At 38.5% G+C, this 72,089-nt stretch overlaps 4 protein-coding genes across 4 annotated transcripts in view; 1 reads left to right on the forward strand and 3 right to left on the reverse strand.

Moving 5' to 3' along the window:
• The first annotated feature begins 6,943 nt into the window (after positions 1-6,943).
• Positions 6,944-7,342, forward strand: FAM237B (family with sequence similarity 237 member B). Its single transcript, XM_042888557.1, has one exon. It carries the CDS (start codon positions 6,944-6,946, stop codon positions 7,340-7,342), a length of 399 nt encoding a protein of 132 aa, XP_042744491.1.
• Positions 7,343-9,167: 1,825 nt separating this feature from the next.
• Positions 9,168-34,657, reverse strand: CFAP69 (cilia and flagella associated protein 69). Its single transcript, XM_042889125.1, has 24 exons — positions 34,523-34,657; positions 34,310-34,372; positions 32,963-33,028; positions 31,932-32,041; positions 29,917-29,993; positions 28,372-28,470; positions 26,096-26,245; positions 25,811-25,988; positions 25,012-25,135; positions 22,878-22,926; positions 22,660-22,781; positions 21,962-22,178; positions 21,400-21,564; positions 20,553-20,671; positions 20,018-20,136; positions 18,336-18,417; positions 17,209-17,401; positions 16,451-16,588; positions 15,427-15,474; positions 14,198-14,274; positions 12,668-12,862; positions 11,614-11,700; positions 10,602-10,706; positions 9,168-9,539 (listed from the first exon to the last, which is right to left on the reverse strand). The coding sequence occupies exons 1-24, from the start codon at positions 34,655-34,657 to the stop codon at positions 9,405-9,407; spliced, it is 2,853 nt and encodes a 950-aa protein (XP_042745059.1). The 3' UTR covers positions 9,168-9,404.
• A 7,939-nt stretch (positions 34,658-42,596) lies between these two features.
• On the reverse strand, positions 42,597-57,629 carry STEAP2 (STEAP2 metalloreductase). Its single transcript, XM_042889126.1, has 5 exons — positions 57,576-57,629; positions 51,960-52,484; positions 49,998-50,525; positions 48,241-48,405; positions 42,597-43,804 (listed from the first exon to the last, which is right to left on the reverse strand). The coding sequence occupies exons 2-5, from the start codon at positions 52,449-52,451 to the stop codon at positions 43,520-43,522; spliced, it is 1,470 nt and encodes a 489-aa protein (XP_042745060.1). The 5' UTR covers positions 52,452-52,484; positions 57,576-57,629; the 3' UTR covers positions 42,597-43,519.
• An 8,110-nt stretch (positions 57,630-65,739) lies between these two features.
• Positions 65,740-72,089, reverse strand: part of STEAP1 (STEAP family member 1) — a 12,638-nt gene continuing 6,288 nt past the window's right edge. The window contains exons 5-6 of the mRNA XM_042889195.1: positions 70,562-70,726; positions 65,740-68,785 (exon numbers count right to left, since the gene is read on the reverse strand). Of these exons, the coding sequence (XP_042745129.1) occupies positions 68,528-68,785; positions 70,562-70,726 (423 nt within the window). The 3' untranslated portion in view covers positions 65,740-68,527. The remainder of the gene's footprint in view (positions 68,786-70,561; positions 70,727-72,089) is intronic.

The following is a 72,089-nucleotide window of genomic DNA, read 5'->3' on the forward strand; positions in this document are numbered from 1 at the left end:
ATACATGGATTTAGTGGGTGGACTGTTCAATGAGGAACTGGTTGTGAGGTCATACCCAGAGAGTGGTGCTCAGTGGCTCAGTGTCCAAATGGTGCCCCTTAGGGCTCAGTGCTGGGGCCTGTGCTCTTTAACATTTCGTACAAGCAATGAATATACAGATGATATAGTATATCCAAGAGCTTGACTTATGTAGTTATTACACTAGAGCAGAAAAGAAGGACATTCACCCTATGCTGGGTTTGGGTGGGAAACTCTGGTGGAGTGGATCACCAGAAGAGCTCCTTCCCCACTGGTGGTCAGCTCTTAAATGGGTCTGGGAGAGGTGCAGCCAGGCTCCCCCCCTTCCGGCAGCACAGGAGAATTGCCTGCACCTGTGCTCCTATAGCTGACTCAGTGCTCGCCTCAGGTGGTCAATCAGAGGTTCAGGCCGTGACTCAGCAGTTCCCATACACATTTTCATCAGTGACATAGACATTGGGATTGAGTGCACCCTTAGCAGTTTGCAGATGACATCAAGTTGTGTGGTATAGCTGACACATCCGAGGGACAGAATGCCATTCAGAGAGACCCTGACAAGCTAAAAGAAGTGCAGCTAGCAGATCAGGGAGGTGATCCTACCCTTCTGTGTCCAGTACTGTGTCCAGATGTGGACTCTTCAGTACAGGAGAGATGTGGATCTGTTTGAACATGTCCAGAGGAGAGCCACAAAAATGATCCCAGGGATAGAATGCCTCTCCTATGAGGACAGGCTGAGAGAGCTGGGGCTGTTTGGCCTGGAGAAGAGAAAGCTCCTGGGAGACCTGAGAGTGGCCTATCAGTATCTAAAGGGGATCTACAGGAAAGAAGAAGGCCAATTCTTTAGCAGAGTCTGTTGTGATAGGATGAGGGGTAATGGTTTCAAACTAAAGGAGAGATTTAGACAGTATATAACAAAGATATTTTTTTTCACAAAAAAAAAAAAATAAAACTGGTGGTGAGGCACTGACACAGGCTGCACAGGGAGCTGGTGGATGCCAATTCCTGGAGGCACCAAGGACAGGCTGGAAAGGGCTCTGGGAATCCCAGTCTAGCTATAGGTGTCCCTGTTCATTACAGGAGAGGGTTCCTTCCAACTCAAATGATTCATAATTCTTTGATTATGACTACTGAGAGTGATGGGGTCTGTAGCTTGTCAACCTAACAGACCATATCTTCCATGTGCTGAATTTCCCTAACACCCAGCAGGAGGTCAAACCCAATAATGGGCTGATACGTAGAGTAGTCCAGGCATGATAGCGGGGCTGCTAACTAGGATTAATTCAGTCATGTAATCAATTAACAGCTCAACCTGAAAAAAGTGAAATAAAAAAAACCTGATCTACATATGTTGCGAATAGAAGGTATTAAATGCATTGACTTCAACTCTGGATTTGTTTTGACACTGAGCAAAGGTCACATCAACAAATTCCTACCATCAAGAAGTTAAATAACATTTCCTTTGAAATGTGCCATTGTGCACTTTCTGGAACCTTCTATACCGCTAAGTACATGAGCACACACACAAGATACTTCAGATGCTGCTCGTCAGTGTTGCGGAGGGTGACTCAATTCTTGATACTCATTGAATCCCGTTTGTGTCAGGGTGTGCAGATGTGTAGGCACACAAATATCTGTAAATCAGCCATACGAAAGACTGTTAGTGTTTCCAAAATGATTTAATATGTAGTCAATACATATTCTGAGTTCCATGCTCAATAAAGCTTTAGTTCCTGCTATTTCTGTTCTTTCTGTGTTCTTCAAATCCTGGATATGATAGCGTGAAACTCACAAAAGTTCTGCTACATCAAATCACAGTCCTCCGTTTCTTTTCTGGCATGATATAAATAACTAGGCAGTGCATTGTGTCGCCAACATTGGCAACAAGAAACCATAAAACCTCTTTCCATGAGAATTTTAAAGCTTTCAGCCACCATATTTAGTATTTGTACTTCATGTGCAGTTTTTCACAGTCTAAGGAAAAAGAAACATGCATGGAAATATTTGGAAGTGAACCAAAATCATTGTGGTGTCACAGCTTTATTTCAAAGTAGAACTGAAGTAATTAAATAATACAGGTTGATTCTCTTCCCTTGCCTTTACAAACATGCAGAAAATGCTTCCTTACAATGCCACAAATGGAAATAAAGGTTGAATGAAGTAACTGTATCAGCATATCCAAAGTTCAGACGCTCCCCAGAATTGTTGTATTATTTCTGTCAATGTGGTTATTCTTCTTATTAATAAAGGAAGAGATTTTATCACTGCTGAGGACAAACTCTTCAGTACTACGAAGTGCCACTAGATGGAGATGCCTCAACTGCAGTGATGAGATTGTGCTAGACAACTATGGACATTGGAAGAATTTTGAAGGAAATGTTTTGGCTGTCAGTTGGGTAGCTTAAAATCACAGAAAGTTACCTTTGACTTTTTTCAGTCTCCTAGGACTAACTGTGTGAAACACTGTGCTGATGTTGGTGAGTTTACACCTGGTGTGCGCTGCACCTACTGCATTCCTCCTGAGCCCCTGCAGAGTGAGGAATACAGCACAAATTTTCTCAAAATTGAATTTATATTGAGGCACCAACTGAAAAAAAAAAGCTGCTTTCCTAAGCATATACACAGGGTCTCCTACCTTAAGGTCTTTCACCTAAAATCTGAGAGTTTCTGTAGCTTTGGGATGTGTTGGATTCTACAAATTTATGTTCCTGGATCTTGTTGTGAAACAGAAATTTTAATGACAGTGCTTACCTAGTAAGTGCAATCAATGTCTTTCTTCATTGTGCTTCTTTAGTTCCACCCCGCATACTTCCTGGGACATCCTTCACAATTACTAACAGCCGATAATTTTGATCCCTGACAGTTTAAATCCATGGCTCATCTGTGTAACAGGTGGCACTCTCCCATGGATAATTCTTCTGTGCCTGACTGTCAAACAGAACTGATGGCATGAGGAAAATGAAATGTGTAGGTCAGCCTTCAGAACCATTCTTGGCCAAAGAGGTGAATTTTTAGATTTCATCAAAGCAATTTCATAGAATCATAGATTCATAGAACGGGCTGGGTTGAAAAGGACCATAATGATCATCCAGTTTCAACCCCCTGCTATGTGCAGGGTCACCAACCAGCAGACCAGGCTGCCCAGAGCCACATCCAGCCTGGCCTTGAATGCCTCCAGGGATGGGGCATCCACAGCCTCCTTGGGCAACCTGTGCCAGTGCCTCACCACCCTTTCTGTGAAAAACTTCCTCCTAAGTCTAACCTGAGCCTCCCCTGTCTCAGTTTAAGACCATTCCCCCTTGTCCTGTCACTATCTACCCTCATAAACAGCCGTTCCCTCTCTTCCCTCTCCTGTTTCTATGCTCCCTTCAAGTACTGGAAGGCCACAATGAGGTCTCCCTGAAGCCTCCTCTTTTCCAAGCTAAATTTGACATAAATAGAATCTTGAGAGAACATTGCTGATGAGAAGGCACTTGAAATAGTGGGCTGATTTTTTTGTTTGAAGAATTTGTCCTAAGGAAAAAAAAAAGTCCCTTTACATTTCGGTTACTACAATTGTGTTCTGGAATATGACGGCAAATTTATTAACTAGATTAGGAGATGTAATTAAGAAGTGATAAAAATAAATATGTATGATGAAGAAAAAGGGTTGAGCACTGCGATCAGTGGCAGTTGGAGCAGAAGGAACCACTGTGTTTGTGCCAGTGCTCACACACCTACGTGCCTGGAGTGGGAACTAAACGGCAGGAAGGAACTGCTGTAGTGGCAAAGCACCTATTTGCTTCTTTATGTGCCATTCTAATTTTACTGCTTTCAAATCTGCACACTGCCTGTCAAATTTTAGCTGTTCCTCTGCAAGCTGAATCATGGCTAATAAATTTGATATTTCATAAAGGAAAAGCTTTTCTTAAGTTAAACACTGAATGCCAAAAGCCAACTTGAGCTTTCTTAAAGGTAGGTTCCTTGCACAACCTGCTGAGTGCTGCAGGCTCCTTGGTTATTAATGCTGCCCTAGAATGTGAAGGCGCTAACATAGCTTTAGCTTCTTTCAAATATACAGGGAGTTCCCATGTAAGATAGCTGTATTCCAGTTTCCTGGATGTTTTCTTCTGTATGGCTGTGTAGGCATCACTTTGGAACAAGGCATAGAAACTGTTTGCATTGCTAAGCTGGGCAGGCTTCCTGCAGATTGCTGGTTATTCTGAGTGCTGCCATTTCAGAGCAGATCTGTATCTTCCTTTAAGTCCTGTATACATTGTTTTCATGGCAGAAGTCAGTACATTTTCAGTTACAAGAACAGGCTGTTCCTGTCACATTCTGCTCCACCAAAGCATGTTATGAAAGTGAGATAGAACCAATTTTACTGCGTGTTGGTCTATGTTCCCATCAGCCACGCCTTCCCATAGCATAAGGGCCTTCTGGAACTGAGACCGTTACCAGTTTTACATGCCTGAGTACTTCAGGCATCACTCTGTTATATTATTTTTCATAGATGGTAATGTACTGCATAGAACAATAAAGTTTGAATTGTGTTCTTGAGCTGCTGGGTAACACTTGAATTCAAGAAAGGAATTTGAGTGCAGATCAGCTCCAGGAGCCCTCTCCTGCTGTATGGCAGACTGCACTCTGTCAGTCAACATCTCAGCAAGAATCTCTCCTCACTCACAGGCTGAACGAGAGCTGTTGAAGAGAAGGAGCAAAGCTGTGAGGCTGCCCATATCCTGCCAGTGCCTCAGATCCTCGACATTAGCTGTGAGCACCAGAACAGCTTTATAAAAAAACAAGCTCTGTATGGCAGCCACCAGACAGGTGACACAGAGCACTTGGTCTTCAGTGGCCTGAATGCTACTTGTGTACAAACTATTTGCCCCTTGTTGTGATAGAATGATTGCATGTGAAAAGAAGTTGGTTTTCTACCTGAGCTTTCCATGCACATATTTGCCTTTGGCTTCCAAGCATGGTTCTGCAGAGCAGCTTTGTTTGCCATTCCTCTCACCACAGGACAGTGAAACACTTCACATCCACAGATCCTCACATCACACAGGACAGATTCTGGTGTTCTATGTAAACAGACAAGGAAATCTCATCACTAGTAAAAGCCCCAGGGCTGTGGACAGAAAGACAAGCAGCTACATCTGCTGGGTTTGCTCTAACAAACTTTGAACAAACCCCGGTGCCTTTGAAGGCTGAAGGCTGATCCTTCCTTAAAGAGATTGCCTTCTTTGCAGAGCTAGAAAACACACATGCGAGATATGAGGCAGCCCCTCAAACATGATCTGCATTTCAGAATATACCCCAATTCATTCCTTGGTGATCTAAGGGAGGATTGCAATATATGTGCTGAAAAGTTTGTCAGAAAAAAGCTGTATAAAAATTGAATCATCTGCTTGTAAACAGCTGTGATAACCTTCCTCTTTGCAGAACTGTTATGAGCAATCTGTGCTGAATTAGGCCCTGGGTCAGACATGCAGAACTGGGATCAAAAACCCAGCTGGCTGAGTGGCAATGCCTGAGCTATCCAGTGAGGAACTCCAGGACCCAGAGAAAGGAGTTTGCCCCAGAGCTCTGCCTTGCACTAGCAGAGCACTGAGATCACAAGGTCTCAAAGGCTTTTATAAATTGTAATGCCCTTGACTCCCTGATGCTCCTGTAAAATAAAGCAGTGTTTTTAACCTTGTTTTGCCAGCAGGACATAGAAGTTATTTTACATAGTGTAACCAATCTGGCTTCTCTTCAGTTTTCAGCACCTGCTCAGAGGTCCTGGCTGGGAACTGAGGGACACGAGCTGCAGCTTGCAGGACTGGTGTGTGTTCAGGGTCTGGAGGGGCTGAGTGCCACAAAATGGCTTGGAAAACTCCTCTGGAAGCCAAGGGATGTAAAAAAGTAATAATGGTGTAACATCAGCCTCAAAGCAGGGAGCTCCTGCAAAACATCAACCGGAGTACTGGGTGCATACCGTACCGCGAACCACTTCGTTGCTTTGTTGTTTTGATGTCTGTCCTGGCGGGCAGGCGGGACTGCAGGTAGGAACGGCGGGTTTGTAAATGAGGAGGGCGTTCATATCGCCGATCAGGGGAAAGATCCGCTCCCGGTTGCGCCGTGTCCCCCCGCAGCCCCGCTCTGCCCTGCCCACACGCGTGCCCTCCCCGAGGTGACAACGCCGAGCGCAGGGGACTGCGAGGAGAGCTGTGCCGGTCGCAGCCCCGCTGTGCGCTGCCCGCTGCTCTGCTTGCTCGCTGCTCCGCCGACACCGCTCTGCCCGCGCCGCGCTCAGCCCCGCCACCCAGCAGCAGCCAGGCGTCCGCTGCCAGGTCGGGAATTGTTTTGCCTTCTCTTCGGGTGGCTTATTACCGTTGTTTCAGCACTGGTGTTCTTCAACTCACCACAGGAACGTCGTGAGTATGACTGCCACTACAGCTTTTTAGTTACTGCCTGTGTGAAACTCATCTGTTTTGTACTGAGTGGTAGGATAGTCGTACTGCCTGCTGAAGTGTAGTGAGCAAGTGAGGTTTGAGAAGGGAGTTAGGTGGGTGGGCACCTGACTGGGATCTCTTTTCGTGGTTAGAAACAGAGTGCTTCTCTGTAAGAACTGAGTACTATGCAGAACCAAAAAGCATAAATAATTCGTTGGGGTGTAGAGTATAGAATCATTAAGGTTGGTAAAAACCACTAAGATCATTTAGTGCAACCATCAGCCCATCCCCACCTTGCCACTGACCATGTCCTTTGGTGCCACATCTACATGGTGACTCCAGCCCCTCCATGAGCAGCCTGTTCCAGTGCCTCTCCACTCTTTTGGAGGAGAAATGTTTCCCAGTATCCAACCAGAACCTCCCCTGTTGCAACATCAAAGCCAGGTGAGAATGAAATACACGATGGCAGAATCACTGTGACTTTGTACACTTTCTTTCAGGTATCATCTTGGAGTATGGAATTCGTATGGAAGAGAAGGTGGTATCTTCAGTTGGGCTGTGTACTGATACTGAATCTGGTTTATGCCAATCTAGACTATCTGAAAGAAGCTCCTGCAAGCTTGGGTCAGATTGACCACCAGTGCTGGGAGGTGTCATCCCAAGGGCTGGTGGAAATGAAGAAACTCAAGGTAGCGGATCCTGTCATTGCTCTCTGGGACTTCATGTTATTCCTAAAGGAATCCCCCAAGCCCAAGCACAATGAACTTTTCAATGATTTGGCCCAGAACTTTTGGGATATGTATGTAGATTGTGTGCTCTCAAGATCCCATGGAATGGGCAGAAGACATTTAGTATCTCCCAGATATTCTTCCACGTACTCACATAGAACTTTAGAAGGTAACTATAGGATATGATGTTGGTCTGTTATGTACTATCATTAAAACCAAACTACTGTCTCATCCTCATCCTCGGTTGTTCCAACAGTGCAATATATTAATTCCCAGGTTTTTGTCTCTGCATGTCAAATGTAGTTGTATCCTTCAGCAGCAGCTACTTTCACAACACACAAGTCAAAAGTTGTTAGAGCACTGAATTTCTCTATGAGGTGTAAATAATGACAGGTATATATGGGACAGTGTAAATAGACGCTGCATGCTCTGTTTATCACTGTGTGCACGTGAAGGATGTTACAATACTAAAAGTTTTCTAGTTTTCAGACTTAAGTCTCAACTTCAGGGAATCACCCCTGTGTGAGAAGGGAAGCACAAAGCCCCAGCAATTTGAACCCTGCTCTTCTCATTGAAACCACTGACATGTAATGTGAGCTCATGGTCACTGAGTGACCAAAGCAATAGATTCTAGTCATCCTGGTTTGGGACGAATCTGACTTGAGATCATACAGGTGACTGCCTTAGATCTTATTATCCAGCCCTAGATCTATTAGCTTCCTTCTTCCTCTGCAACAGACATATTTTTTTCTTTCCTAATTAACCAGTCAAATACTTTAGGTTTCCAAACTGAAATGGAGATCATTTAATCCCAGCACTCCAATCCATAATGCTTGGAAAATAACTGCCTTTCTCTCATAATCTTACAAGGTCTGCTTTCACCAACCCAGTTTAGGTCAAAAGGGGAGGACACAAAGATACCTCAGCAAAGCAATGTCAAAAGGAAGGAGGACAAAAGTACAACATTTACTGTAGATGCTTAGACAAATCAATTGGTGTGGTTCACCTTTTTTTTTTGTTTTTAATGTTAATTTTGATGGAAACCCAATATATTTTTACACATTAAGCAATGGAGAAAATGTCCACATGCATATTTTATAAACTGTGTTTATGTACAATCAACTTTAGTTGTAAGAATTGCAAAGAGTGATGTCAAGCTGAAGAGAAGGTTTATGTTCATTGTAATGTTCCATGCAGCCTAAGCTATGTATTTTATCACTGTGTAGTCTAAGCTATGAATTAATTAAAGTATTTTTCTATGCAACAAGGTCTGTAGAACAGTCATTTCCTTGCCTATGAACATGTTATTTGCAGAACTTCAATGCATTAAGAAGGATCATTTGTATAAGACTGTTCTTTACGTACACATTCATGCAGGTAAGGAAGGGGATACAGTCCATCACTGTCATGGCTGGAAACATCACACCTGAGGACACTCATGAGTGAAGTGGTTTGAAAGTGCAAGACTGGCTTGACTACAGTTCACAGCATAAGAAAACATCCAGCCTGGCAAAACAAATCAGGGGAGCTTAACCATCTAGTGAGCACGGCATGGCTACAGTGAAACGGGTAGATTTCTTATTGGAGGGAACACGGCTAATAAACCCATGAATTAAATAGAGTTGAATGACCAGTTAAAGAATTGTGAGAAACCTATAAAATGCAGAACATTTCAGCTAGTCTTCCTAACAGAGCTAGAGAAACCACTGGCACAGATACGCTTGATAGTGAGCCGTTAGCTGAAGTCCTGATGCTAAAGGCATATTCAGGAAACAAAGTGGACTTGAACAAACACCATGGGTACTTTATGCAGTGCAGATACATAATGAAAATGAAACATTGGGTCTATTTAAGTGAAGGTTCATCACCCTGCTCAAAGAAAGAGACACAAACTGCAGAGTACTGTGTGCATCAACAGAAGATGGAAACCCAAACAGTAGAACTGCTCATAGTGGATCAAGGCAACCAGACACTAGCAGACAATAGCAGACAAACCTTTAGACACAGCATGTGTTTGTACCATGCTGTATAGGATATTTTATTAGTATGTCATCCCCTTGTTTACATTAGTTATAAATATAAAAAATATAACTTTACTCTCAAGATGTTCTATGCCATTTATCAGGACTATACGAAATGTTTTATCTGTACCTAAAATAGACACACAGTTGACTTAAATATTAAAAGCACTGCTCAGAATGCTGTTTATCCTACAAGAACCTAATCTTTCTTGACTGTGTCCAGTGTTTTAACTCTTTTTGTTCTTTTTTAAGGCTTCTTCACGGTAAGGTATCTTTTTAAGAGGCAGGCCTTTATCAGCCAGTGGTCCTTCGACTAACTGAGAAGGTGTACTTCCAACAGTTACTAAGTGACCAGATCCAACCTGAAAAGCAAAATAAATGCATTGCTTGACATCCATGTTAGTATTTAAAAGAAGATGAGACTTAAACCAAGAATTGGTCTTTTGAAAATATTATTCAGAAGCTAGAGATGCATGCTGAAATTTTCTAGGTCTACTTAAATTATTATTTATACTAAAGTCACAAACTGTTCCATCAATACAAAGGAGAAGATAGAGTGATTTTATAACTTTATATACTCTGCTTTTCTGCTTTCATGTTTGATCTTACTAAAAGAAGAAAAGAACACCAAGCCTTTATTACAGTACAAGTTTGTTGTGCAGTTATTTGGATTTGTACATAATATCAGCCACAGTTTTTTGCTATATATTAACACTTAAAAATTCAAAAAAAGTACAGCCTGTTTCTCTGAACACAATTGCCTGTATCTGAAAGAGACATACTGTTTCCAGTTTCCTTAATACTCTTTATACTGAACAGGTTCATGTCTTTGAAAAGAAAACCTTTGGTGACACCTCTAACTTCTAGCCATGTTTCAGTAGGAAAAAGACAATGCCACTGTTTGAGCTTGCATGGCACACTTGTCTGGTTACTTGACTTTGACTTGGTTTGCACCAACCATCTTAGCTTCATTTTCATCTCTCACTACTGAAGATGTTTGGCAAAGAGGAGAAAAGAAGATTTTTCCACAAAAATAAACTGCCAGCAATATTTGACATTTGCCATACTTCTAAGGAATGCAGACAAGGAATTTCATCTGGTGTTGGTGATACATTCATTTTCCTAAAACACACCTGCAAATTGGTTACCTGCTTCCTTGCTTTTATCTACAGTTATTGCAATATTGACTACAGAATCATGAAGATATATTTTTGTTAAATTCTCTCCCTCCAAAGAAATGAATTATTTTATCATGAAGCCCCAAATAAAACCTAACCACGTGTTTCTCTCTACTAGCAATTTTCAGAACGTTCATATTTGTTTCTACATCTTCCAGATGCTTTCTGAAAAATATTGCTGATTAGAAGTCTTCTTTATATATGCATGTAACTACATTTTTCCATCCTATATCTTGCATTACTTACTGTTGTGCCCAAGCCTTTAATATCAGTAGAATGGACTGCTCCATTTTGAGTCTTTGATTTAGATCTGGAAGCCTCTATTGATTTTTCCTGAAGCCTTTTTGCTTTCTAAAGATAGTTAGAAAAAAAAAAGGTAAAATTGTTTTAATCAGAATGAATGATATTATTTGTATCTGTCAGAAAGTACACAAACAAAATGACAAAACAAAGGAGGTAAAAATCTGTTGGCTTTTCATTTCAAGTATTCTCCCTGTGGTTTGTGACCCTCGTGTACTGAGGACCTGAAAACAGAATAAAGGGACATGGCTTCACAGTGATCAGAAGCAAATAATCATTTCCTGAAACTCGTTGGCTTTAATCTTCCGACTGCAGCTTAATATGCTGTTAGTCTTTATCACCACAAGAGCACACTCTTGTCTTTTTTTAGTATGTCATCTCCCAGGATTCCCATATACTACATATTAACACAGCTAATCAGACCCAAGGCTATACTGTGCCACAAAAGCGTTTATACGTCCCAAATGTAAGATACCGCATTTTATTTTCTTCATTTTCATGAAGTTTGAGTCAGTCCATCCTTCAAGATTGTCAAGACCTTTTTGAATGGCAACCCTACCTCACAGCATGTGGATTGTTTCATCCAGTTTGGCATTATGCACGAAAGTGAGAAGAACGCATGCTTATCCAATATCCAGGTTGAGAATGTTACAACATTACTGTCCTGCATACAGATGTGTATATACACAGATACATGTACGTATGAATATATACATACCTATTACTGATCACCAATCTGTGTCTATAATCAGAACAGTAGAAGTACCAAAGATCGTATTGCTCTGCCAACACAGCTCAGAGTTCACTCCTCTATGTGTGAACATAACATTTACTGCATCTTCTACTTGAATAACCTCATCATTCATTAAGAAAAGCGTTAGGAACTTCCCAATTATTATAACTACACTATGAATGCACATTTTGTTCCACCAGATTTTTGTTTTGTTTTGTTTTTTACCTTCAGTGCTTCATAGTTTGATGTCCGAATTAAGAAATTTTCCCAAGATTTGTTTACCATTTCTTTCTGTTTATGGACAGCACGAATCTGTAATATAAAGGAGATTAACAAAATACAACACAAACCTCTTTCCATGAGCTGTCCTGAATTCTTTGCTTGTGCTGTTAAGATAGTACATCTATGTCCCTTTTTGTCACCTTAGCTCATCCCACTCACTTGAATTTGAATGACAGTGCTGTAGTGATACATTTGTTCTTTAAAAACTTCAGGTACACACCCCCTTAAAAACAAAAAAACCCACAAAGCTTACCTTCTGTGCTGCAAGGTAACTATTCCCTTTGTTTTCTAACACAGATGTTGGAAGAGCCCCAGATCTTTCATGACTGTTTTTGTATACGCTTACTCTCAAATGATGAATAACAGAGATGGCATCATTTCTGGTGACAGAAGTGCATGCATGACATTCCCTCCAAAACACTAGCATGAGATTTGAGACATCTGTTCCAACTGCTCTTACTTCTCAGAAGGGAGAAGAGGATGAGACAGTAGAAAAGCGACAATGCCTAATGCCTGCCTTATAACCAAGGCTGGACAATGTTTATAGCTGCTTGCTTTCAGGAGGCTAGGAAGAACAAAGCCCCACTTTAAGAAGTAATGAAGCTTTGTGAGCATTCAGCCAGAGGAGTTTAAAACAGGCTTACATTTCATTTTAAGAAACAGATATGTTAACAATAAGTACTTGAAATTGTTATCTGCTACAGACAGGTGCAACTCTTGCAGTAACATAATTAGCATTTCTCATTATACCACTGTTGATACATCACTGATAACACTGCTTTATTTTTTCATGTTACTCTTTAAATAGTGAAAAAAAATATATACAAACAGAGAACTGGGGTTAATTGCATTTAATTTAAATTTTATGCTGAAATATTAAATATCTTAAAGCAATGCATCCATTTAGGATTCTGAATATTTTATAATACAAAAATCATTATACAAGTTGACAAAAAAATTCCATGGATTTCACCTGTATAAATACTCCTTGACTTACCTGTGTGTATGTTTTTTCCTCCTCTTGGATATCTTGCTGATGATGATTTTCAAGCAGTTCAGTCTGGTAAGCAGTGACCATTTTTCCAATATTTTCTGATACTTCTGAAATAACTTTCAGTATTTCCTCATCTGAACCAATAGGTCTGAATTCTTCTCTTAGTTCTGCACACACTTCACTCCAAACTTCTCCAACCTGTAGATGGAATACACACAGCATGCTGATATTTATCTCTTTTTTCTTTATTGTTGCTTACCTTCTCAGAATCATTATGCAAGGTTAAACTTCAGTAATGCTATACCAAATGCATTCAGAGTAATCTGCCCCTAAGCCCTTCCCACCCCCAAATTCACCCCACACAGACTGGTCACCATGAATGCTGATAACTACAGAAGAAACAGAAATACAAGGTACCAAATTACAAGAGTGAAGAGTCTTGATGGCTTTTTTTTCCTGTAAAATCTCAAGTTATGCATGTTATCAGAGTAAACTGTAACATGAGACATAAACAGAAATTGGAATTATCAACTAAAGGTCAAGTATCACTAGCTTCTGAACATCTCAGCTCTCACAGACTTCTTTCCTAAGCTGAAAATTGGGCTGAATTAAAGCATCTTTTAAGCAGGATGGCCCCTACAAAACTTGTTATGAAGGGAGTGTATAAATAGGAGAGGGAACAGCCATCTATGAGGATGGATAGTGATAGGACAAGGGGGAATGGTCTTAAACTGAGAAAGGGAGGTTTAGTTTAGATCTTAGGAGGAATTTTTTCACCCAGAGGGTGGTGAGGCACTGGAACAGGTTGCCCAAGTTGGTTCTGGATGCCCCATCCCTGAAGGCATTCATCCCTGGAGGCCAGGCTGGATGTGGCTCTGGGCAGCCTGGTCTGATGTTGGCGATCCTGCAAACAGCAGGAGGTTGAAACTGGATGAGCATTGTGGACTTTGTCAACCCAGCCCATTCTATGAATCTGTGATTCTTGCTTCCTGTAGGCAAACCACTCTGATACTTTACATTTGACAATATGGATGGGTACTGAGTGTGGGTGCTGAGTGTTTACAAGGATGGGAAAGCACAGAAAAGCCTTCATCAGAATATGTTTACCGTGATCTTTAGTAGCAAAACCTGTATATATGCTGACCCTGCACAAAGAGGCAGGCCAGCTGTCCACTCCCTCCCCAGCTCCTTACCCCACTCCTATTTCTTGAGCTGGCAAGCAGTTAAAACTACCTTTTTTTTTTTTTTTTTTTTTCCTGAATTATTCTTAATTAGCATTGTTTTCTAGTCTGGTTCACTATGCAGACACAAATATTTGTAGAAATACAAAAGAAGAGCCAGGAAACGCTGGAATGATGGAGGTGGGATAATTTCCTTTGATGCCAAATACCAGTTTACAATTTTATAGAACAACAGGTGACTTGTGACATAGATTACAGCTTGTGAAGGGCTATTTCTTTCTCATATCCTGAGATAATTTGCTATTCTTGTAAAAATATATTCAATAGAAATACGTCCTTCCACAACACTCACCTTAAAGTCAATATACCGCCGTATGATAGCAAGTGTGACAAAATCCTTAGAAGACAAACCAGGCAAATTTTCAAAACCTAAAGGAATATTAATGATCTCAGTAGTGACAGTCTGATCAATTTATCTTAAAATATAACAGTCTAAAAAAGACACCACCTTATTTATATATAATCATATGCAAAATCTTCATCACAAGTACATCAGTAAGTCCCTCTTCCAATCCTGAGCAGGATTTAGGTGATAAAATCCCTCTTTTCTTAAAAACAGATTCACTTTATACCAGCTCTTCCCTTTTGAGCGGATCCAGTGACCTTCCAATTGCTTGTAAATCCAGGTTAGCGCTGGCACTTGCTATGGTTTTTTTCCTTTTCTTTTTTTTTTGTGGGACTTTGATTTGGCATTAAAGCAGACAAACAGTTGAGTGTACAGGTCACAATTTCCCCAGATGCATTTTAGCACAGAGTTTGTGAAATATCCAACAGGAGAATGGTATCACAGGATCTCCAACACCTTGTTTCAAAGCTGAGTAGTGAAGATTATTTCCACCTCATAGACTTGAGATGAACATAATGAATCCATCTTAAAAGTGTATTTTTAACAATATGTGTGAAGGAATAAGAAAGAGTAGTATGGTTGCTGGGACTACACCTCATATTTTGTGTATGCTGAACATTCATTCTACTCAGTGTTTTAAAAAACTATTTCTATATAGCCTATTAAAGCTATTTCTAGATTTCAACAGATGGTAATCTGTGTGATAACTGGAAACACAGCATCTGTTTATTATAGCATAACTACATCGTGTTTTGAAGTTAAGACATTTCATAAATAAAGATCAATTAACACCGGAACCACTCCGTTACAGGCTGCTATGAAGCATAACTACACTAAGAAAAAGATGATAGAAAAAGACTATAAGAATTCTCAGTCTTATCCACTTCCACATCATTTCAGTACTTCATAGGAGACTTTAAAAAGTACATAAGTAACATGAGAGGTATGTATAAATACAGAAGAAAGCTGGAACAGAATCGCATGCCTTTTTGATTTAATAAAGAATTCAGCTGTGATGATCCAAGATCAACATAATTAACACTAATAAGAAGTTGGGTTAAAACAGAGAAAGAACTGGCCATAGTCTGTTAGAGAAACTGAAGATGTTTTGAAATCAGCTGGTTCCTAGGGTGGCCAGGGAACTGGTTGAAAGCAGACTCAGAACTATTACTCACTATCATTGAACCCACTGAGGACAGACTTGAAAAGAACAAACATAATGTCTATTTTTAAAAAGAAAAAATTAGAAGACAAAGAACAGTGGTTAAATCCAGTTTGGGTAGCTAAATGGTAACAGTCGAAATACTAACATCCATCATGAAGTAATAAAAAAAGACCGTGTCATTCTGCCTACTATTCTGTACAGCCAAGCAAGAAGGCTTATCAAGTATCTGAACTTCAGATCAGGTTTTTAGACAAAGGTGTAATAACTATTCATATTCAATGGGCAAACAACACATAATTAGAAGAGAGTGCAGCAAATTGAAGCCAAAGAAAAGAATGCAAATTAAAATACCAGTTTGAAAAACTATTTTAAAAACACAGAATGTAATTCAGTAAGGACAAATGCAAAATTCGTAGAAAAAGTCAACTGTTCAGATCCAGATGTTAGATGACTGGAGGCTGTACAAGATCACACATATCAAGTGAGGAAATGCCATTGTGACAATAGCAATTGTTATATTATTGCCAGTATGGTTATTTACAAGATGAGAAATATAGTTCTATTAGGTTGTGAGGCTTCTGCTGGAGTGTGTTCAGTTTTGGGACATGACAGATCAAGACGAATGTGAATCAATTGAAAAGGTTCAAGAAAAAAATGATGAAAATAATCAGAGGCTATTCTAGGAAATGACAACTATGGGTAAAGAATGTAGAATGCAGTACTTCTAATGACAAGAGATAATATACGTGAAAGATACTATGTGCAGGAAAATAAATGACACAACATTTCCATGAAACTTTCAATTTGATTCTTGAAAGCTTGCTAATGGTAAGGGCAGCAAAACATTGGTGAAGTCTTGCAATCCCCATCAAAAGAGGCTTCTTAGAAGAGGATGAGCAAGCATCTAATAATAACAGACTATTGATCATCTCAAGTTCCTTTTTTTTTTAATATTAGAGACTTGATTGACTGCCAGTGAACAAGTTTTGTTTAATGACAAATATGACACTGAGAAGGCAATTCATTTGTCTTACCTAGTTTGCACAATAATGAATAAAGTTTTGCCCGTATGTTTTCTGAAATTTCCACAATGGCAAAGCTGGGACAGCTGGAAGGCATGGGGATGACCTCTTGCTCTTTCTGGAAGCTGCCAGCAATAGGCCTCTTTACATCTAAATGTTTCAAAATATAACAGCAGTTGAAGAGGCAGCATGGACAGTATGTTCCCAAAGCTATTAAGATTAGAGGAAATGCTATTTTAGTCATGGAGAAAAAAAAAAACAAAACCCACACATATCTTTGGCTTGCAGCTACTGACATTATCTTTTCTGTGGTGCCTCCTCCAAAAGAAGGTAGTTCTGTCTTAGACTGTGGACAACACACAAAACATGTCACCAATCTGCCCAGAAATTTGGTCCAGGAGATATTAATTAGCATGACTAGAGATTCGTGGTATCATGGCACTCTCCTTTTCTATTTTTACAATATATGAAGAAACACAATGTCATTTTTGGAAGAAATTAAGTAATTTTCCAGCATTAGAAAACCAGTTTAAAGTACCTGTAATGGTTCATTTTTCCCAGTTAATGTAGGAAGTGCCATCTAGCGGCCAGACTCCAATAAAACATACATGAAGTATTCTGACTTTGCTGAGCACTGCAGCATAAACGTACAAATATTACAGTTTACTCTCATCAGGATTCTGGCATCAAAAGCAAATATATATTTTTAATTAATTTATTATGTGAGCAGCTTCACTGACTAACAGTTTCACATGTATCACAAAACTTACCAGCAATCCTTCCATATCGATCACGTTGGACTCCCAAGTCCATTTCCTCCTGCCTCCATAGCTGTATTAGCAGTTTAGCTGCTGTTTGATCTTTCTCCCCCCGCCAAGCACTGATGTGAATAATGGTTTTGGGATTGTCACAAAACTCACTGAGGATCCCAAGAATTACATTGAACAAGTTTTTTTGTTTTAACTTGGTGAAGAGAAAAGGAAAAAAAAGTTTCAATTTGTCATAGCACAGAATTAATCTACATTCAGATTTAAAAAACAAAAAGAGGAATTCTGTAATAAGTAATTGAGTAAGTAGAAGCTTTTAATCACAGATATTTGCCCCCCAAAAAAGGTGTCTAAACTTTCAATCTCTCAGGGTTCTTGCCATGCAATGTTCCATAAATCAAGGAACGTGAAGGGGAATTTATGTAGGGTCATGTGAGATGCCTGTGTGTCAAATTACTTAATAGGTACCTCCAGGCTCACATGCAGATGAATTAATTCATCAATGGAGATGAATTAATGTTTTTGATGATGTGCTACTACCAAGATTTATATTCATAAGAAACAGACTCAGAAGGCAGAGGCAGTACCATAGAAGATCTGTTTTCTGTGGCCAGACCTTTGAGCAGCAGGAAAGGGCCTTCAGCTTTGTGAAATGCTTGAAGTGAAATGCCAGTGCCAGACACAAGCCACAGATCAATAAAAGTAGCTATTACACTACTTGTAGCTGTTATGTTGCATGTACAAAATAACTTTAAACGCCAAAACTTTTAAAGCCTTGAAGAGTATACTATCTCTTCTGTTACTAACTTCAATATGAAGAATGGAGGTGCTTTTCTAGCAGATATGTCATTCAAAATAAAGCATAGCTTGAGTTTCCTTGCAAAAAAATTCTCGGTAAATTTAAGACTCTCTGCCAACTGCTTATTTAACAAAAAAGATACAAGGAATATCTTTCCAGTCATTTCAGAGCAGATATCTGGTGTGCAGATTACATTCCTATCTCAGGGAATTATGCAGACTGGCCTTCTTGTCACTACTACAACAGTCTTAGGAGATACCATTAAAAATACAATTTTCCATGTTGTTTTACTACTCTTTCATTTTGTAATAAAAATAATAAAAATACCTACTGCCAGCAAATCCAGAAGGAGAAAAATGCCTTGTTGTTCTAGAAAATAATCCTCTGCAATGTAGCATCCAATGACACACGACCTTCAACAGAAATAATTTCAATATGTAAGAACATTTTTATGTTTCAGAGCATTCTACAAATATTCCATTTATTTTACTGAATTACATAAAAATACTTAGTATTCAATAAGCTTAATACCTTTAGGGAGTAGAAGAAATGATTTTCATATGCTTGCACTTGTGCATTTTCATTTCACAGAATCACACAGAATCACAGAATTGTAGGGGTTGGAAGGGACCTCCAGAGATCATCGAGTCCAACCCCCCTGCCAAAGCAGGTTCCCTACAGCAGGTCGCACAGGTAGGCATCCAGGCAGGTCTGGAACATCTCCAGAGAAGGAGACTCCACCACCTCCCTGGGCAGCCTGTTCCAGTGCTCCGTCACCTCACTGTAAAGAAGTTCTTATGCACATTTGTGCGGAACTTCCTATGCTGCAGTTTCCAGCCGTTTCCCCTTGTCCTGTCTCCACTCACCACTGAAAAGAGTCCGGCCTCGCCATTCTGCCCCCACACCTTAGATATTTATAGACCTGGATCAGGTCCCCTCTGTATACTGTTTATACTGTGTAATTAAATAGAACCTATATTACCACAATTTCTTTTCCTGTAGGTGGCACACCTTCCTCAGAGCAGCCAAGAAATTTGGCAGGTTCATTACAAACTGGATTAGAATAGAGATTTGAACTAAAACTCAGTAGAAGTGCTAACATTAAGCTATACGATATTATTGATCTGGCTCACTGCAAAGTTGTGTAAATATTCCTGCAGTAGAATCAAGAGAGTGAGACGATGAAGACTTTCTTTGGGCAACAGGGCTGGCTTCTCCCAGCTTAAACCAATCATAAAAGCAGCACTCATGATGCTATTGCTGTCTTCAATAATTTCCAGATTAATGCAGAGACTGAAGGGTTTGCCTGCATCACTGAGCTGTCTGTTCTCCCAGACAATGATATTAAATAGCTTTCTGTATATTTATCAAACGCTGACTTCAAACAAATTAACTTTTGTTTATCCTTTTGTATCTCTGATAGCAATTTTTGAAAAATTTCTAGTCCAGTATAGGCAGTATAGGCAGTCCACAAACACTTCTCATGCCTGCACAATTTTTTGCTAACAATGGTCTATAATCAATTTGTGTTTACTCTTTGAAGTAATTTAGAGACTCCAACCAGAAACTTATTTTCTGGAAAGTTTAAAGTAGCTCTGCATTGAAGTGTCAGCAGGTCCCTGAAGGCACTCAAGGCCAGGCTGGATGTGGCTCTGGGCAGCCTGGTCTGGTGGTTGGCGACCCTGCCTGTGAACGGGGGGTTGAAACTAGATGATCATTGTGGTCCTTTTCAACCCAGGCCATTCTATGATTCTATGAGGCCAATCTGTGCAGGGAGTTGTATTGCTGTGTAGGGACAGGGAATTAGACCATCTCACTGTGTCCCTGTCTAAGTAATTTATGCAAAATATCTCTGTTATTTTTGTATTCTTTTGTAATTAGTCAACACTAACTTTTACATGTTTTAAATGAAAGAAGAACCTATATTGCAGAGAAGGCCATAATACTGCAGATGAAAAATCTATAAGCTGCTATTTTTAACAGCTGCCACTGCTAAAACACTTCTTTACTAACCACAAGCAGTCCAGTGCACTGAAAAGGAGACGATTGTGGCCCAGTCCACTGTGCAGCTTCTTTGGATCCATCTGAATGAATGGGATAAGTAAATCCACTCCTTCATAGCTGAAGAGTTCCTGTCAAAAATAATTAAAGCAATACTTTTCTGAAATAATATTTACTAAGTAGCTACACATCAGAAAATCAGAAAGAAAATTTTACATTTAAAGTGTGTATGTTGTAATAAATTTGGCCTCATACTTAAACTGGGATATATTTCTCATAATAAACATAAAAGAACTATTCAGTACTGCTTATGATAACTGATAATCCCATTCTTCAACATGTTTTCATACTTTTATTAAAAACATGTAAATTAGCAACTATATAGGTGAGACACTTGCTAATGGATTTCTGAGTGATTTTAACAGCCACACATAGCGGTTATCAGCTCTGACCTTCTAGCAATGAAGTACAACTGGCATTTGCTATTGATTTAAGAAACAAACAAACAAAATATTTTCTGTTCATGATGAGGTAGAAGGATACAAACCTTTCTGTGGACATCATTTTCACAGAGAACAGACAAAATAAAGAATATATTAGCCTGGATTTCCAGCAGAACGGCATCATCTTTTTGTTCCAATTTGTTTGCTGTATACTTCAGGATATCTACAAAAGAAAACATTTCATACATGTACATGTTCTACATGGAAGTCAGAAACCTATCTGATACACGAGTTATATTGCTAATTTTGCTCTCATTAAAATCTGAATGTTTTCACAGTTTTTTATTTTTACTTTTGGTTTTGCTTTTCAGAGGAGTTTAATTTTCAGCTGAGAATATAAAATATGTTGTTTCTAGGCTTTCTATTAGACCATACTCTGAACTCCAAACAATCTTGCCTATTTGTTCCTTTCAGTGCAATTCTTTCAGAGCTGGAAAACTGATTATTGTAAGGTAAGAATTTAAAATAGTATCAGAACTTAAAAATTACATATGATAGTAGGAATTGTTACTGAAAAAAAAATCTAAATAGCAGTGATTATGAAGTTTTATACTGATTTTAATCTTCATAAAGTTATTTACTTGAAAATACACTGGTTTTGATTTTCTTTCCTCTTGATTCTTAAGAGTTGTGGGAAGTCACAGTATAGAACCAGACTCACAACAGGATTTCCTACAGACAGTACAAATAATGTGCAACAAACACGGTATAATGACAGAAATAATAGGGTCAGCTTTCATTTGATTAAAAATCAAACTACTTTTTGTATTTAGGGTGTACACACCTACACACCTAATAAAACACATTGTAAGAAAAGGCATGAAAATTCTCAGTGTCTAAAGTGTCACAATAAGCAATAATATACAGTAAGCAATAAAAAGCTTGCTTTACCCAGTAGCTGGCTAATAGCTCCCTGGTCACACAAATTAAGGCTCACAGCATCATCATAAAGGGATACAACAGATTTCAGCACTCTCAGACTGTAGCGCATTTGAGCAAGCTTGCTGCCACGACCACCTGTTCCATGGAAACTGTTACCTTGACCAAAGAAAGGATCTGTGGAGCAAACACAAAGACTATTTTCATTGGCAGACAACGTATGTTCATAATAATAACGTTCCCAGAATTTTCCATAAATAAAAAGAAGGCCTTGCCATTGCAAGTAAGCTAAAACAAGCAAACAAATATCTTACTGCTAAAAAAGCTTCTTGATTGAAATAGCCTATTAGGAAGCCATTTTATGAAGGGCTATACTATATGCCAAAAAAAAAGTTTGATTTTGATTAACATTGAAAATTATTACAGTTTTTTTTTTAAAATTTATTTTTACTTTATTAGGTTAATAAGGGGCTTCTTCAAAGTTTTCCATCTTTCCTTTCTGCCAAAGAAATTAAGGTCAGGTGAGTTGTGTGCTGAGGTTACTGTGGTACGAAAGCCATGAATGTCTACTAACCTTGACCTATACACCACTCTAGAAACATAAGGAGAAGAGTATTTGCTTGGCAAGACAAATATTTATCAATTAACAAGGGAGCCACTGAAGCTAAAATAGCAATTGCATGAAGCTGTAATTCCTCATATTGGGCAGCAGACCAGTCATGAAATCCAGGCTTTTTATGTGGTTTTACATAATCCAACAAAGCTGGCATCACATCATTTTCACTGAGAAGCTGCAGATTCAAAAGAGAAAGAGACAGCTTACAGGTTTCACATGCAAGTAAGAAAAATCTTTATAGTTTGCTTTATCTATCCTACATTAAAAAAAAATTATTTTTTATTGGGAAAGGATGTCAGGAACAGTACAAGTACAGACAAGCTGTGTTTATACTCTGTAGCATTCCCAAAATCTGTGGTTTGTAAAACTTTATTATGCTCTTCAATTGTATCTCAATAATGCTTTGCAGCCACTTGTCAGCTCATTTTTCTAGCACGATCTAGGTTTGCAGCTTCTCTAAAACAAACCACACTCTGCTTTCAAACAGCAAACTTGGCTTGAAGTTACATATAGTGTCTAGTTTTGAATTCTTCATTTAGAGAACAGTTTGTTTCAGTTTACTAGACTATGTCAGATGAACAGATAAATAGAAATCGTGAATTTTTTACTTATTTTCTTTTTTGGCTTACTGTATCTTCTGTTATCTTAGAACTTACCTGTACAGCATGCGGGTCTTTAGAAAAGATCCCTATTATGTTAAACAACAACTTCTTCATCTCAAAGTCTTCGTAAGAGTAGGTAAGTTTAAGACCTTTTAACAAAGGATTGGGAATTTTAGCTGTGAAGGAAATCGATATGTTAATAGATACATTCTGACAATATTTCAATTAAAAGAAAAAAAAATAATGTGATTACATAGTATGAAACTTCTTACCTTCAGTAAATGTTGCAAGTACTATTAACAGCATTGTAAATCCACTTTCCTAGTAGGCATTCAAAAATAAATACATTAATTGAAACAAATTGCTGTAAAATTAAAACTGATTATTTAATTTTGTTTTCTCTTTTTCTTCAGAACATAGAATTTAATGTATTCTATAGCAAAATACAGAATTTTATCAAAGAGTTCAATTTGGACACTGTACAATACTTATTAACAATTCTTTAAAGCCATGTCTCACCCAGCAAATCTGAACTTGTATGGGGAAGTCCCAAACACATGTGCTCACTATTGTAATCTACCACACAGGAGAACAACATTCTCAGTGCTGTGAGATTGAGGCTTTTTTTCTTTTCTTTTCTTTCAAAAAGCATTTGTGCACACAGAACTTTGTACATCAAGGTCATCACAACATACAATTTCAGCTTCAGTGCTTTACAATTAAGCTTACGAAAACTGCATGTATGAGCAACTTGGATTTACAAATATGATAGTGCTACTAGACAACCAGAAGGATAATCACGTCCAATATCACTATGGACAACAGGGGTTGTCCACAGAGCACACTGGAGACAAAAGAGCTGTTTCTAAGAGGATTGGAAACCAGGTAAATGCAGTTAGTAGGACACTGCTCTTGAACAAAAAACACATTAAGTTGGCCTCAGCACTCATGCAAACTCATCACAGGGCCTTCCACCAGCACACAGCGTGAACAGAGTTCACACTATTTATTTTTAGTACAAGGACTTAAAATGCCATGTCTTTGTTATTGTTTCTTGTAGGAAAAAAACTGCCTTGTTTCTGCAGCCATGTAAACAATTTGAATGCTTTAGACATCAAATATCTTTCTGCAATAGTATGACAGACATTCCTTGATGTGAGTGATAAAATGGAAAAACGGAATGAAGAATCTGTAATCTTCACATAGACTATAAAATCTATTTGGCAATATAGTCAAATAGGAAAATTCTGCAGAGGCTTAGATATGAATTCCCTGAAAATAACCCATTCCTGAACAGCCAGTTGATCAGCACAGACAGTAATTTGATTACTTAGTCATTCTGCTTTTATGCCAGCATCCTAAATCTCAACTGTAAAGCAAGAGAGTTGTATGGGAACTGCTGAGTCACGGCCTGAACCTCTGATTGATCACCTGAGGCGAGCCATGAGTCAGCCAGAGGAGCACAGGTGAAGGCAATTCTCCTGTGCTGCCGGAAGGCGGGGAGCCAGGCTGCACCCCTCCTGGACCTATTTAAGAGCTGGCTACCAGAGGGGAAGGATCTCTTCTGGAGATTGCCTCTCTTGGTGTTTTGTGGTGAGCTCAGCTGAAGGGTAAGCTCTTCTGCCTATTCTCTTTTTGTGATCGTTGTCTACTTTGTCTAACTCTCTTGATTGTGTTGTGATTATAACATCTTGATACCTATTGATTATACAATTATATTGTGATTATAACATCTTGATATCTATTGATTATACAAGTGTGAAAGAATATCAACAGCCATAAAAAGTTGCCTTCAATCAGGTTCCTCATGAAAACTCTGGCATGAAAACATTCTGAAGCAAAAGAATGATGCATCTTCTTTTTAGACAAGTCATGGTAATGCATTTAGGGCTACATTTAGATGATGTGGTTTTAGAGAGAATTTATCTGTCTCGTTAACTGGATCTAGTCAATTTTCTTTTCAGCATCTTATTTAAATCTGAGGTCATTTCTTACAAGGCTAAGGTACTTTGGTTAAATTTGGGCTATCTAAATACAGCTGGTACTTTTGTATCTTCAGACAACAAATAAAACATAGTGCAAAACTCACTGTTACAGAATGGCACATCTGAGAACATGTACAGGAGCTAACTTTTGCACATTATTAGCTAGCTTCCTAAGTACCAAATAAAGTTGATGCTAGCATACCAGACTAATGACATACAGATTTGTAATCTCTCTGAGATAGAAGGAACAGCAAAAAGAAAAAAGATTCCTGGCTTAACAGACCTAAGAGCTAAGCACTGAAGACAGATTTTAACAAACAGAAGCTTAACAGTGAAAACTATTTAAATATTTAGAACTATTTAAATATACAATAGAAAAGGAAAAGTTACCAGCCTTAAAAATACAATTATGAATACTTACAATCATAGATGCTGCAGAGTTTTCAGCTACTAATGTGGCAATCACCAGGAGGTCGTTCCTTAGCTGACGATCAGAATGGCGAAAACCATTTATGAGCCGGTCCACAAATGCTTCCTTCATTGCACTTACAATAAAGTGAAAAGCATTTTACTCTCTCCGTATCCTAATTTTAGACAGCTCTAGATATAAGGATCCTCATTCAGCATCATACTTTTCAAAGTCTTATTGTTAAACAACAGAATATGAAATGAATTCTTACGTGTACCACTAGAAACACAATTTAAGCATATATGCACCTTGCATACAATTTGTATTTCAAATTGCATCTTCTATTGTATGTGTTATAATGACTTACTTAATTGAAAGACATAATGCTTATTCAATTGTGGATGCTGTTGAGTGGTTATTGAGAAGAGATGATACAATCCCAAGTAGCAAAACCAGTGTAATTCACTGAGAACTCATTACCTACCTCAGCAGAAGATTTAAAACAAAGCCTCAGATGCCATAATACAGACTTTCTTACTAATTTTACCACAGAATCATGGAATGGCTTAGGTTGAAGATTATCTAGTTCCAACCACCTGCCAAGGGCAGGGTTGCCAGCCAGGGTTGATCAGGCTGCCCAGGATCCCATTCAACTTGGCCTTGAATGCCTCCAGAGATGGGGCACCCACACCTTCTCAGGGCAACCTGTTCCATCACCCCACCACCACTTATAATTATGCAACACAATAACAGTGCTTTAGGTTTCTCCAAAATTACAACAGTAATTCATAAAATGCTTCACTGTACTTACTGTATACATTCCAAGCTACTGAGTTGATTAACAACTTCTTCTTTTGAGGTATTTTCTAGTAGATTCCATAAGATTTCTGATGAGCGGAACACCAGCTGTCCTGAGGGATCAGTGCCATTTAGATACAAACAGAGTCTGCTGGCTGCTTGAGCCTTCATCATATGTCTGCAATTTACTCCTGAAATTATGAAAATCTGAACAATTAATTCTAAGTAGGTCAGTCATTCTTCTAGAGAACAAATGATCAAGGATAGTAAGACTGTTGAAAGAACAATCTGTACTAACCAGAGCTGGAGAGGTGCTCAAGAGCTTTAAGAACCCACAACTTCTCAGTAAGTTGATTTTCAACTAATGCTAGAGATAAAACAAGAGTTTCTGCTAATCCTCCTAATTCAGCCATCTGAATCTTATAGTTTGCACTTGTTGGCTGGTAACCTGCACATAGAATAGGTTTTATTACAACACAGTAAATTCAGATTTTTGGTTACTTCATGAATCATTCATCCTTTATCAAAAAAGGATTGAGATGGGAGTGGCGTATTTCTTTAGATTTAAATCAATGGAAAAAAATCTAATAAAACACCGGGAGCTGATTATATCTGAGTATTAACAGTGCCTAAAGCATACTCAATAGACTTACCTTCTAGAAGACTAAAATGTTATATAAATACATAAATTGCTTTCTAGAATGACAAGAGCGAAACGATGTGCAGGGAGAGGTCTTCCTTCTTCAGGTCATGCAGCATGTGCTGGTGCAGGACCTAGTTCTTTTCTTTAGTCTCTGCACTAGAATTAATGCCTTCCACTATCATATTACTTAAAGCATGTGAATCCAAACTTTGATTTACATGTCTGAATTTCTAATGCATCCCTGGTTTTACTTTTGCCCATGAACATGGGAATCCATATTTTATCACTGAATTATAGAGGAAGGGGAAGCGCAGAGAATTTACATTTACACATGTTAACTTGTGAATGTAAAGTGTTTCTTAAATAGCTTAAATATATATATATAAAATAACACAAAACGCAAATAACACACATAGTGAAAGGCTGCTTTAATTAAGTATAAACTCTCATAGGTTCTAAATGGTATCGTTTTATAAATAAGAGATCCTTATGGACTGCTCTAGGAAAATATCAGCTCAATTTCTGAGGGAAAGTTTCAAAAGATCCAAGGAAATATTAGCAATTGTGAAAAAGTACAGTAGATAAAACAGAATATCACTGCAACACTGTCTGGCATGCCAGCATCCAGCGCATTCAGCAATAGCAGCCTCCCACATCTCAAAAAACAGAGCAGACCAGAAAAAATTACATGTGGCAAGGTAACAAGTATTATTAAAGGCACTGAAAAGCTTACATACTAACAAGTTCAAACAGATTTGCCATCTTGACCTAGTAAATATGTGAATAAGAGTGGATAGCACAGACACATAAAATGAAGAATGCTTAGAGATGAATTTGATTCACAAAGTCAGACTGAAATACTTTTTTTTTTTTTTTTAATGAGATACCTAAATCTGGAGAAGAAAAATAAAATCTCTCTGTATTTTAACATTCAATTATGTTGATTGAATTATTCATAGACACACAGCTAAATGCATACATAGGCACACACACCTACATGCTTGTAGGACTTGGAATCTCTCTTGTAAGTTAAGAACAGATTTAAATGCTTCCATGCTTCCAGAACCTTGTGAGGGCGGTTGCAGTGACAGTTTCCTTAGGCCTCCAGAAATAAATGATGACTAGCCAGAGGGCCCAGGAGCTAATGCTACACCATGGGAACACAGCAGGGGGGCATACTGAAGTCCAGCACGCTACCTCAGCTGCGCTCTGGATCCACACTGCACCAATTCTCACCTGTAGCTTGGCCACATTACAACCTAGTATTGCCTTCCAGCACTGATCATGTGCACCTCTAAGAGGGGATTCATGCCTGACTTTTTCTTGTAACAGACTCTGACGTCGTCATAAGGAATAAATATAGTGCATTCTGACTAGTTTGCATACATATCCATACTGCACAGGATCATGCCTGAGCTCATCTGCAGCCATACCCAGCCTCTTTCTGCAGATAAGTTCCATAATTTATTCAGAGCCTATGCTGAAATGTTTCCATAAGGACATGATTAAAATTAGATGGGTTCAGAAGTTGCTCCCTTATGAGCAACGCAAGAGAAACCAGAGTTGCTACATATACATAGCTGAAAATTATGTTTCCTTTCTTATAAATCTGGTCCTAATTAGTCTTTTTTCCTCTATTACCCATTTTTTCAGAGAGCTTGTGACTGCTTCACATCTTCTGAATACTACTTAATCCTAGTTGTATAAATGTAATAAATAATTCATTGCACACTGATGAAATAATTTAATACTTTGAGTATGCATGTCTGTAAAGATGTATTAATTGTACACTCAGCAATGCTACATACTTATATAAGAGTGACTATGGTTATATAGAAAAAAAATCACCTAATTAAAGGATCTATTTCAAACTAGCTGGCTACAAACACAGATTTCTTCTGACGCTTCTTCTTGAAAACACTGTGCCTTACCTGGAAGTAGTTTTTTTGGCAGCTCCATCTTATAAAAGCTAATTATACACTTACAGATTTGTATTCTAACTCGAGAACTTGGCACCCTCATCAAACAACCTGCCAGAAACAGAAAAACAAAATAATGTACAAAGTTAATAATTGTACAAAGTTAATAATTGTTATAGAAATTCACCATCATTCCATTTTCAGTACTTTGCGTTTCCTCTGGCCATACCCCCTACAAATCTTTCTATTTTGCGAGCAGTTGGATTATAAAATACTCCAGGAACCAAAACCCCAACACTGAATACGACAAAGTAGCCTTGGAGGAGCAACATAAGTTTTATCCAAAAGTGACCTCCTCTGCTTTATGGCTACAGATCCTTGTGAGACAGGATGTTGTTCCAGAAGGTACTCAGGAGAAAGCTACTACACCAGGCTGCTGTCATCATGTCAGACACTCTTCAAGCAGCCATGATATGACACAGTGGGAGCATGAAAAGCATTCCTTTTCCACACGATAAAAAGAAACCCTGTGAGACCTACAGGGCCCAGCATAGATCATATACATAAAATTTCAGATTTTAGTATCTCTTTTTGGACAGGCTACCCTAAGGAGAATCTGGAACTATCTGAAGCCCACAGCCCATTCTTTTATCTATCTGGGAATATGAAAATGAAGACTTAAGAATGATTTCTTTGTCATCGATGTGAAGGACAATCTTTCTTCCATTTGTGATAGGCTGATTGTGCTACCCTGTACCATTAGAACCATTAGAATTAGATGGATACCTTGCCATCCATACTATTGATGGAATCTTTACCATCAGGTGAGTTGATAAGTCAGTATTGCTTCACATACTGCTTTTGATCTACAAGACTTGCAATACTTCCTTTGAAAATCACAGATATCACATGCAAGGTCATTTAACAAGATACTGTGGTACTTAGATGTCCAGTGACACTGATAGATGAGTTTGACACTTTTTCCTCTAAAGCTCTCTTAAAATGGATAGAAGCTTAAAGCTCAGATACAAGCCAAAGGTTAAGGTCAGGAACTGCTGCTCCTAGTAAGGCACAGCATTACACTGACTTGCTGTACTTTGCCTTTGTAGGTGATAAAACTCAGGCTTTCAGGTTTTGAAGGCAGAAGCTGAAATTTAAGAGTTACTGTTTCTAACATCTTTATTCCATTTGGTTTCAAAGACTAAAAGGAACATATTCCCCTTATCCCAGACTTCAGTGTAGTAATACACACATTTCTCAGAGCAAACAGCAATCAAACAAGTTTGAATCAAACAAGTTTAGTTCTTCAACTGTATTGATAAAGTTATCTCACACAGCTTCTGACACTGGCAAACAGGTAACTGCTAGCTAATCCCTGGGTTAGCTGCACAGCAAAATAAGAGTGGTATCTAAATACTAAAAAGCACAGAGCACTGACTGAATAATCAAAATAAATGATGTGCACTTACTACAGAAGTAACAAGCAATTAAAATTGTGATAATAATTCAGTTCATTTTATATATTGATGGTCTTATGGCATCTCAGTCTACACTCACCAAGTTGTGCAATGGATTTTGAAACTGCCGCAGAATAGTTTACTTCATCTGATAATTTCTTTTTTTGAAATGGCAAACTACAAAATGAAATAAAGAAATATTACAAGCATGTTTAAAATACTGCAGAAGAATATTTTAATATACCACCAGGAAAGCTCAACGTTTTTTTTTCTCTCCTTCCTTCAAGCATTTTTGCAAACCTGGACACTTTTTGCAAGACAAATACATCCTCTGCCATGCTGTTTCTATACTGAGAGCTCCAGTTCCACAATTTGGCAACTTCATTTTGGCAAACAGTAGTAGGTATTTCACAGAGAACATTTCCATAATTCATATTTGGTATAATCAGAAATTCTTTGAACAAACAAATGTCAGTTAAGTGTGGAAGACGGAATCCTCGAACAGAGGTACTATCAAGCTATTGCAGAGTCTCACTATGAAGAGATATAAGCAGAGATGGAAAACAAGATCATATCCCCGGGCAAGACCTCTAGAAATAGATGAAAATAAAACCAATAAACTGACTCAAAATAGTCCAATTACATATTCATTTTTAAAAACAGGATATTAAGAAATATCCAATAACACTTGCAAAATACTCAAATATGACATAAACATGTAAGAGCTAAAAATTCCTTAAGAGTACACATTACAATACCATGCTGAGGTCTGTGCTGCTCACAGTGCAGAAACAGCTTTCCGGTAGGTTTACCTCTGTAAACACAGCCAGAGAAAAGGAGAGATCGAGTAATAGAATAAATGTGTGGGGTGGGGAAGGGTGGGGGAAGAAAAAGACACAGACACTGAAATAAGCGGGAAGACAGGCAAATAGCTGCAGCTACAAAAGAAGTGGAAAATTCTGCTATGAGAGTTCTAGTATCAAAAAGGAATTGTTAAATTGCAGCTCCTCCCCTAGTTTCAGGCTTCTCTTTGTCATGTTAAGTAATGAATTGTGGGGGAACTTCCATAATATAAAAATTAAAGTAAAACCCAAGGGCACAATCATTCAAAATATATAAACATAACTAAAGTTGCTGAACTACTACAAAAAAACTACTACTACACTACTCACAACTACATTTCATTGACTCTGTATCTTCATTCCCAGTTTTGCCACGTTTCTGGCACACACACAGGGAAATGAACCCCCGTGATGTATTTTCTCATTCTCCACTGTGTGGCAGCAAAGTAAAGCAGTATATCTGCTTTTTGAAGTAAAAGATTCAGCTCAAAAATGTTATGTTTACTAAAGCCAACAGCTGAAAGAAAGCTATGCAAAACCCTTTTTGAATACCAGCTCACTCATTTACTACATGGCATAATTTTTCTCTTCCTTGTTCTCACCAATTGTAATAGCTGACTAACTTGTTACAGAAAAGTCCATGAGCAACTTATAATTTACAAGTTCTTCAGAAGAAGGAGACAGGTATGGACAAGTATGGTAACACCTGAACTCTATTCTACTAGTAATTTGCAGTACAGTATGACAATGAAGATGTTAAAAGTTTATAAAACATGTTCGTAAAGCAACTTGAAATCCTTCAATTGCCATAACATTTCCTCTTTTGCAACATGGCCTGTCATTTCCCAAAGCTTACCTTCAGCTATTTAAGTGTCAGTTTTTTTAAACTCACTGAGAAAGCTCGTTTGAAACATCAAAACACACTTCAGCAAGATTTAACAGCTGAATCTCTTGAGGGCAGCAGCCCTAGAATAACTTAACTGTAGGCAATGAAGCACCTTGGGGAATCTTACTTCCAAGTAAGCTGGAAGTTTTGCATGATGTAATATGTGGCTCCACTGATTCTTGGCTCCTGAATTGTGCCTTTCATGCCAGTAGAAAATGGACTCAAGGTAAAAACTGTTCATGAAAAGGAAGGGTGACATAATAGATACCTTGCAGAAGTAGATGCCTTCTATTGCAGGTGCCATAGGAATACAGGAGTTCTTTTAGAAACTGTATGAATGTGTTAACAAGTAGTGTTTGAAATCTATAAAAAGGCTTAGATACTTACCCACATAACTTTATAAGTTCACATACGGGCTCAACGAAAGCTTCTTGTTCATTCACTTTTTCTGCACACAGGTTAAGAATGTCCATTATTTGTGTTAAATCCTTAATGGGCTTTTAATTTAAAGCTAAGGAAATCCAAACGTTTGTTTTGCTATGAATTAAATGAGCTTGGAAACTGTATCATATTTCAAAGACAGAACTAAGAACAACCAAAGCCAGTGCTTTTAAAGTTAGAAGAGTAAAATGAAGCTCGTGAGTCTACACTTTGATCTTTGGAAGCAGCCTTCCTTTTACAGAAGTGAAACTCCCGCAGGTCTCATTTAGCTTTTTTCTCAGCTGAACTCACTGGAAGTTCAAAACTGGGTATCTAAAAATATAGGACAGAAACATCATTTAGGTAGATCTAAAAATCATTTAGGTAGATTTATCTACCTAAATTCTGTCTGAAGCAGCATTGTGGTATTTAAATCCTTTCCTATTCTAGTCCCATAAAGCTTGAGAATATGAACCTAAACATACATTATCAAATTTAGAGGCACAAAATCAAAACAGAACTGGTCACTGGAACTTAGAAGTTACTGCAAATCAACTTACTCATGAATACTCACTGTAAGTGCTTAGCCACAACTCAATTATGAAGTAATCTGAAAGCTAAAATCATTGTGGCAATTAATTGAACTGTATCAAATTAATCACATTTTTCCAAATGCCCACATTTTCCCTAGTACTTCCAATTACTCCCTTCAATTTTACTGAAAACATACAAAAGTTTCAGATGAATAGTCTTCGTTTTTCTTCAAAGACTGTAAAGCTGAGATTCCTCTATTTAATATTGTAGCAAATGAATCAGGCATGCAGGAATCCTGCTATCCTAACAACCTCAGCTGTATGTGCATAAGATCATTGACGAGAACACACTTGGGTTATCACTGCTCTTCGTGTAGAAACAAGAATGGTTTGCTGAAAAGACAGACTATTACCATACATAGCACACCACAACTTTAGTATTCTACAGAGTGGCAAAAAGGATACAAGCCCATTTTCAAAAGACTTGACTACCTTCTTGAGAACTTTCAGCTGCTCATCTTCCAAATCACTCTTAAATATAAGAATGGAAAGTAGCTTTTAATTGCAGTTTGCCTCAGAACATTAAATGATTATATTTGTCCCCTTTGATTTTAAATGAAAGTGGAAACCAGATTAAAAAGTCACAAGACACAATGAAAAGCGCTTTGCAAGAGGATTAAATTCTTCATCAAGCCACAAGCTCTAAATACAGAGTTTGTAACTAAAGAGACTTTAAAACTGCATCTCTTGTTCAAATGTGTGAGCTCTTTCTACTACATTCTTTGGAATTTTGTGAGAGCATACTACAAAAACCAAACCTATATTTCCCATGACATAAATGTGAATAAATGTAGCTATAAATTGCTTGGAATGGAGCTCTACCGCTGTTAGGAAACTGCCTGCAAATATGAAGTTAGAAATGGCTATGTCAGTTTGCCAGGGCACGCAGTATTCATTCCAGCTCTCCTGAGCACCTTCACACTGAGCAAGAGCACTGCAAATTGAGGCAGGCCAGAAAGTTATGTCAGGAGACTACAAGCCCAGAATCCTGAGGGCATTTCATCAGATACTCCATATTGCGTAGAGAAGCATCAAACTACACCATCCAGAATATTCTTCAGTCTGTAAGTTTATTCTGTGTCAAAAGGGAAATAAAAAGACATGGACTAGTTCTCAGTAGGACTTAAAAAGTGCTATAAAAGCACCAATCAGTTCTTATTTGAAGAATATAAATTATTAAGTTTTCAGATCAAAGTGACTAATGGCATAGTGACTTCAGCCTGTCAAATCTTTCTGCAAACACAAAAGACAGTCTGGTAGGCTATGAGATACTGTTCTCCTGTGTGCCCAGGAGGTTGTATTTGCTGTTGAATGCTGAACTTTGAATAATTATACTTCTGGATCACTAGCAGTTAACCTGGGGGTTTGGATAAATTTCTGACATACTTTCAGTAAGTCTGTATGTACTTCCATTTTTCAGGTATGGGCTTCAGCAGTCTAAAACTCCAGGTAAACCAGTAACTGTACATCTAGCTCCTGAGTGAGCATTTGTCTCTTTTGGAAAAGTGTCCCTGTAAAGATACACAGGGATATTTAACAGACAAAAAAAACTCATAGGTACAATTTTCCATTAAAATGTCTATCTTTAGAAGAAATGCTATAGCACAGCTAGCTCAGCTTTGTGCTCTGAAGCCCCAGCCACCAAAGCAGGTGGTTTCCTGGGGGCAGGTACAAACGTGGTTGTGTCAAATGCTTTTCTACACCTCGTTATTGCCAGTGCAGCAGAAACAACGTTCTCTCGGCCTTACTCACGGAGCTTGCATCTTCCAGCAGCTTGATGGTGCGGTTCAGATCCACCGGCCCCACCTGCGTCTCCTGGAAAAGTCACACTTCTTAGGCATGGCTGTTAGACCGCGCTTGCAAGGTGCTTAGACCCTAAATGTGCAAGCGCCACCTTATTCCAACAGCAAAAGACACGCGGACGCAGGATAACGTGCGTGCGGGGCCGGGCTCCGGGGAGCTCACCTGCACGGCGTCTGAGGCGGCCCTGCGCCGCTCTCCGCCGCAGCGAGAGGGACCGAGGGCCGGGGACAGCCCGGGGGAGCGGGCCGGGGAGCAAGAGTGTGCCCGTGAGCCGGGGGGCTTGGCCAGGGAGGCCATGGAGCCGGCTGCCACCCGTCCGCCGCAGCGCGGCCTCCGCTGTTGCCATGGAAGCGGAGCGGCTCCGCCTCCCGGCACCCGGGGTAAGGCCCGGCTGGGCGGCCCTGCGCCTATCAAAACAGGTGATAGAGGTACGGACAGATCAAAAGTCTTTGGCTGCAGGGGTGGCTGATATTAACATCGGCTTTCATTAACAAGTAATTTTTAACTCCTGTGGCAACAAAGAAATATTTGAGTATGGCAGTAGGTTTATTTAGAAGCTGTGGTAGCTGTTCAAATCTCCTGATGGTTTTTATAGGAAAAGAAATGAAAGATGAGAAGAAAAAGAAAGAAACCTTGATGACTCCAACTACAACCACAGCACTTCTTGCTCTCTCTTCCCAGCCTGCGTGCTACACCACACATATAATACCTGCCCTCTTCAGTAATATGTAATAAGTGTTTACTCCTCATGTATGCTATACAGCTCTCCTTCCATCACGGTGAAAATACTCAGCATAGCAGGTGAGAACTCCAAGCTAAATGCTTACAGGAAACTCAGTGACATCAGGCTGGTGGCCACCCACTAGTGGGGTTCCACAGACCTCCAGTTTGGGGCCAGTTCCCTTTAATGTTCTCATAAACAACTTGGATGAAGAGCTCAAAGGAATGCTAAGTAAGTCTGTGAGCAACACTAATTGTCACCAGTGTTTATAAATATCTCATCGCTGTTTATAAATATTTGAAGTGCGGGAGTCAAGTAGATGAAGCTAAACTTTTTGCAGTGGTGTTCAGCAACAGAAAATGGGGCAACGGGTAAAAACTTCAACACAGGAAGTTCCACGCAAACACAAGGAAAAAATTTGCTGCCAGAGTGACAGAGCACTGGAGCAGGCTGCGCAGAGAGGTTGTGGAGTCTCTTCTCTGGAGATATTCAAGACCCACCTGGATGCCTACTTGTGTGACCTAACGTAGAGCACCTGCTTCAGCAGGGGATTGGATTTGATTATTTCTTAGAGGTCCCTTTCAATCCCTACAGTTCTGTGATTCAGTGATTCTGTGAAAACAGGAGGTGTTGTTGATTCCTCTGAGGGTAGGAGAGATCTTGCAAAAAGATACTGGCAAACTGGAGAGCTGCACAATCACCAACTGCATGAAGTCTAACAAGAGCAAGTGTCCAATTGTGCTGCTAGGATGGGGCAACTCAGTGTATATACAGACGGAGGGACAAGAGGGTGGAGAGCAGCCCCATGGAAAAGGATCTGGGGCAGTTCTGGGGGAAAACATGAGACTGCAGTGTGCCCTGACAGCCAGAAGGTCCAGCCGTACCATGAGGTGCAGCAGGCCCAGCACTGCAAGTGGGTGAGGGGAGCGGTGGTCACCCTGGTCTGCATGGTCTCACCTCCAGCACTGGGTGCAATTTGGCTGCTACAATATAAGAAAGACATGAAACTGTTCCAAAGTGTCCAAAGGTGGGCTACAAAGATACTGAAAGTTCTAGAGAGGAAGATACAACAGGAGCAGCTGAGGTCCCTGAGTTTGCTCAGTCCAGAGCAGATGAGCTGAGGAGAGGCCTCATGGCAGCTGCAGCTCCTCACATGAGGCAGAGGGGCAGTGCTGAGCAACAGGGCCCAAGAGAATGGCATGGAGCTGTGTCAGGGAGGGGCAGCTGGGGTCAGGGAGAAGGGTCTGCACCAGAGGGCGGCGGGCATGGAACCGGCTGCCCAGGGCAGTGGTCACAGCCCCAAGCCACTGAGTTCAAGAAGCACTGGGACACAGGGTTTGGATTTTCAGTAATGCTGTGGAGCCAGAAGTTGGACTCTGATTCTTGTGCGTCCTCTTCTAACTAGCTGTATTTTATCATTCTGTAAATACCTCATGTACCTATCCACACTCTGTATTCCATAACAGTTTATCCTGAATACAACTTAAAATGACATCAAAAACACAACATAGCATAGAATGATAATTAAATTTGGAAAATGTAGTGACCACTTTAACATCCCAAATCTCACAAGCTGCATTCATAGCAACACAGATGATACATGGTGACAGGCTCTACTGGACACAGCAGTGCATTCACCTAAAATGACAACATAGCAAAGGTCCTGGAGCTACTGGTTGAAGCTTTTCCTCCACCCATTTACACATCTCTTTTTATCCATTTTACTAGCTGCTCCCTGTTTTACTTAAAAATTTGCTATTTTGAATGATTCTCAGCTGAGGTCTTAATATCTAGACCTGCAAGGGATGAAACAAGATTTATTTATTATTTGAAATTTATCACAATGATAATGCCTACAGGTCTGCAATTATACTTTTTTTTTTTTTTTTTTTTTTTTTTTTTGCATCATGCCCCTATACTTACTCAAGGTGTACATACTCAACCAATTTTAAGGCTCATGAAAAAAAAAAAGCTAAAATCTACATTTATTGTGGCTTAAATGATTCTAAGCTCTGTTGCTTTGAATGACAAGCATAGTAAGAATGTGACTAAATTGAGCAATGTAGTCTGTAAATTATAAGCTTTGGTCATGTGCCATTTATTGGCTGAGTGTTCCAAAGATTATACTGCAAATGTTCATTTGCTCACCGTGAAGCTTTCTCATAAATGAAGAACTTCAATAGAAGCTACACTATGCAAGTTTGACTTACAGGGATTCTGCTGCCTTCTGCAAACTGGCAAATGACCATTCTAAAAAGCCTGCAGTCAACTGTGAAAATATTTACTTAACAGTTTTCTACCTCAAACAACAGGCTTCCATTGTTTTTCATCACATCTGCTGTTTCCCTTGGGAACAAATAATATTTGAGACACAAAGACCTTAGTACCTTACTCCTGAGAGTACTAACTCCCAATTGTTAACAACTAAATCTTACAAATGCTAGAAAAAATATACTTTAAGAGTAAACATTTATATTTGTTTTAATTGAATACATTATTTTGTTGCAAAATTTCAGCAATTTTGTTTGTTGAGGTAGACTTCGATTACATTTGAATACACAGTCACATGGTTTTATGTATGGGATAGCTCTGCATTTGAAGATTAAAGCTTTGTACTTCGATCTGCCATCAACCTCCTGCTGACTTTGAGTTAATTATTTTCACACACAAACTTTATTTGCTCTTTCAAAAATTAAGTCCTAACTTTCTGAAGTAATATATTCTGCAAGCACACAACTTTGCTCTTGCTGCATTAAAGGGTCTTCTGCCATAGCCAAGTGATGTCCTTTTCTTGGCTGTACAGACCCGTAGGCTTTTTCAAAGCAATGCGTGCTGTGCACTGAATACAGCACCAGGCTCCTTACAGTACAGAAATGAGATTAAGAGTTCTTGTCTTTTTCAATCTTGTGTCTTGTTTTGACCAATACGATGAGGGAAAAGAAGGACAACAAGGAAATGCAGTATTGTACTGCCAGACTTCCTATGTTTGATATTCACAGAAGAAAAAGAACAACAAAACAACAAGCAAAGTGGTCGGCAGTTCTCAAATCTGTAAAGTCAACAAAACTTGAAGCATGTGAATTTACCTGCCTATCTATCACAATGCAGTGTTTAGGTCATCATGTGCTGTGGATTTGATGAGGCCCTCCATCTGATCAGTTATTAACAGGAAATGAAGAAAGTCACAGTAGACAGAACTTACATTTTTTCAGTTTTACTTGGACAAAGGTATAATTCAGGGTTCTCAGCTGCTAATATAGTATCAACACTCAGAAAAAACAAGCACTGTGATGTACAGAAACAGCAAAATTTTAAAGCAGCTCAGAAATGACAGATCTCTAGGACCAAAAAGTTATTTTTATGACAGGCAGGACACAGATATAAAACACTTTGATTTTTAAACGCATCTATATTCTGTTGCTGCTAGGGAATGGCTTTGAGAGTAAAGGAAAGCTATGCAAATTAATATGAAAATAATGTGAACTGTGATGGCTTCACTGACTTGTGAATCTTGATTTCTCTGCATTCAGAACTGTTTGTGCTGCTGAACCTCTACTCAAGCAGGGTTTCACCTCATATGTATTATCTTCCTCTTTCCTCTTATACTGGCATAGGGCTCCGAGGACAAAAAGGTACATACTTGGAAAGAGAACTGCAAAGTGGTTCACCTGTTTTTCTCATTTAAACAGTAACGCTTTCTCATGTGCACAGCCAAACATGAAGAACATCTCCCCCTGCCAAATCTCTTGTGTCAAAACTGAGACTGCTGGGCACATGTTTTTTGAACACCAAGTGGATCGAATAAATAATGATAGTACTACAGCATCTTTTTGTGTCCTGAAAAGATGAAGAGTACATTACAATCAGATAAGGGAAATGGTCCTGTAAATGTGTTGTAAAAGAAACTAATTACTCTTGAGAATTTTACTATGAATTTCCATTCAAGTTCTACTTCTTTGAAAACCTGTTAATCAGAGTACACATGTATTATAAAGGAAAGCAAACTGAGTTTTATTACGCATAAGCACAGAAGAGAAACCCAAATACGTGACATTAACTTTTTATTGATTTTTCTGTAAACCAGAGTCTATGGAAAAATAGGTAAAAGCATTTTATTAACATTTTATAATAGCCCTGTTCAGAGAGACAGCACAAAAAACCCCTGACAAACAACTACAAAGAGAATACCAGGAAAATACTGCATATGGGAGACAAACTACGTTCACTGTAAGACACTGCGAGCGAGGCATGAAAAGCAATATATAAAGATGACCATTCAGTTCTGTGTGTCACTTGTTACACAGGCAGCAATCTAATTCAAGCAGTATCATATAATGATACAATATCAGTACTGCAACTTTACTTATTTGTAGAAAATACTACCAAATGAACATCCATGACATCCAAACCCTGTGAAATGTACTATCTGAAAGGAACTATGCATGTGCATCTACGACCACTGCATAAATTCACTGTTACAGCTCAAACTATCACACTTAATTCTCAATCTAATCTTTATGCAGCTGATATATCTAACTTTAATTTTATAACATTCAGAGGAAAACCGTTTCCTAACTGTAGTCACACCTGTGAAATCTATATTCACTTGGGAATTTTTTGCCTTAGATTAACCAGTAATCTCCCTTAGTGCTAGTTGGGCAGCATGTATAGCTGATTGTATATAGATACACAATACCTCATTGCCAATTAATGCCAAATAAAAATACAAATGTATTTTCTTTCTCATGTTGGCACATCACATTATGCACAATGCTGGAACAAAATGTTAAAAGTGGCACCAATTCACAACAACTGTTACCACAAGCTACATACACAAACAACTTGCACAACTGAATTTCAAAATAATTAATCTCTAAATAATTCAAGACCATGAGGACTTAATTAACTTGTCCATAGTTGCTACAGTAAATGGAATTGTAATATAAAATTAAAGACAAATATGGGATCTGGAATAGAACTGCATTTTAAACAACATTAAGAAATACCTCACGTCCGTAAAAAACAAACATCCTGTTGCTAAATACATAGAGGTTTCTATTTTCTAGCATAATATGTAAAGCTTTGCATCATATATTAAAGCAATATTTTGTTTTTATTTAACTGTAATTAAGAGAAGTGAAAGGTTATTTTCACATTTGGCAGGGCATCCCTACAAGCAGTAAAGGATTCATATAATAAGGATTCATATAATGTTACAGAGAAAATATTTTTATAGCAGCCTGTTCCTCAAAATACATGTATATTCTCCTAAATAACTGAAGAATCTAAGTGATTTTATTAGAGTACATTTAGGCAACTGAAACCAAACTTTTAGCCTCGGGTGTCTTTCCAGTAACTCCTTACTCTAGTCCTCCCACAGAAACCAATGTAATTAATCACATGAATAGTTTCCTGATGTGACTGAACATATACATGTGTAATAAGTGCATGAGTGTCATTTTATTTTCAGATTTAGTATCTTATTAATTGGTCCTTACAATAAAGAACACTACACAAGATTAAATAACAAGTCATCTTATTCCAATTAGAAATAAATACATGGCCTAACTGGAAACTGTTATGTCATGTTATAACACAAATACTTAACAAAAATCTCTTCACATTTTGTCTAAAAATATCATCTATTTATTAATACTTCAGTATTTCAACCTTTCAAGTAAAATTAAACCACATTTTTGATTTTCAACACACGTACTTTGAAGAAAGGAAGAACACATTACTATTCCCTCCAGACACTTCTGTCATTTCAAAATTTAAGAGTTTTAACATTCCTGAAGAAGTCTAATGATGAAATAACTCTGCATAGGATAGAGGGCAAATACATTTCTGTATACACTGTGAGTGGCTGCATGATATATTACAACATATATTGACTTTGATGTAATGTTCAACTAGTACAGTATCTTACTTCTGCATCATTATCATTACTGAATCAGACAAGAATTAGATATGAATGATAATTATATATCCTGCAGAAATGTATAATTACTATAAATATGCTGCTGTTATTTTTAATTTGGAAATTGTCAACAATAATGGTTTCTAAATTTGTTCAAAGGTAGGAAATTCTACTTTCAGTTACACTGTTCAATCTTAGTGACTTTAATTAGGTTTCATGCACAGAACTGGGACAGAACATAGCACAGTAGTTATATCATTAAAATACAAAAAGTCTTGGAGAATTTTAATATCAAATCATGTGCTGTTTTCTCTAGCATGAAATTAATAACAAAGAGTTGAAATAGCTCTTACATAAACAATGCCATGGGTTTGTGAAGATTAACTGCCTTTCAGACAACTCACAAGCAAATATTCTGCAAACACCTGCACGTGTGAGTAATTAGAACCAAGAGAATAGTTGTGTCAGTTGAACTTTTTGTACTAATTCTGTAATTAAATTTATTCAAAGCAATGGAGCAAAACTGCCTACGCTTTATTCAGTTTGTCTGTAATAATGGAATAAAAAAACACTGGCTAGGAAATTCAGTTACAGGTTACTCTGCAAGCCTTCCAAAAATATACAGCTTTCTGTAACTGAAATGCATTTACACACAGGCAAAGTAAGTTAGCGGTTGTAAATGACATTTGTTCTCCATTTTTATGAGAAAATGGGATTCCTATTAGCTTAGGCTCCTGTCTATATGCAGTAACTACAGTTTTTCTGCTTAATATCTGGTTTGATAAAACAGTATTGGGCTCACGTATCGCATTTGTCACTGAAATAGCTGCATACAGGAAATGGAACAGTAACATTACTACCTTGGTGGACACGCCTGGAATTAAAATGATCCAGCTGTCTCTTGATTTGCAACAAACCCTGAACATACACAGATTTGATGTTTGGAGAATACAGGTACTACAATCAAAATAAAACTGTAGTATATTTTTGAGTTTGAAATGAAATTAAAAACAACTAACAACACTTCAGATTTAGGCTGGTGTAACTGGGAGTAGCATTTGATCCTAGATTCTGTTTCTGTGGAGCTGTTGGTTTCATTGCAGAAGTACTGAGATTCAAAGGATTGATGATATTTAAGGATAAATTCAACTTCTTTCTGACAGGTATCATATTGATGACAAATGCTTGCAAAGAAATAATAAGTGAAGACTCAGCTAAGAAACTTAGAGATCCAGTGCAAAAATAGTTAAGAAAAATATAATTTCATATATCCAAGGAAAATTTGGATCAATTCTCATTTGTTAAAATAAAGGTTTTGCTAATTAAGAGTAGACTGAAGGTACATAAATTGGGTTTAGCTATTTTGTTAGAGTAATACCTGACAAAGTAATAGTAATAAATCATTTTGAATGTTTTTCTGAATCCCACAGAAAACACAAATGTCAAGTCTTAGAGGAAAAGTTTCATTTTTAAGTTTGAGAATAATCATTTTCTTTCTCAAAAATTCAGGCATATCCCAGAAACATCTGTTCTAAAAGTAAGATTATATATAAAAATAGAAGATTGTATTTACACAAGATGATACTAAGATAGATTGTGGGACATTCATATGTAACTGAAACTCCAATGTAAAAACATATAGAACATGAGTAATGTGGTGCTTCCTTGTTGTACTAACATACTGGAAGTTTCACAGAGAAAGTGGATTTTTATTGTTGCAGATTTATCAGTATTTTTGTTTTAAAATATTTTCTGGTATTTTAAAATAATTATTCCATCGAGAAATAGTTGCTTGCATACATATCTGCAAGTCCTCCTACTCGTGCATAATAATGCTTTGGTGACTCATATGACATACAGAAAGAGATGCTAAGGTTTAAAATTCCATGCGATTCTCTTTAAAAAAGTCCCATAAGGTACAATACTGTCTGCTTACAAGATGCATAATTAGGCCACATCTGAAACTGGTTTTGCATATTTAAATCATGGAATATTTGAAAACCACAAAAATGAATACACTGTACATGTGCAACATGTTACAAATTAATTTCAGTTGCTTCAAAATCTGGATGCTTCCTAAATTATTAACTCTATATTCTCAATATTAACTCAATATTCTGAACTCAGTAACCCAGAAGTGTGGTTTAAATGACAGATGTGGTAAAGTACGGTATTAAGACATAGCACTCTGACACACTAAGTCAAAGAAATATCTCACAAGCATTGTTACAACAAAATACTGTTGTGATACAATTGTGCAAAGGAGCATTAAAATAAATCTGATTTCATGATTATCTGCCCTCTGTAATTCAAAACAAAGTATTTTTGTAGATATCCAAAATAGCAATTTCCTAGTTATCAATTTCTCATAAATCCACTGAGGGCTTGTATGTATGCCAAGCAAGTCCACACTGATTTACACATACATTACATAAACTCCTGAAAATACAAGACAAAAAAAAACACAACGAGGAAAACCCAAACATCTTCAGTAGTACTAACAAAATGTAGTCCACCATCACATCACAGTTATTCTTTCTGGAGAGAAATGTGGAATGGACCCACTTGTTTCTTCTATTGCATGGCTTTTCTCCCATCCTCTTCTAATTCTCCTTAGTTTCCTACTTACACATGGCAGAAGTAAAATGATCTTACCTAGAACTACAATGGAAGGCAGAACAAGGGCAAGAACAAAATTTGGTGGTGTGTAAAACCTGTAACATTCTTCTTCAAAAGCTCTTTTCCATCCATAAATCAGTACGTGGAAAGTACTTATGAGCAGAGCAACATATCCAAGTGTAGACTTGAAAAAAAGAGAAACCAGGGAAAAAAGATGAGAAAACAGTACTTGGTTCTTCATCAGATTAAGTCTAACCCATTGTTTCAATATTTCTTTCAGACATTGCATTAAAAGGTCATACCTACGTATTAGTTCAAAGTACCATTATGTGGTTTTAAGTTCACATTCTGAAAACTACAGACAGAACTAAACACCGATTTAAAGCACTAGTATCTATATGCTAGGGCCTATGTAAGCAAACCACAAGACATGAACTTAAGTAACAATCTCAGCAAAGTTACTGGAACAACATCAGTTGGCTTTACAATTAATTTCTGAATATGTTTTCCCAGCTATAAAGGTAGATTGTATCAAGAGTCATACTTATTATGGAATCAGAGCCATTTTGCTGGAACAGATCTGAGTTTATCAACTGAAATTTTTTTTGCTTCAAGAGGTGTAATTTGCTTCTTCCTAATGATGACCTTCATTGCAACAACCTACACACACTTATTTGAAGTTAGCATAAACCATTCCTTACCCTCCCCCATCCACTGGTTAATGAGAAGGAATATCGACACTACAGGATTTGTGTAGAATGGCACAAAGTAACAACGCAGTTCATAAACAAGCAGTGCTGGATTTAATGTTAAAAAGAAGGTTCCCACAATACCCCGCAAAGGACTTCATCATGTAATCTACAGCAAGCTGCAGAAGGTACCATATCCACGGGTGGACTTGATGATCCCACTAGGTCCTCTCCAACTTGGGATATCCTGTGGTTTTCTGACTTGATGTCCTTTTTAGTGACAGGTATTAGTACTGCTCTGCAGGCTTGAGTTAAAGGTCTTAAGTTTGTCTTTCCCAAAACACTGCTAAAAGACTACTACACTTTGACTTCTGGGGGTGGACAAATAATGAAAAACTTTTATCTTCTAAACTGTTGTAATTTGGTTGAGAAACATTTGTAGAAAGTCGCTAAAACAAAGAATGTGTATTAACTGGATAGTGGGCTTTGTTTTAACTTCAGTAAAGAAAGAAGCAGACAATCTTTCTGTCCTAAGAAAAAAGTAGCCTGGGTCTACTAAAAGCGTCTGTAATAGTGAAAGAATCATTGAATCATAAAAATTTAGAATGGCTTGGAACAGAAGGGATCTTTACATCATCCAGTCCCAACCCCCTGCTACAGGCAGTAACACCTCCCTCTAGATCAGGTTGCTTAAAGTCCCATCCAGCCTGGCCTTGAATGCTTCCAGGGCAGGGGCACTCACTTCCTGGGCAACCTGTTCCAGAGTCTCACCACCCTCACAGTAAATTGCTGCTTCTGAATACGTACTCCAAATCTACCCTCTTCCAGCTTAAAACCATTTCCCCATGCCCTGTTACTGCATGCCCTTATGGAAAGTCCCTCTCCAGCTTTCCTATAGCAGGAAGTTTTCTACGTCAAGATTAACCAGTTTCTAGGGACAGAGGAAGGTGTGAACTAATTAATAACATTTATAAGGATTAACTCCTATAAAAAGGGAAATACTGCAGATCAATACCATGGTTTAACTTGCCAATATGTATATACATATTGGCATATACATATATATAGATATATCTGTATGCAATGGTCAAAAGAGAAGCTAGTAAATAACAGTAAAATGTTAAAAACAGGACAAGAAAAGTGTTACGCATCTCTACTCAGAGATTTTTTTTACCTGCAGAAAATTGCTATATGCTTCTTTGGTGTTGCTAGGGCATACACTAGTAGTATATATCGGTCCATTAGAATCACTCATCTAATAATCTGATTCCAAAGACAATTCTAGAAGGGTTTGTCAACTACTGACAGTGTTTTCTTCCATTAGGCTTTTAATTGCCTCTGTCGCTGTGTTTCAGTACTTAACTAGAAGGAAGATGTTCCTTATACAACCTAGCATTTTGCAGGCTTTTTTCTTTGTACGACAGGTCTGTCACAGCTAAAGTTCCATCAAGAGCACTTATCCTAGTTTGCAGTTATTAACTTTTCCAGATGCACAGGTGTACAATTAAGAAATGTACAGTTAGAAGAGTGGTGTGGTTAGGATGGTATTTTACAGGTCTATAGTTAGAAAAATTATTGTGGTGGAAAGAGACAATCGAAAATGAAATGCTCACCCACGTCATAGGCTTGCAGTAAAAAACTCCAAATAGAAGGATCTCCAGAAAAAGATCCTTCCCCAGTGGCAGTCAGCCCTAAATGGGGTCTAGGAGAGGTGCAGCCAGGCTCCACCCCTTCTGGTCACACAAGGGAACTGCCTTCACCTATGCTCCCATGGCTGACTCAGTGCTTTCCCCAGGTGATCAGTCAGTGGTTCAGACCATAACTCAATAGTTCTCATACAACAGGAAGAACTAGCTGCCTTTGCAAATTGAGTAAAAGCTCACTATAAGGGGTTGATCTTGGCTGGGAGGCACAGGATGCTAACATCTTTAAGAGTAGAAGACATTTGAAAGCAGCAAAAAGAGATACTTTTCCTTGACTGGAATCACATTGGTGAGTAGTAGCAATACCAGTTGAAAATGCTGGAAATGTTCTTCCCAGGCTCTAGTACGGTTGCTGGGAATAGTTTTAGGAATGGTTCTTAAGGAATTTTTGGAGCTGCTGTCACTTGTGTTGTGAAATCAGGTGAGATAAGATGGAAGCATCTCTAAAATAATTTGGGATATCAAAGACAACCATGATTTCTGGACAACAACATTCACTACTGGGGATTCTCTATGGTGTTAGAAACACTGCAGTAAAGGTCTGTACCACTGTACATAGGATGATGCTATTCGGAGCTTGTTCTACTGCAGTAGGGTTAGAAAACTAACTGGGCTTGTGTATGTAAATAACTTGCTAATTCTAAACTCAGATTCTGCCAGCAGACATTAGAACTGAGTGCATTTTAGTGGTAGTGCTCCCTAGAGGAAGTCATGCTCTTATTTTGATCAAACTGTACCTTCTGAGATGAGCAATCAATAATGTGTTGCTCTTTGAGAAATGCTGAGGTGAGAAACTGACTGGGTGTGCTGACTGCCTGCCTGACTCTTCATCCATGAGATACGAAACAGAGATTGAACAAGTATTTTGGCAGATTACCTCAGGAATCAGGACTAAAGGCAAAGACATGCTGATTTCCCCAGCTAAAAGGAGAGCAATGCTGAGATGACAGGCTGTAGTTTCGATGCTCATTCCACTAACTTAGGGAAATACAAACTCGCAAACAACTTTTACTTTAGTGTGGGGATCACTGAAAGCCTTTTTTCTGATTGAATAAATTAAATGACTTTTTCAAAGGAATAGTGACTACCTGAAGACTAACTTACATCCTGAGATTACTGAAAAATTGAAGTACCACATAATGATCATGAACTTTAAAGAAATTTTAGTATTTCAATTTCTTATGTGCAATTAAAAATGGCAAATGATCATAAATAGTTATCTATACTAATTCTCTTTAGCATGCAATACAGAACCAACTATAACAACCCTCCAGAGAGAACAACTTGTTCCCAATTTGTCAAAACACCAAGAGATAATTTGCAAAAGTTCATAATTAAAAATTGAATTATTTTGCCTTTAATTACAGTGCAAATAACTACAGAAAATACGATACAAACAAAAACACCTTTGTAGGCATGTGAATATGTATGCGTTGTCTGGATTTTGAGTAAATCACACAAGCCTGAGATCTGGAAATCTGTGAAAGAAAAAATTAGATACAAATTCTGGGTGTGTGGCTGAAAGTCATGACCTTGCGACCAAATATGCAGTACTGTTATCTGCAGATAGAGAACTCTGGATGGCAGGAATGTTTGAACAGTACAAAATGAGCATTTACTTCTTGTGAAGGCTCAAAATGGTGAGTGAGAATGAACAGGTCAGTTTGGGGAATGATACTTAGACAAATCTTTCAGCAAAATTTTTGTGCTTTGCTACATACATAAGATCTCTTACAATTACAGCCAAAAAAGCATTCCTCAGCACTCCATTTCAGATGTTTGTAAATTATGAAATGCAACTCAATACCCAAACAGCAAAGCAGATGCAGTGTAGGTAGGAATTAGTCAACAATTTCATTGCAGTCGTGTACAAACAATGAATATATGGGTGTGCAGTCTGTGCTACTTTATCTAATTAGAACTTAGAAATAAATCCTAACAGTGGAAAAGGAATTTATAGATTTACCCTCATTTGGTCTTGTCTGTGTTGATCCTTCAATGCCAACATCAATAAAAGGCAAATCCCTATTATGATACCTATAAAATGCTGAACTTGCCTACATGCTGATCTATTTGCTGAGTACAGATATGTTGCTCTTATTAACTTATGAGATAGAAAAAACAACATACTCTGATCACGTTGCGAAGTGCTTTTTGTAACATAATAATTATCATTAGAAAGAAATTCATGTTAACAACAAAAATCTATTACTTTGAGAAGAACACACCTGAATAAAACTGAACTCCCTCCAGTTTAAGGCATTGTTGACTGAAGGGATAGAAGTTACTGCCAGCAAAGAAAGCAACCCAAGACTCATTATTCCAAAGGAGAGATACATTTCAATTCGCCACACTTCTTCTTCATTCCAAGAATTTTCAACATTTGCATGAACCTGATGAAGGAGCAGAAAGGAAGCACTTCATTCTCCAGAATGTTAAAAGCATCAACAGAAATTATTTTGCTGAGTAAATGTCTACAGTAATAGAACAATTATAAAACGGGGTCAAATATTTCAGAGGTTTCCTCATGCCTTGGAGAAAAAACAATTTCCTTACTGTTGCTATTGGCTCTTGATAGATTAAAAATATGTTATGCAGGAAAACTAGATGAGCTGGTAAAATAAAACATCACATTACAATAATTATTTTATAAATACAAGCAGTTCTACATTTCTCTATAGTGTATAAGCATACTCTATACTGCAGAAAAGTAATCATATTCTTCAGACCTTGGAAACATATCTTCTATAGCATAAACTGGATGAATCCACAGTGTTTTAGTTCTTTACACTTGGAAACAATTTAGCATCATTTTCTCTTAGTGCTTTAGCTCCTTATACAAAAGCCAAAGTGTTTTGCCACTTTCACTGTTGATATTAAATGCATTTGAAAATGTTCTAGTTGGAGAACTTTACCAGAAAAAAGAAACAGCTCAGGTCCTTAAAAGTTAAGCTGCCTAGATATTCAATTATTTTTTCCATTTTAAGATAACCATAGTGATTTGATGTGTCTTAGAAGAGGTCCACTATGAACGTTAGCAAGTGAGATTTTTACAGAACTATTAGAAATGAGACAAACTATTAGTAAAAATATCGTAGATCCTTTACTACATAGGAACAATTACAATTCCTTGCTGTTTTTCATAGTTTTATTTTTTCTGCCTTTCTCTGAAGCTCAATTTCTCACTTCTTTTAGAATCTGTGGACCCAATCTGCTTTTGTTCTGTTACTAGGATTTGATTTCTTTAATTTTTCTTTCTGTTCAATTTCATCTGTCTTTCCAGCAGATTTTATATGCTGAATGGCAACGCTGTTCTCCTGCCACTTTAAAGGTGGCAATAAGCTGACAGACAAAGCAGCAGCTCTTCTAAAGGATTATGGGTTTGTCAGAGACTGTTTCAAGGTTATATGCAAGACCAGCTATCATTCCTGGGAACTGTGAGTCAATCTCTTGCCTGTAATAGGTGACATTCACAGAATTTCTACTGTCCATAATATTTTTACCACAGGTCCAAAAAGTTACAAAGTATCAGAACTTTCACTGCAAAAATACATTGTATTTATGAATATTATCATAATAATATCTACTCTAAGTACTTTCCCACATTTGTAAATGCACTTTACACCACATACATACATCTCCTGCATCTCAAAAACACACAAAGAGAAACTTACCTCAGAAGTTTTCTTTGGTGTTGCTCTTATCCTGTCTAACCTACATCCTCATTGCACATATTGCTGCCAAAGATTTAAGTAGAATATATCCTTGATTCAACCTATTATACATACGTGAACACAACCTGACATAATGTACACAGGTGTTTCTTTTACTCTCCCTTCTTACTAAGCATTACCTATGCATAAAATAATCCTAAAGATTTTTGACTGAAAACAATGGAAAAGATGCACAAAACATGCATTTTGTATTAATGTATCACATATGCAACCAAGGCACTTTTGGCTTACTTAGCTAAGGATCAGCATACCTGTTGATACGCCATATTGAGGAACAAGTATCGCTCTGATCTCCTCATAGGTAAGCAAAGGCTGTATGCCACGTGCACCACTGCAAAGAAAAAGCTGAGCAGTCCAAGCTGCTTTCGACACTGCAGCCAGTTGTCCAGCCAAGGTGGAAATCGCCTGTACTTAGTGCCGTAGTAAAGCTGGTAAGAGGCTGCAATAAGTCCTGACAAATACACTAGAGAGAGCAACGTGATGGCAACAACTGGTAGAGTCTTATTGACAATCTCAATGGGGATCTTGTAAAAGTCACTCTGTTGATTTCTCACATATGGATGGATTACGTCTCTGATGAAGGAATAAATGAAGAAAAATGTTGCCAGACTAATGGCAATCACTACAGGCCCCTTCCACAGTGTGAAGAGTCGCAGAGGTAAGTTTTCAATCTCTCTTGAAGATGACAATGCCCCCAAATCAATAGGAATAAAACCGAGCTGACGAGCAAGCTCAGTAACTTGATGGCGAGCCTGAACATTGTTACTGCATATATAGACCTGTTGGAAAAGTCAGGTGAATTGTAGACGCAGGAAGACTTACAGGTTAAAAACAAACTCAACAAAACAGAAACAAAAAACCCAAATACAAAACAAAACAAAAAAAACTCAACTATTAAACAGCAACAACCCCTTCACCCCCTGCCCCAACTGAAGAGCCTCCAGTGCTCCAGTGCAAAACTGCAGCACTACTGCTTACATCACTTTGACAGATTGTATCACCGTTAGAAGAAATATTGAATAAAAACAACACTATGCACAAATCCACCAAAGGTAAAAATATGCACGCTTATTTAGCCACAGAGCAACCAAAATAAAATTGGCATTTGCTTGAAGTTGACAGTGAGGTGACTGTGGCACGTACAGGTAATCCACACACTGAAATGTCTCATACTCCCCACACTGAAATGCCCATAGGAATGGACTGAACCTGAAACAATGGCTACAGTAATTTCCAAACCTTGAGTTTCTCAAATGTACACTTATCTTAAATGATGACCCCAAAACAGCTGCAGGACAAACACAATGCAAAGCAGAGAACGGTGTAATCTCTATGTAAGAATGTTTCCAATCATCTGTATTACAGAAAGCATGATGAGGTTTGACAGAAGTCAATGACTTACAGTGGCCTGCTACTCCAAAAAGGAACAAAAATAGTGCAATGAGATTATTTATAAAATTATGCTAATTCAGTATTTATTGCAACTACTTAAAATTTGCTTGAAGTGCCAGAGAACTCAGTAGTCTCCAGCAGTCATGTTACACTCACCACTTGTCATGTAACCCTTGTAGCCCACAAAGCTGTGAAGGACTGGGCTCATGCATGTCTTTATATTGCTTCAGCAAAGCAAGAAAAACATACAGCTGTACCTTCTGTATGCAGGATGGATTTGGGGAATACACCGGGAAGTAAATTGAACATGATGTTCCCAAGCAATTCTGGATCAAATGAATGATTACTTTGAAACATATGTGCCTCCATCTGTTTCCTCATATTTATGATCTTGGGATATTCCAGAAGCCAAATAATGGGTTATATTCTCTCTGTGGTTACACTGAATGCAAGCAATTCTAGAAGAGCTGGCATTTCTGACTCCCAAACCTTGGGGTCGGGACCTCAGATTTCTGTGCATCTCTTTCAACAGTTCACCCCACAAAAAACAACATTTAAACTAAAATAAACTGGGAAAAAGTGTCTTCATCTTTTGAAGCACTAAAATATAAATCAACATATTTCCTACAGAAAACTTTAGGATCCTACTCTTCTTATTGTAGTCAATGAAATGTCAGCTAGTTGATCTAAGCTAGTACCTACATTCCTCTGCAATCCTTAAAGACACACAGGCACCCTAGAGCACAGTTTGGATCATTTATTCTGTACGATTGTCTTTTCATCTTACAAACAAGTCAAATAAAAACAAACACAATGTTTACCTGTCTGCTGGCATCCTTTGGTCCTAACTGGAGTGACCAAGCTGAAACAACATTGAATCCTTTGACAACTAGAGAATCTGGGAAAAGTGATGCCAAATACTCTGCATTGGAGTCTGGATATTGGTCTACTCTTGTATTGTTGCTGACATCAACCAGAATTTTACCAACGAGTAAATGCTTGAGGTCCCACAAAGACGTGTAGTGTTCTCTATGAATAGCTACAAAAATGAGGTTTGTTTTTGTTACTGCATCTTCATGGTGAGTGACATCAACCACGTGGGGAAAGAACTCTGCAGCAAGTTTAGGGTTTCTGCTTCCTACAACAACATGGTACCCACATCTGATCAGCCGAATGGTCAATGATTTTGCGAAGTCTCCACTTCCAATGATGCCTACTGTGATCTTACTGGCATCCTTGATGCCATTGGCCACGTTTGGTAGAAAAGTTTCATTGAGGTTCTTAGGGCTTCCCATCATAGAGATTGATTCCATAATTCTAAGACACCAAACTTATGATGACTTTTTCTGGAAAAAAAGCAGAGAAAGCAAGAGAAGGAAAAAAAGCTGCATCAGACTTTTTCACAAGCCATCACAATCCACAAACAACTCTGAAGCAAATTCTGTGGTTCTAATTTTCAGATTTTATCTTTTGTTTCATGAAGCATGCAGAAAAACAAACTTTTTTTCTGGCACTGTGTCACTAATCCAAGGAAGAACACAAAAACTTCAAATGTTTTACTAACAGTTACAGAAGTAGGTAAAAACAAATAAGAAAAAGTATATGCAAGGAAGTACACACATTTTTTAAATCATTCAAGTTAAAATCAGCCACAGAGATGCACAACTGCTTTTCCAAGTTAAAGAATACATAATGCAGAAGGATTTAGTGACTCCAAACATTTGTACAGAGACAGTGAAGTCAGAGATTAATGAACAAAGACAAAAATGAGGGCAACAAGTTAGATTTCTTCATTATAGAGTGCAATCTATTAAACAGCGTATAACTCTTGGCTTCCGTTCCAAAACCCACATTTATTACACACATGTACCACACTCTGTCCAAAGATAAAAATCTGATTTAGAGGGACTTTAGTGTGGGAATCCTGATCTTAGATATACTGCACCTTAGTTCTGCTGTCTATAAATCTAAGATGATAATTCGTTTAGTTTTGAAAGGGGATTGTGATGAGAGGTACACATTCTGGTCATCTGCATTACAGCAAACATGATCAGTTTTGACAGAAGTCAATTACTTACAGTGCAGATCTATTCTGAAAGAGGATAAAAATACTGCAGTGATGTTCATATACAGTTTTAAAAAACGACTGCAACGAGAGCTACACATTTAAAAAGCCCAAACTGCATACAACACATGCTATTTTTGTGGTAAATGACTGTTTATATGGATGGACAGTGATAGGAAATGGTTTTAAACTGAGACAGGGAGGTTTAGGTTAGATCTTAGGAGGAAGTTTTTCACCCAGAGGGTGGTGATGCACTGGAACAGGTTGCCCAAGGAGGTTGTGGATGCCCCATCCCTGGAGGCATTCAAGGCCAGGCTGGATGTGGCTCTGGGCAGCCTGGTCTGATGGCTGGTGATCCTGCACATAGCAGGGGGGTTGGAACTGGATAATCATTGTGGTCCTTTTCAACTCATGCCATTTTATGATTCTATAACGTTTCTTAGTTTGTCATGATGAATCTCACAACAGTTTTCAAAACCGTATCTCAACTCCTTTTTGGGGGGAACCCAATAAAGGTTATGTGAAAGACAAGAGGGTGAAATAATTGCGGTACAAAGATCAATAATTCTGTCAGCACACAGAAACCCTTACATTTGAACAGCTTTGTATGAAAGCACGTATATATTGACAAAGAGAATTAAGACTTACTAATCTAAAAGCAAGAGTTTAATTTAGCTCAGTTTGACTATTTGAATTGAAAGCCTTTGAAGAGGGAAATATCTACATACCCATTTCTGATCCAGGGTGCATTTCAGGTTAAGGATGGAGTGACCTTACATGACACATGTTTCAATCAGAAAGTACTGCTGTGAGGTTCAGACATAATACCGCATCATCTATGACCTTCAACTTCAGATGGAGGAAAAAAATGGAACTCTCAGACAGTGGAGAGTAACATTTTCCAAGGCTGACTACTGGATTCAATACTAAATGTCTCCGAGCTCCTTTGCCACAACATTCAGCAGACAATCTGCAAGCTCTGTGTCACATTACAGCCTGCCTGAGTTTTGAGCATTATACGACCACATGAAAAAAACAAATACCTTAACAATCCCCCTCCTATTCAGAAACAAAGCTTGTTTCTCCTTTGCCCATTTAGTATGTATATTAATTAGGAATAAGGACCTTCCAAAGCCTTTTATTCCTGGCTGCTGCAGACATAAGGAAACAAGAAGTACATTCTTCTCCTAAGAATAATACATACTGTGTATATTTCCATCCAGCTGTAGGAACTTATCGAAGTTACATTTATGGAGACAAGAAATATTTTTTTGTACTACTAAGCACAGCACTCTGACTTGTTGACTAACATCTGTAATGATGTCACTGCTTTCCCATAGATAAAGATGGATCTGGATAGTATATATATATATACACTATTTCTAATAGTAGAAAATAGTATTTTCAGCTTCAGCTGCCTCAAATTATTGAACCTCAAAACCACCTTGTGCTTCCAAAATGAATGGTCAATGAAATACTGAGAATAAGCATATAAAGAAAACTGGGGAACTATATAAAATATTAGGGGGTGGAGATAGCTGGCTTGAGACTGGCATAAGGACAGTGAGTCCACAAAAGCTGGACTTGATTAAAAGATTATGCTGATTTTTATTATGGTATTCTACTCTGGTTAGGAACAAAAAAAACCAACAAACCTGCAGAATGCAAAAAAAACCTGCAAAACTGCAGAAAAAAGGCTGCAGAATGTTACAACAACCACCATGACACAGACATCTGCCTGACTTACTCACTTTTCAGTCTGGGGAACAAGCTGCCTGCACGTATCCAATGGCAAGAAAAATAAAGAGAAATTTCCCAAGGCTTATTCATGAGATCAACAATGACACAGCTAGGTCAGGCTACCAGATCTGGCCATGTATAGTTTAACCACAACTGGTGCAAGGGTAAGGGATTCAAGGACACAGGTCAGGAATATGCCTAACTGAATTTTCTGACTGGACAGAGAATATAAAGCCTGGAGAAAAGCAAACGAGATGCATTCCACACAAAGTTAATGGCAAAGAGAAACAGATTTCACACAATAGCAAAAGATTAGAAAGTCTTAGGACTTAAGTTTATCATTGCAGTAAGAGAGGCTTTGCAGAGGAACAGAGGCAAAGGCTCACAGAAAATTGAGATTGCTATAATTTTGGAGAAAAGAGGTTAAAAGATTCAGTAAAGCTGTAACAAATGCCAAAAAAAAAAGGAAAAAAGAAAAGAAGATGTAAGAAAGCCACAAAACAACCCTCAGGAAAGAAGCATTCACATGAAACCGCAGTTGTGACTTAAGTGGTGTCTAAATTCTAGAACAGGAATAAGCTCTGAGAATTAATGAAGGAATAAGGAAAGGCACATTAAGAAGGAGTAAAGGGAAAACATCAAGTTGCTTCTCTCCTGGGAGCTATCAACAACAGACCACACATAAAGGAGAATGAAGCTCTTTCTGAGCACCTGTACAAGATGCCAGTAACCAGTGAGGGACTTCACCCTCCCATCTGCTAGGAACACAGCGATGTCCTACAACCAAAAGAAACTGTTCTTCACAGGTCTAGAGGAAGCTATTAGGAGAACATACTTTAGAAGGCATTTCCCAGTTTTTGACTAAGGGGAGAAACTCACTGAAATTGTACTGAGGTTCTAAAGATGAAAAATAATAAGTTAAAGTGACCACAAAATCCATATTCTACAGTAAGATTCTAATAGTGAAACTTTCTGCTAGAGCTCATTAATTTTTACACACAGAAAAACCATTGATATCTTTCTTGCTGCACAAACAGAGCTGTATCCAACGCATGACCAAAACACCAGCATTTCCTGTATCCTGTTGGGTTCACATCCAGGAAAATAATAAGAGCTGTACTCTGATCAGCTGAGAGATATACATCAACTAGTTATGACAAAAAATGTATGCATTCATTGTATGATTACACAGGTCCATTTCAGTTCATGCCATGTGATGTGAAGGTAACCACAAAATTTACAGAATATATACTGTGAAACTTAAAGGAATAGAAATGGAACTGCCATGAGAAAATGGGCAATGAGTACTATTCCGCCATACTGCAGCCCACTTCCAGTTTTTGTCTAAAAATCCATGAGAGGGGATATCAAGGATTAGGACATGAAGAATTGCTCTGCTGAGCTGGATTTGGCACACTGTCCAGTTTCTCATCACCTGTTCTAAGGAAAACAGAATGTGAGGAATGGAATAAACTAACAGAATTTATGTTTTCATGGAAAATAACCCTACGGAACAGACAGGTGTGACTCTTGGGCTCTGCGAGATGATAGAAACCAGAGCTGGAAGTCATGAGAAGGGACTATACTCAATGCACGATAGCAGTTCAGAGGTAAGAGTGTGTAAGACTGAAATTAATCTTGCAGGAAGGCAGGAGGTGAAGAATTTAAAAGATAAAGATAAGATAAAGATTTTCAAGTCAGCAGACACTTGTGAAATCCAGCCTTGATGCCTGAAGAGCTGACAGAAGCAATGTCTTCAGAATGCAGAAGGGACATGTACATATCTTAGAAGAGGAAAAGAGGAGAACTGAGGGAAGCAAAAACTTGTTAGCTTAACTGCAGTCTCTGGAAAGATTTACAGCAAGTTGTTGAGCAATCAACTTGTAAACAGATGGGAAGCTGATAAATACTAGCTAATCTGGGTTGTTCAGGAATGGAATGCAAAAAAACCCATCTTTTACAAAACGACTGCCTTTGTGGATACAAGAAACAGCAGGAGTGATAGAAATTTGACGTTTGGCCTTGGATAAGCCTAAGAAAACACGACAGAGCTACACCAGCTAGAAGGGGACAGCTGTGAAGAACCGCTCTGAGAAGCGTAATCCCTTAAGGAGAAAAACGAACAAACGGAAAACCTGAACGAGTTGTTGATGTGATCAAGTGCGTTCTGCACCGCTCTCGGGACAGCGGTGTAACGCGGAGCCCGGGGACAGCTGCAGCGACCGGCCCGCGCCGGCCGGGAGGGCACTTACGCTGCGGCATCTCGGGCGCGGAGCGGCGGCTGCGGGGCGGCCGTCCGGCTCAGGTGAGCGCATCGCAGCGCGGGGCGCACGGCGGGCCGTAACGACAGCGCCGCCCGTGACGAGAGCGGCGACTCCGAAGCCCCTCGCTTCCAAACCTCCGCCCCGGCCGCCTCCATACCCGGGCGTCCCGGGCCCCGGCAGGCAGGCCCGGACGCCGGGCCGACCCTCAGCCCCCGCACCGGCTCCGGGGAGCCCGTCACCGCCAGGCCCGCGGGAGCCCGCCCAGACGTGTGGGCAGAGAGGAGCCCCACCGGGGCGGCGGTGGGAACGGCCAGCCCGAGGAGACGTCCGGCGGGGTCGCGGCCCACTCCCGCGTCGGCCCCGCTCACCTCCTCCCGCGCGTCGGAGGAGCGGCGCCTCCGCTCCGGCTCTTCAGTCTCCAGCCCCGCAGTGCCGGGCGGGCGGGAAGGCGGCGCCTCCACGCGCTGCATCCCGCCCCCTGCGGCCGCTGCCTCGGCGCTACGGCCGGGCGGGGAGCGAACGGCGGCGCTTCGTGCGTGGGGCCGGGGACGGCCAGGGGGCGCGAGATGCCCGCGTCTGTCCCCGCCGGTGGGGGGAGGTGGCCGTGTGCCCGCCGTGGCGTAGCGGCGAGGTGACGGACGCGATCGGCTGCGTAAACGCGAGGCCCGGGTTTGTTAGCTGAGGAAATTTCCAGTTGAAGGCAAATGCAGCTTTACTCTGAACTGCTGTACGTTGTTGTCGTCTCGGCAAAAGGCCGGCACGTGCACAGACGCAGTCATACCCCTTCTGCCGTCCTGTGTGCGGGCGCTGCCTGACCGTGTAGTCGTGATGGGACGTATAAACCGTTCAAACATTTGTTTCAATAAATGGTCGCTAACAAACACGCTGCTGAATTGGAAATGGGCAGAGGAACCTTTTAATTGTAGTTCAGAAGCCACTCTCCTCCACAGACATTTTATGTTTCCCTGACACTGAAAATGTGTATTTTTGAAGTGTTTCTTATTCTGGTTAAAACACGCACAGAAAACCTATTGCCTGGTTTTCCAAACAGTAATTCCAGCTCCCAGGCTGAGGACTGGTTCCATACTCCGTGGAAATCAATGGAAAGGTGAAGTCCACTGACAGATCTCTCAGAAATAAGCTGGACTCTTCCGTGGTAAGAAATTGCTTCTCATCCTTCTGCGTGTTAATATTCCCTTTTCCTTTGTTAGCGATTCAGAAGCTGTTATCCTAGGGTTGATTTTCTACAGCCTACAACAACTTCAGGACTCTGGGATTAAAAGTTTTAGTCCAACCAACAAATATATCAAAAGAAAAAAGAACAGAATATTACTTTTCTGCTTTACTTGTGGCTGCTTCTCCTTATATGCTGCTTCATGTGATAGTTGCAGACACTGAAGTATTTACTTCAAAATAGGCATATTCAGTTATGAGAGAAATTCATGCACCTTAAGATGATGCATTGCATTTAATGAAATTGTCAGAATCCTGCAACATTCCTTTATTTGAATTTTAATCTTGGTGAGAAGGCTGTAATTTTGAATGTTCGTGGTAATTTTTTTCTTTTTTCTTTTTTTTCTTTTTTTTTTTTTTATTTATGACTACAGCAGAATGTCTTGAACATAACAGTCACTCCTCTAGGAGATGATCCATTATACGATCTGTATTAATTTTGTATCAGGGAAGTGTTTTTCTTCCTACACAGACAGAATGGAAAATGGTCCCTGGTTCTCTTGACCAGCTGTCTGCCATCTCAGACTCTGACCCTTCATGCCTAACTTCTGTTCTTAGTAAGGTCATTCAGTGTCATCTCTCACCAACACTTCATTTCTTTTGTAGCTATTTCTATGTGTTGCTAGAATTAGTGAGTTATATTCAAAATCAATGTTGGTCATAAAATTGTGAGTTAAATTGTTACATTGTGGAGATGCCTGTCAACAACCAAATGTTGATAGGCATCTCTACTTTCTTCTGGTGTTTTAAGAATCATATAGGATGTGAGGGAATGACTTGAAGCCGCATCATGGGAAGTTCAGATTGGATACTAGGGAAAAGTTCTTTACTGAAAGGCGGCTTCCCAGAGAAACAGTCATAGTCCCAAGCTTGTCCATGTTCAAGAAGCATTTGGACAATGCTCTTAGGTGTGTGGACAATGATCTTCAGTATTTGGTTTAACTCTTAGGTTGTCTCAAGAGACAACAGTTGGACTGGATGATTCTCATGGGTCCCTTCCAACTCAGGAGATTCTTTGATTCTGTGACAAAGAAAACGAGAGCGGTCCTTGGCAATTGCACCACTGTACTTTTCTCCATTTTGTGTTTTGTTTTTAATGTGATCCTTTTGCTGCCTGTGTGCAAACCTATCTGGCTTTAGCTTTTGTGCACAGTGACAAGCAAGAAAACTTCTTGAGTTGTGGTCATTTACCAGCCTATTTAAACAGATAGCACTAAGTTTATATGTGTACATTTAAACATTAAGACAATTTGGAGAGCTTCAGTTGATCCTATGTTTTATGTTTTTGAGGTCTTACTGTTTGAATATTCATATTTAAAACTGGAATCAAAATAGCTATGGCCTCCCTTCCTGATACATTCAAACAGGTTTTCCATGAGGGAAAGATATTTATATACCTTCCATACATGTAAAACTCATTACAAAATTGGACCATGTCTATTCAGTGAAATTATGAAATTGGATTAGATAGCTCTCTTGGATTATATACAAAGATCTATAGACAATATAATTTACAGACGTCTTGCTAAAGGACTGCCTTTAATCTATTAAAAAAATAGGAGATTATGTTTTTTTAGCAGGTGTTTTGCTTTCTTTAGGAGAGTCCAGGGAAGCATTATTATTTCTTCCCTTCAGGGATGGAACATAACAAAGGAGTTTCCAGTTTGCAAATGGAGACAGATATTCTGGTTCTTCCTCTTGGCAAAGGGAAAACAAAGCCCCAGGGTTTTCCCCATGGAAAACAAGTGAAAATAAACACACAAAAATTTGCTTCCTATCAGGGCAACAAACCCAAACCCAAATCTGGCATACTAGCCAGAACACAGCCAGTTTTGTACCTTAGCAAAAAAATGCAGTATTTTCCAGATGGGAACATTCAGGCCAACTAATTTTTTTTTTTTCTTAGGGTTGCCAGCAATTATTTTCAGAATAAAACTTGTACCTCTTAAACATTCTTTATAAAGACAAAATTGATCTGAGAAACTTAGAAAATTGAAACTTGTGGGTTTTTTTCTTGTTTTTTGGGTTTTGTTTTTTTTTTTTGGAGAGACGCATTTTTTTGTGTTCTGATTTTTTAATTAATTTGATGATGTTTTTTACAAAAGTACTCTTTTCAAAAAGTTCTAAACATTAGCTAAACAAAGAACAAGAAATAATTGTTATTGCCTCGACTGAAATATTGTCCCCTTGCTCTCTGTATTTCATCAGTTTGTGATGTCCCCTGTGACCCAGCACTCCAGGTGTCACTGCCCCTCTCAGCCACGTGGATTCTCAAATACCTCAGGCAAGGAAAGAAAGACAAACTGAAATAAATAAACAAAGACATCTAGATATTTTTTTGAGGAAGGGAGAAGGAGAAAAAAGAATGAAAGAAAAATGAAAAAGAAAAAAAAAAAGAAAAAAGATAGAAAGAAGGAAAGAAAGAAGGAATGAAAAAGAAATCCTTTCTAAAGCCCATTTAGTAAGCCAGAGTTGAGAATACTTAGTAGGTCATGTGAAACAAGACAGAGTGTATCCTTCTTCCCAGCAGGAAGTACAAATTAAGGCTGATTCATTCAAAACAGGGGACAGATACCCCACCCACCCTGAAAAAAGCCCAAACAACCAAAGCAACAACAAAAAAACCAACCCCAAACCAAACCAACAAAAGCCAGAAAAGATCCAGGGTTATTATTTCATTTTTAAGGCAATGCAAATAGCAGTGAGTATTGTTTCTGCTTTTATTATTTGGTAGATAGATTTTATATACCAAAAACAATCTGAAGGAAGGAAACCTCTGACTGTGGTTTTCCATAGTAATTGTTGAGGCATAAGTAAGAATCTTTGTTCTGTGGCCTTGTGTAGAGCACGAGACCTTTCCACTATTCCCTACAAATTTTGAAACACCGTTTGCTTTGTGTTGCAAGTTATAGAAGGTCAAACAACTTCTTCCTGGTTCGTGGCTTCTCATCTTAAAAGGCATCTTTGGAGTGAGACAGCAGGTCCTAAAAATGTCATCTTGTGCCTGCAACAACTGTTGGACCCAAAGCTGAGGGAAAAACAGCATTGTTTTTAGAATACGATCAATCATATCCAGAGCAAATATTTTTGTCAGCTGACTTGATAACCAAGAACAGAGGTGTGCCCTTCTTAGTGAAACATGGATATTGAAAAAATTATTGCAAGAGTCATTTAAAAGATTTTAATACTTGCTTGAATACCAAAGCATCTGATTGAGCACAGGCTGTGTTGTGGCTTGACCACCGTTTGAGCATGGACTAGCATGTTTATGTTATTAACAATTTAGGACTTCAGCTCTTGAGGTCAAATTTCCTTCACAAATCTGCAGACCAGAGGTTTTGCATGAGAGCAGTAGAAAAATTAAAAACAATATCACACTGTATAGTATGTAGCATAATAAATGTGAAATAATTTTTATTGGATGTTTAAGAAAAGGAAGGAAGGGGCAGAATACGAAGGATCAAGGTGGTTCAATGAGGAACGTGAACAAGAGAATGAGGAAAAGTGTATTAAATGAGCTTGTCAAGTGTTGTGCTATACACTACATATCACAGTCTTGACATTTTTTAGAGGCTATTTTGTTGAGTGGTCCACAGCAGAATAGAGTCCATCCCAGACTGGAGAGAGTGAGCAACTTTTTTTTGTGATTCTATCAAAAAAGCAGACCCTATTTATTTATGTATCTGCAAAGGAAAAACCCTGATTCTGAATAGCTGAGTCCCATTCTCTGGGAATTTTGCCTATAAATGATGAAGATTAAATATGTGCAGTAGAATAGAGACATCAAAACAAGGGTAAAACCTGAAGTTATTAGCTATTACTTTTCTAAATGTAGTCTAATGCACCATCTAGTTCCCTGGTTTCAGTTGGTTCCTTATTTTGTGTAGGCAGTGCTTAAGAGTGGTTTAGCTTGGTTGTGTCTTAAATAAATGCTCTCCTTCATTTAACACAGTACTCTGTACAGTTTACCAGGAAGCAAAGTAGCAATGTCTGTTCCAATATAAGCACAATTTATTTGAAAATAAAACAGTTTATATTTAAACTTTTATGAAAAGTGAAGCAAAAACCATAGCTTGTGTCCCTTCAGTTTCAGAAACAATTATGTGCTGCATCCAAAATAAAATTGTAGGGCTACATCTCAGAGGATAATTCCTCCAAATTACTTATAACCTTGCTGATGTTCATACATATCTGTGGATTGTGACTGGATTTCCCCAGAAATACCTCAAATGGTATTCCAGGGATGGAGACATGGTTGCAACTTAATAGGTTCTGCAGGCTGAGCTCTGCATACACTTGGGTTCTTTGTATTTGTTCCACTCTGCAGCTGCATGTGGAAAAAACTCACATCTCATCCATTTCACAGATTCACTTCAGGCTCTTCAGATTCCAAGCTATCCATCATTGACTCATCCTTCATTTTAACCATCTCCTATACTAAAAATTTCTGTTCCCTACTATTTTGATGATATCGCATTCATTAAATTCCTTTCCTTTGTGCCCCTTTCATTTCATAATGAAATCTCCAGTTGTCCTGTTTCTTTCCATTCCATGTTAATGCTTCTTCGCATAGCTTCATAGTCCCACCCTTCCTCTGTCCCAGAATACCCTTCTCCGTAACTAATTAATTGGGAATAAATAATGTATATTATTTATTTTAATGTATATTATATTATTTATTTTAATTATATTGTGAAAATCCTAACTCTACTGGAAATTAGAAGGTACAAGAGAAAGCCTGTTTTAGTAATGAATCTCATCAAACAATTGTTAGATTTCCAAAGTGCAGCAGAGATGCCCAAGGTTCTCTGCAAGTTGATCTTTTTTTTCTTTCTCTATTCATTTCTTCTGCTGCTTTTTTTTCCCCCCATTTTTTCCCCTCCTGACTGTATAGATTTCCCCAAATTGAACATTTTTGAATGAATAGGGTGCACTGTTCAAAAGTTATTCCGATATGTGCACAAGTACTGGGGGACAGATAAAGGAAGTGCTGTCTAGTACGTGAATCACAGGACTGAACAAAAAGGCAGAATACAAATCACAGAAGTGTTATGTGCCCATTCTTCAAGTCCAGCAATAATATATTTTATGGATTTTCAAGCAATGGAGACATTCACGTTCAATATTCCTTTTTCAGCAAAGTACATCCGACAAAACAATGTAAGCTTGTATATCAAGGCTTCATGACTGTAACACTGACTGGCCATTCAAAAAGCTCCATACATGCCACACTTCTTTTTTAACAGTGAGTTCCACAGATTAAATGTAAGGACAAAATATTCCTTAGCACACTTAGTAAATTAGCCCCAACACACCTACTCAAATATTACATTAAATTTATGGAAAAATTCAACTTGTTGAAAAAAAGTTGAGCTTTGACTTAACTGAATTCAGTGAGATTTTGTTAAAGAGTTCAAGGTCTTACCAAAATAAGTTATTATCAGGAACAGAACATGCTGATAAGATCAAGAAATCCTGGCAGTGCTGAGAAAAATCAGTGGCAATGATCAGCCCCTGACAAAGTGATTACAGCAGACTACATTCTTCAAGGGTGGATTCAGCATACTTTCAAAAATCTGTCTTTGTTTTTTATTTTGTTCTCTTAAACAATTATTTTAATTAAGAAAATCAGCTTAAAAGAAATTAGTCTGTGTTTCAGCAATATTTAACATACTTAATGTTATCAAGGGACAAAAGCAAAAATTGTGGAGGTAGCAGTAAAGAAAGGAAGAATTAATTCCTCATCATTTCTCAAATGAAGCCACATAGTCCACAGTCATGTAGAGTTCAGTCAGTTGTGTTTTTTGTTGATAACTTCTGAAACACATTTTTCCCCACTGAGTCATGGAAAACTAAGAACTTGACAAATAAGTGAAGCAGTGGAACATTCTTGCTACTAGAATTGGATGAAATAATTTAAGCTTTCAGTTTTAGGGGCACTTATAAAGGTATAAAATGTTTAAATTAAAAACTATCTTTACAGCACTGAACACAAGCAAGTGCTGGCTTCTGCACCTGGGATGGGGCAGCCATGGATTTATGTTCAGGTTGGGGAAGAGAAGCTGGAGAGCAGCCCCATGGAAAGGGACCTGAGGGGCGTTCTGGCTGAGGTCATGAGGCAGCAGTGTGCCCTGGCAGCCAACTGTATCATGGGGTGCAGCAGGCCCAGCACTGCAAGTGGGCGAGATCCCACTGCTCTGCAACCTCACTTCCAGCACTGTGTGCAGGTTTGGGCACCACCATGTGAGGAGGACATAAAGCTGTTAGAGAGCGTCCAAGAGAGAGCTATGAAGATGGTGAAAATTAGTCTAGAGGGCAGATGTATGAGGAGAAGCTGAGGTCCCTGGGTTTGCGCAGCCCAGAGCAGAGGAGCTGATGGGAGGCCTGCAGCTCCTCACAGGAGGCAGAGGGGCTGCACTGAGCAGCAGGGCCCGAGGGAACAGCATGGAGCTGTGTCAGGGGAGGGGCGGGTGGGGATCAGGGACAGGGTCTGCACCAGAAGTTGGTTGGGGCACAAAACAGGCTCTTCAGGGTCACGGCCCCAAGTGCCAGAGTTCAAGAAGTGTTTGGACAGTGCTCTCAGACACAGGGTTTGGATTTTGGGTGGTGCTGTGTGAAGCCAGGAGTTGGACTCAGTGATCCTTGTGGGTCACTTCCAACTCAGAGATATTATACAGTTCTATAATTTAATAGCTCTTCCTGTCCTTCATGCTGGATGTATGCATGGCTGTGAAGTTAATTACACCAGTGCATGGATCTGGATGAATCATTCTTTTCCATGCATTACTTTTAATAGAATCAAACTCCCTGGTCTGATTAACTTCATGACTTTAAACTCTTCTGTTAGCAGAACTGAGAGAACCGAGAAGAGTGGCCAAAGGGAGGGGCAGGTTACAGTAAAGACTGCTGTCAACAGGAATTGACATTAAACCAGAGCCAGCACAGCCCTTGTTCTGGCTTCCTGGGCACATTTTCAGAGTAGTATTATGGGATCTGGTTATCCCATGTAATCTTGGCACAAAATTCCTCAAGTCCCTTTAACAATTTAAAAGTTCTTTCTCCAGTGAGTTTCGGTTCTATATGTCTGATTTAATTATATCTGTGATATGTAACAACTCAGGGAATTTGCAGCTTTTGTAGAGGCATTGCAAAACCACTTAGACTAGAGTGATGGATTCCTACCAAATACGTCTGTATTACTTTTTCCTCCTGAATGTCTTCATTATTCTTGATCTTTCCTGGTATTTAATCAATGTGTTCAGGGATTATAGGTCTTCCTTTAAAACACTGCACAACTAGCTGAGCTTTCTGTTCCTTCTCACAAATTCTTATACAAATGCTAGAATATATGGACTGTCAGTTAAAAGATCTGTCAGAATTTATTTTCATTACATTCTCCTATCAAAGTATCCATTAGGTTTTTCATACAGTTACCTTCTCTCCTTTGGAAACTCCAGACTCTTCAGTCACCATGGGGAGAATGATCTCCCTTGAATGAAGACATTTTATTGTTCCCATCGGCAGCTCTTCTAGTTTTAAAATACCTTTTTTGTCCTTATACAGGTCTGGATGTACATTGCACAGTGGCAGACACAATCTATACATTGAAACATTTAATGATGCATGATTTTATAAAAATAATTATTATACAAGTAAGTGCCTCAAATTGGCATAAACATCATTTCTATATTTTATAGTAGTACATAGGCATATTAATACACTGAATTTTGAATGAGCTACATGAACTAAAAGGCACATACACATTTATTTTAATTAATGTTGAACTAAATTATATCTGTTACGAAGGGAGAAATAAAATGTTGTCGATAGCATTTTCTTCTGTAGCCCTTTTTACTCCTTACATGATCTTCCCCATACCTGTTGTATTTGCATGCTTTAAAAGCTGGAACATTACTTTCTAAATAAAAAGGCAATCTATTGTACAGAAAACCTGGCTCATATTTGAGATTTTGTTTTGCACATGTCATAAAAATAGCTTTGAATGGCCTCGTGCAAGGAGTGTTTTCATTAATCTCTCTTCAGTTTTCATTCCTGTTTCAAAGGGTTGACTTCTATGATCAGCTGTAAACAACAAAGCCAACGATTTGACCAGAATTTAGCAAAATTGGAGACTGCACTAAATTCTCCAGACTTTCTTAGTAGGGGAACAGCAGAGCTGCCTCCGGAGAGACCCATTTTGATAAAAACAAACATTAATCTGTTAAAGGCTGGGGTTGCTTTGCAGTACTTAAAATCTCAGCTTAGTCCTAAGTAGTAAATTCAAACACAACTTCTGATTAGCTAGACGAAGAGTAGCTGGTAGAAGAGAATTTAATTACTTTGTTGTTGCACTGGTCTTAATCTGTTTCAGTGAAAAAATAAAGCACAACTGTATGACTCCTGACAACAAGTGCAATTAATATTTCAAGTAAGCCTTTGATATTTTTTCTCTCTAACATGACTTCTAATTAATTTTATTTCCTTTAAAGAAATGTAAATGCTGATCTATTGACAACAACCATTTCCCTTTAGAAATTTCTGAAGTTCACAGGCAGGCTTTCTGTGTTTTAGTGCCCACCTCTGTCATGCATTACCGACACACAATGCCACTCAATTCTTTTCAGACTATATTACACAGGCCACCATGTTCCCATTATTTTCAAAGTACAACACTGAGTGCAAAACACAAGCACAACTTCTAAGCTGCAATAACTGAATGGAGTTAAAACCAGGAAAATACAAAATGTAGGAATAGTTATTTAATTTGATATTTACACTCAGTGAACCATGTCCACAAATGTAAAACAGAATCATTAGCACCATGTATTACATATTCTCTTACACAGACATTTTCTTCTTTGTTTAATACCAGAACCACTGCAATTCTCATTTGGATGATTCCAGCAATAGGTGGCATCATCAATCCATGTCCCAGTCAGCTCATGCAGGGAAACTGCAACAATGTTTCTGATGCTGTGTGAAAATATTAACTGCTGCATAAAGTATTTAAAATAGAAGTTAACAAATGAATTATTCAGTTAAGGCATTCAGGCAGATCTATGTAAAACAAAGAAAGTGAAGTTTCATCAACTTACACTAAAATTTAAGTAAAAGCAAATGCATTCAGCAGTAGTTTCACACAAAAATATCACCAAATCATTGTCAAGGTTCAAACGCCAGTTTTTAATAATTTTCTTCCAGTCCCATAATTGTGCTGGCCCTATAGTAAAATGGTAAAACGTATTTACTTGATGTGTGAGCTATCCCCACTGGAAAAATCTGTGCTAATAAAGATTAGCACGTGTCAAAGACTGCAGGCTTAGGTCAAAAGCATGGAAAATTTCCAGCATCAGAAACAAAAGAATATGTTCATGGAAAAAAAATGAAAACTTTATAGTTCTAAATAAACAGACACACCTAGTCCTGTATAAGATGTAGATCTGAACCTAAAAACTCTTTTTTTTTCAGACTGTGCCTAAGCCTCAGGAAAGATTTCCCTTGTAAAGTTCCCCAGACTTCTGCTTACTTGATTGTTTAAATTCAAGACATGGTGGGAATGCAGATTTTCATTTGGCTCTAGTGCTAAAGGATCCCTTCTGCAGTTAAATGTAAGATGCAGGATATAACGGGAAACAGGACAATAAATACTCAAGTTGTCCCCCCTTCATAACACTGAGATTTAACCAGGGAACAAACATGGCTGTGAGATACAGAAAGCATTCCTGGATTTTGTGGTGTAATGATTTATTTACTTTCTGTGGTCATCTGGAGCAGTGATTTATGATTGCATTTTCTAGTGAAAGAATTACGATTGAAGCAATGAAGCACTGGCATTTTAAGAGCAGTGAGTCAGAAGAAAGAAATGATCAAATACCAGAATACCAAATAGATTAAAGTGTGAAATTAATCTTTCCAATTTCTGTCACAACAGAAGTTCAAATTGCATCAGGTATTCCATACCCCTGCGGCTGAAATGAAAAGTAAACATGAAACATCTAAGAAATAGATGAAAACAAAGCTTGCAAGTAAACATTTTGTTGACTTGAGCACATTTACATGCATCAGATAGGGAATGTCCATATTTGATCTATAGTCTGGAAATCAGGTTGGTTTGATTGGTCTGTGTATTAGCTTCCCAACCACATCTAATCTTTTTTATCCTCCTTCTGAAACATGGAAAGAACAGTATGCATTTACAGAGCAGGACCACAATAGGAAGAAAAATTGCTACCATAAATGAAGGTGGTGTATACCAGATAAATTGGTTAACATCAACCCACTTATTCCAAGCAAACACCAGTGCATGAACTGTGCACAGCAGCAGAGCTATGTATCCCATCTTGCTCTGAAAAAAGAAAGATAATAAGTCATTTATTTTTTCCAGCTTGGCAAAAGATTACTCTGTTAAGCAAATATGGAGATCAAAAAGGTCCTCAACCAGCACATCTAAGTGGTAGAAAAGAGAATATTAGGTTTTAATTAAAATTTTAGGCCTATAATTCTAGCATCCAATTGTACACCTATATGCTACCTTTAAAAAAAGCAGGGGGCACATTTTTCTGCTATTGTTGTAATACTGATAATATACAGAAGAGATAAAAGATTCCCAAAAATGGGTCGGTTCTCAGTATCTCAATTTGTGGATGTCCTCTGCATCCTGATGTCTTTTCTGATAAATTACTATGAGTTCAAAAGCAAGTTTATGAGCAGTTCAATCAATTGTTTGCAAAGGGAATTTTTAAAGTCAATTTAAATCAGTAACTGTAGTAAGCATAGTACTATGATAAATTTGACTTAGGATTTGAATTTGAAGAGGAAAGGAAGAGTTATGCCAGAGTCACTAGCAGTTTTGAGTTTCCTGTGTACATAATAACCTTGTTTTTATTACAAAAATGGAACTGCCACCAGTGTGAAGTCCAACACTGCCTTTCTAATTTCTAAATCAATAAGAAATAATTTTTAAATATACAAGTTATTTGTTTACAAAACTAATCCAATATATTACTATTAATCTTCTGGGTGTTATTATTATTATTATTATGGATTTCTTCACAATGATCATTTAATACAAGAAGTAATCATGCACTGGGAGACTCCCTCCTATACAGTCTATATAAGTCTGACAAATTTTTCCTGCAACTGGTGCATTAAATAGAATGGACAGAATCCCAAATCATTGTCAGAAAATATACATTTCATACCTACTTTTCAAATTGATATCATGTTTTCAAATGATAGGTGCTCAATAGGTCTTCAAATTTTCAGATTTTGGTGTTCAGAGAACTAGCTCAGTGCTTATTTAACACACTATGATCATACTGATGCAGAACTATGCCTGATTATTTTATTATTATCTTAAAATATATTATTATATTTTGTGTTATTATTATGCAATATACAGTGAACTAAGAGAGAAGCAAATACTTAGGTGAATGAAAAAGTACCCCAAACATCTGTAGGAAAACTAATTATGAGGTGGGTTTGATTTTGTGTCTGTTCCTTTTCAGAATGCCTCATTCTCAGAATACTGGTTTGGAGTGGGTTGTGTGACTGGTGACAGTGCAGATGGAAAACCTTTGCATTTCAGAAGGTACGAGCTTTCTGGACATTCTAGGCACCAGGTACTTCTCAGGCAGTACAGAATAGCCACAGTGGCTTCAAGTGAGCAACAAGCAATTCTTGTGCTGTGAAATCCCATGCTGTATGGCAACCCTACGAACTGGATCAGTACCACCTACTTCCAGTTCACACAAAGCTTTCCTGAAACATAAAAGGCACAGAAGATGTCTTAAATGCTTAAAACACCAGCAGTCTTTGACCTAAGAATAACTGCTGTTGACATTTCACCAGGTCACAGGAGGAAAAAAAGGTAATTTGGAGCTTTCTGTATGCCCTGACCATGACAGTATTTTCTCCTGCTGAAATAACAAATGAAATGAACATTTTCCTCTTTTTTTTTTTTTTTTTTTTGTGTGTGTGTGAAGTGGTTAACAAAGGATGCTGAATAAACTTTCACATTGGTTTGTTTAATTATTCTGTATTTGATAGTTTTAACTATGGATGATGTCAGCAGAAAACATGCAGTCCTAAAAATGTGGAGTTGATGACATGAAATGTATACCTGAATATAATGGAACTCTCTCCAGGTCAAAGAGTGACTGACAGATGGGATTGATGCTATTGCCAATATGGCCAGCAAAGCAAGTCCCAGAATTCCTAGGGACACATAAATCTCCATCCTCCAAACATCATGTTCAATCCAGGCACTTTCTTTTTTTTGTTTGACCTGCAAGAAGAATCACAGAATGGTTTGAGCTGGAAAAGACCTTAAAAGGCTATATAGTCCAAACCCCCGCTATGGGCAGGGATGCTTCACTAGGTCAGGTTTTACAAAGCCCCATCCAACCTGACTTTGAACACTTCCATTGATGAGGCTCCCACAGCCTCTCTGAGCAGCCTGTTCCAATGTCTCACCACCTTCACCATGAAAAAATTCTTCCTTATATCCAATCTATATCTTTCTGTTTTCAGTTTATAACCATTGCCCTTTGTTCTGTCACTACATGCCCTTGTAAAAAATCATTCTATCTCTTTTGTAAGCTCCCTTTATATACCGAAAGGCCACAATAAAGTCTCCCTGGAGCCTTCTTGTCTCCAGGCTGAGCAACCTGAACTCTCTCAGACATTTTCTATGGCAGAGGTGCACCAGCCCTCTAGTTATTTTCCCAGCTCTCCTCTTAACTTGCTGTAACATGTTCATGTCTTTGTTGTACTGGAGACTCCAGAATTGGATGCAGTACTCCATGTGGGGTCTCAAGACTCCTTTCAAGTGAAATAGAGTGGAAGAATCATCTCACCCTTGTCCTGTTGGCCATGCTTCTTTTTATGCAGCCCCGGATACAATTGGCTTTCTGGTGCACTTAGCAACTTTCATAAAGTACAGTTGTTTTCACAATGGTAATTAGGAAGTAAGATTTGAAACACAGTATTTTTGTTTGTTTGAATGTTTCTGAATGTAACAGTCATTTAACTGCAATGAAAAAGTCCCCACTGGTATCTGCAGAGCAAAGGTAGGCTTTGAATGAAAAGAATGTGCAGATTGCATCAGCATCTTGGCTCAGAAAAGACTTGTTCTGAGGCACGTTAGCCTGCCTTCACAGCATGAGAAATCTTACTCTTTGACGAAAAAATTCCATCTCTAACTAAATACCATACCTGGGAGCTTATAACAACAGGAAATATATTTACAGCACTGTTTTATGGTGTAAATTTAGCAAGCATTCTTAACGACATTATCGTGCCAGAATAGCTGCTGAGTCCTGTGTGTTCAACAAGTTGGTGCATTCAGCTGCGCAGAATACAGTGGTTGATCTGAATGAAAATAATAAGTGGATTTCAAAGCTTCTCCTATTTGTAACAGTTCTTTGATGCTATTGAGATCACCATCATATAATATGCTACAAATATGATAATTTCTTCATCTGCATTTAAGAACTGGAATCTCACAGAAATCTCTGGTAAACCATTCAACCCAGACTACCAGGAAAGCTGATCTTCAATGTTTTCATTGTTTTGTTTAAAAGAATTCTTAAGAAAACATCTTACTCTGCTTTTTATAAAATGTTATCTTAGACTTTGAGGATATTAGA

Source organism: Lagopus leucura, unplaced genomic scaffold (genome assembly GCF_019238085.1).
Source record: "Lagopus leucura isolate 7727_CA_CO unplaced genomic scaffold, USGS_WTPT01 Super-Scaffold_100157, whole genome shotgun sequence".
Taxonomy (NCBI): domain Eukaryota; kingdom Metazoa; phylum Chordata; class Aves; order Galliformes; family Phasianidae; genus Lagopus; species Lagopus leucura.

Coding starts and splice junctions, on each gene's coding strand:
- STEAP2 (XM_042889126.1), bottom strand. CDS start 52,451: ATGGAATCAATCTCTATGATGGGAAGCCCTAAGAACCTCAATGAAACT. Junction 50,526..51,959: donor CAAAGGATGCCAGCAGACAG/GTAAACATTGTG, acceptor CTTTTCCAACAG/GTCTATATATGCAGTAACAA. Junction 43,805..48,240: donor GGGAGTTCAGTTTTATTCAG/GTGTGTTCTTCT, acceptor CTTTTTTTCAAG/TCTACACTTGGATATGTTGC.
- CFAP69 (XM_042889125.1), bottom strand. CDS start 34,657: ATGGCCTCCCTGGCCAAGCCCCCCGGCTCACGGGCACACTCTTGCTCC. Junction 14,275..15,426: donor CCTCAGTGGGTTCAATGATA/GTGAGTAATAGT, acceptor ATATTCCTTTAG/GTTTTGAAAATTTGCCTGGT. Junction 10,707..11,613: donor CAAACTATGAAGCACTGAAG/GTAAAAAACAAA, acceptor AACTATCTTTAG/AAAGCAAAAAGGCTTCAGGA.
- FAM237B (XM_042888557.1), top strand. CDS start 6,944: ATGGAATTCGTATGGAAGAGAAGGTGGTATCTTCAGTTGGGCTGTGTA.